The 72,089-nt window shown below is 41.9% G+C and overlaps 3 protein-coding genes across 6 annotated transcripts in view; 1 reads left to right on the top strand and 2 right to left on the bottom strand.

Moving 5' to 3' along the window:
- CDSN (corneodesmosin) overlaps positions 1-2,777 on the top strand; it is a 9,139-nt gene extending 6,362 nt beyond the window's left edge. Inside the window, exons 1-2 of one of the 4 annotated variants that reach the window (XM_043591046.1) lie at positions 1,272-1,518; positions 1,724-2,777. In XM_043591046.1, the coding sequence (XP_043446981.1) occupies positions 1,431-1,518; positions 1,724-2,610 (975 nt within the window). In that variant the 5' untranslated portion in view covers positions 1,272-1,430 and the 3' untranslated portion in view covers positions 2,611-2,777. Of the gene's footprint in view, positions 355-1,271; positions 1,519-1,723 lie in introns of those variants that run through there. The other 3 variants (XM_043591045.1, XM_043591043.1, XM_043591044.1) reach the window with 3 other exon arrangements.
- A 27,374-nt stretch (positions 2,778-30,151) lies between these two features.
- LOC122490433 (protein PBMUCL2-like) lies at positions 30,152-32,192 on the bottom strand. The gene is given in 4 exon segments (XM_043593142.1): positions 30,152-30,634; positions 30,769-30,980; positions 31,992-32,079; positions 32,082-32,192. Coding segments are annotated over 4 exon segments (894 nt in total).
- A 6,934-nt stretch (positions 32,193-39,126) lies between these two features.
- On the bottom strand, positions 39,127-64,442 carry LOC122490432 (histidine-rich glycoprotein-like). The gene is made up of 2 exons (XM_043593141.1): positions 64,323-64,442; positions 39,127-40,278 (listed from the first exon to the last, which is right to left on the bottom strand). Exons 1-2 carry the CDS (start codon positions 64,440-64,442, stop codon positions 39,127-39,129), a joined length of 1,272 nt encoding a protein of 423 aa, XP_043449076.1.
- Positions 64,443-72,089: the final 7,647 nt, after the last annotated feature.

The following is a 72,089-nucleotide window of genomic DNA, read 5'->3' as shown; positions in this document are numbered from 1 at the left end:
CAGACATAATTAAGGTTTTTAGCTGACCTTAGAGAGATTATCCTGGATTATTTGGGTGGGTCAATGTGGGTCAATAAGCGTCCTTAAATGTGGAAGGGGGAAGAAGAAAAGGTCAGAGTGATGCAATGTAAGAAGATCCTGTTGTTTTTGGCTTTGAACATGGAGGAAGGGGACCATAATCCAAGGAATGCAGGTGGCCTCTAGAAGCTGGAAAATGCAAAGAAATGGATTCTCCCCTAGAGCCTCTAGAAAGGAACACAGCCCTGGTGACTCCTTGATTTTAACCCAGTGTGAACTATGTCAGCCTTCTGATTTTCAAAATTGTAAGATAATAAATTTGTATTGTTGTAAAGCCGTTAAGTTTGTGGTTGTTACAGCAGTGGTAGGAAATTAATATACCATCATCTCTCTTTTTAAAAATTTATTTATTTTATATTATTTTATTTTGTTATTTTTTTAATGTTTATTTATTTTTAAAATTAATTTATTTTTTATGTTTATTTATTTTTTGAGAGATAGAGCCCAAGCAAGCAGGGGAGGGGCAGAGAGAGAGGGAGACACAGAATCTGAAGCAAGCTCCAGGCTCTGAGCTGTCAGCATGGAGCTCGATGTGGGGCTCAAACCCATGATCTGTGAGATCATGACCTGAGCCAAAGTTGGACACTTAACCGACTGAGACACCCAGGTGCCCCCATTCATTTTATTTTTGAGAGAGATCACAGGCAGCAGAGGGGCAGAGAGAGAGAGGGACAGAGGATCTGAAGTGGGCTGGGTGCTGACAGCAGAGAGCCCAATGTGGGGCTCAAACTCACGAATGGTGAGATCGTGACCTGAGTCAAAGTTGGACCCTCAAAAGCTTAACCGACTGAGCCATTCAGGTGCTCCCAATACACCATCATCTCTTAAGGATGGAAACCGGATCTATTTCCTTAGATACAAGGTGTCATCTAGGAGTAGCCTCTCTGATGGGGGGCATTTCTGCACTGCACAACTCCTGTTGGTTGGGGTCAAGGTAAAGGAGCTATAGGGATGCATGAGAAAGGGGTGCTGGAAGAGAATGATCTGGATCCCAAAGAGAAAGTGAAGAGAATCAAGTGTTTCTATTACTGAGAAGGCAATGAAGATACTGCGACCCCAATGGCAAAGATCCTCCTATGCTTGGTGTAGGAAGCCAGGGCAGGGTAGGACTGGCAATCAGTGATAAGCTGTGAACCAGGACACTTGGGTCAGGAAGGGGTGGGGAACTTGAGGAAAGGATCTGGGAGTGGAAACACCCAGCTTCCCTGGGACATTCAAGTGGCACCTGTTGCCACAGACTGCATTAGGAATGAGAGTGGAATGTGAAGACTTATTATTTGCACAACCACTGGCTCAGCTTGTTTCTGCCCCACTGAGAGCATAAAGGGCTGGTTGTCTTGGTGCAGAGGGAAATGTTAGAGCTGAACAAGATGCAGGGCTGCATGGTGGGGAGCAGGGCTCTTCTGGGCCTCCTTCTTCTGATCTGTCTTCATTTCCCAGGTATGGAGGCTGTGCCCAACCCTTGCACCAGAGAAGACTGGGGACCCCAGCAGAGCTGGAATTGAGGGAAGGGGTAAAGGCAGGAGGGTCCCTTGGGTCCCTGGGGAAAATGAAGGGGCTTGGAGCAAAGAGAACCAGGGAATTATGGAAGGCATTGGAACCAAACATCCAGTCCATTGGCTGTCTCCTCTTCCCTTTTCCTCAGGCTTCTTTGCCCAAAGCATTGGTGCAGTGGAGAAGAAAGTTCTCCAAGACTTGGGAACCAGCTTACCTCTGCTTGAGCAACCTTCCTTGACCAGCCACTCCAACTCTGAACTTCCTCAGCCAAAGCCAGACCCTGGGCTAAATGATTTAACAAGTGTTCCTCTGAAGCCCAATGCTTCTCCATCAGATGGCTCCCAACCTGAAAGAGGTTCTGGGGTTCAGAGGTGGCCCCCAACTGAGGAGCTGCCCTCCATGGATCCCTGGCCCTCTGAGGATCGTTGGCAGATAAGGGCTGCTGCCACTGAGGATTACGTGGGGGAAGTGCTGCCTGAAAAACTGTCTTTCCTTCCTGGTGCTGTTGCCCTCCCTCTGGGCAGAAGTCTTTTGCCTGCAGGGTCCTCTGCACGCTCCACAGGCCCAGTACCTGAGGCTCTACACCTCCACCAGGACTCTAAGTCTAGATGGCCACTCCATTCTAATGTGCTGGGAGCCCAGAGAGAAATCCTTGCCCAATGCCCACCTTCTCTTATTAACAGGATTCAACAGCCACTGCTGCCTGGGCATCCCTGGGGAACCCTAAATCCAGGTGTGTCCTGGGGAGGTGGAGGTCCTGGAACTGGATGGGGAACAAGGCCCATGCCACACCTTGTAGGAATCTGGGGTATCAATAGTCAATACCCAAGTACTAGCTGGGGGAATCTTAACCGGTATCCAGGTACTAGCTGGGGAAATCTTAACTGGTATCCAGGAGGCAGCTGGGGGAATATTCATCTACGCCCAGTTATTAATAATCAATTTCCTCCCAGAGTTCTCCATCCTACTGGCTTTTCTTGGAACATCCCAGCTGGCTTCCCCAGTCCTCAAAACCCTGGGTCACAGTGGGGTTAAGAGAAAATCCTAAGTTGGAAATCAGAGAATGGAGTCCTGCTCCCTCCCCTTGCAGTATGAGCTAAATCAAGATTCAACCAGTGTGTTTTCTAGCACCATCTCAACTTTTCACTGCCTCCCCTGTTCCCCAAATGCTGATCTCCAATAAAACACAAGCAATTACTAAATTTGCTCATTCACTGTGTCTTTGTTTCTGGGTGCAAAGTAAAGTGATTTTTGTCCATTCCCACTTTCTAGCCATGCCCATGTCTCTCTAGGATCTGCAGACACTCTCTTGCTGTCCCCTATTCTTTGCAAAAGATCAAAGTCTAGATGTTTGAGGGTGGAGCTTCATGGTCTCACCCTGGTGAGGTGAGAGAGCTGGTTCCAGAATTGTCCTGAAATCTGAAGAGGGGAGAAGGGGCAGCAGGACTAATTGAGATGGCACCTGTGACAGGAGGGAAGGGTGAGGTCCAAGAAGTTAGTACTACAGCCAAGTGGGAAATGAATACCCTTTGATTCAGAGAATAAGAGTCAGAGAAATTCATTTTTTGTCTCTGCTTATCTATTCTTCCCCAGAAACACAAGCTTCTTGGAAACAGAGGATGCATTGATGTCTTCCCTTACATGCATCACTTGGCACATTGTGCCCTAGAGAACCAAGACTTTGAACATTTGCTGAATGAAAAGTACACCTCAATAAAGGAAGAAAGTAAAGGGAGAAGGGAAAGGGAAAGAAAAACCTTGGAGTCAACAATCCTACTTGCAGCTGTGTTTGCAGCTTTTATTCCCAGTTGATAACACAGTGTCTTCTGGTCACACAGTTTTCTCTCTGCCTGCCCATTGGTTTCCCTGGAGCTCAGCACCCTGTACAGGAGTTGGAGTGAGGCAGGGAGGGGCAAGAAGTGAAGATGGAGGTTAGCAGGAGCTGGCTAGGTGTGATGGGGTTTCCAGAAGGGCACACTCCTGGTGGCCATGCCATGTCTTTCCCTGTGCCATGCATGTACTTCACCAGAGTGATCCAGGCAGATAGTGTGGGGATCACCCCAGGTCCCAGAATTGGTTAGGCTGTGGGTAGGAAGTAGGAGAAGAACAAACACCAGAATTGGAGAGATGGGGAGATGTGTGCCTGACTGTGAGATGGGTGTTCTTAGAGAGAGTTCTCGGATCCCAGTGTCTGCCACAATACTCCATCTTGTTCCAAGAACTCCTTCTCAGGGCACCTTCCATTACCAACCATACTCCCTTTTGTATCACTTAAACCTTGCTCCCCCAATTCTTTCCCACCTTGGACTCTTGGTTTCTTCCTGTTCTGGGGCAGGTGGTTCTGTTTTCAGCATCTCTCTCTCTCTCCCACAAGGCCAAGCTCATTCTCTCAGGCTTGGGGTCTCAGTTCTCTCTGTCCTTCTTTCTGGTTAATGATCTGCACTTTTAAATTCCAAGTCAGAGGGGTGGCTGGCTGTCTCAATTGGTGGAGGATGCAACTCTTGATTTTGGGGTTGTGAGTTCAAGCTCCACATTGGATGTAAAGATTACTTTAAAAAACCAAATTCCAAGTCAGCACCCCCCTCTTCTGTTCCCCATACTTCCTAGAGTGTAGGCACCATGTGTCTATTTTGTTCACTTCTACACCCGTAGCACCACAGAGTCTGGACCAAGGGCCGATCAGTGTATTCCTCCCCACCCCGACTCCCCATTTTGTCTCTTCTTATACCTTATCCTGAGCTACAGAGCTGCACACCAAGTCTAATCTGTCCTCCTGTCTGGCCTTCCCAGAGCCTCACTGACATTTCCTTACAAACCCCACGTAGAACTTCTCAGCTCATAAAATGCTCTGTACACTCCATCATTTAACCCTCATTACTCTCTGTGAGGAAGGTATTACAAGATGAAGAAACTGAGGCCCAGAGAGCTTAAGCAATTTATACACGTTTACATAGCTAACAAGTGACGTAGTCAGTGACTCAAACCAAATTTTTAACATGATCTGTCCAAGGAGTGTTCAAGTACAATATGCAATTAACAAAAACCCATGTAACTTTTATTGAGTACTTACTATGTGTCAGACCCTGGATAGGGTGCTCTCACACACACCCTTCCAGCTAATCCGCACAGTTCCATCAGGTAAACACTGCTGGGCCCACTGTACAAGTGGAGATACCAAGGCCCAGAGAGGGAAGAGAACCAAGGCTTGCACAGAGGTAACATTGAGCCAAGGGAGTGGTACTTGCTGCTGTTGGAGGGTCCTGGGTAGCTGTGGCCAGCCCTGCCAGAGTGGTCTTTGCCTTAAGGTCAGTTGCTTAAAAAACAAAAACTAAAAACTGAACAGGGATAGGTCAGTAATTGCTGACGTGATAAAGGTCCCAAGGTTTTCAGTGGGAGTTGCTGCTAGTGCACTGATTTTTCCGTGTTTATTAGTAGTTCATTGTTGGAAGTGGCAGCTGGAGCAGCAGGAGTCATTTCTCTTCTAGGAGGGAAGGTGCTGAGGTATGAAGAGCACTCATCTAGAAGTCAGAAGACCGAGATTTCCTTCTGTGTGTTCACCTAGCCTTCTCTGCCATGTCAATGTGAGGTAGTCACTTACCTCTGTGGACCTTAGTTCTCTCATCTGTAAAGGGCAATGAAAGCAGATATCCTGTCTGTCTCATAGAGTTGTCATGGAGTTTAATTAAGATCATGACAAAGTGCATTGGAGACTGAAAACTCCAAGCACAGCAAGGGATTGATTATAACACAGTACTTGGTCCCACTGAGGCAGTCCCAGTGGGACCATGCAGAAGGATAGTTCTGACCCCACTGTAGGAGGCTTGTCTGGTGAAGTGGCCATAGCTGACTTTACAGTTGATTGTTGAGGCTGGTGTGATGGTTCCCAATGGGAGTTACACTTAAGAGAATTTTCCAAGATCCAGGAAGGAGAGTTGGCTTCTCATTTAAGCACCTCATTCTCCAGAGAAACTGTATTCAGTCAGATGTCCTTTTTTTTTTTAAGATTTTATTTTTATTTTTATTTTTATTTTTTTTTAATTTTTTTTTAACGTTTATTTATTTTTGAGACAGAGAGAGACAGAGCATGAACGGGGTGGGTCAGAGAGAGAGGGAGACACAGAATCCGAAACAGGCTCCAGGCTCGGAGCTGTCAGCCCAGAGCCCGACGCGGGGCTCGAACTCACTGGCTGCAAGATCGTGACCTGAGCTGAAGTGGGACGCCCAGCCCACTGAGCCACCCAGGCGCCCCTAAGATTTTATTTTTAAATTACCTCTACACCTCAACATTGGGCTCAACCTCACAACTCCTAGATCAAGAGTCTCATGCCCTACTGACTGAGCCAGCCAAGAGCCCCCAGATGTTCCTTGCTTACACACATACTCTTGGCTAATAGTAATAGCTCCTTTATCATATATTTATCACATATAAAATGTGTTACAGGGTTATTTCCATTCCAACAATTCTAGGATGTAGATAAATAAGTAAATAAAAAAAATAAAATTTTATTGTTTTTGTCTTATAGGTGAAGAACCTGAGGCTCACAGGTCACACGGCCAGTAAGAGGTGGATCTTGGTTATGGTGCCATTTAGAAACTGGAAACATGGGTGGGCAGACTGCACAGACCAGGTCAAAGCAAAGCTTTCCAGCCCACACAGCTTCATGGCCACCTTCAGTTCTTTCTCCAACAAATCCACTCTCACCCATCTTTTCATGTCACCTGAAGGCCAGCAATCAGGGTTGGGTTTTCTTTCTCTAAGACCAAATGCTTACCTCTTGTGTTCCTCTTATTGGAAAGACATCCCTTATTGTCTTCTTCCTATCTCTTCCTAGGTCAACATTTTCTTTTTGCTGTCAGAAAACTGGTGAACATACCCTGGAGACACCTTTACTAACCCATACTGCTGCATGTGAGAGTAAGCACACAAGCCCTCAGGAATATTGATCACACATCAGGGTTTCCACATAAAGAGCAGCCTGGTCATGGATGCCTCTACGGTCCAGGGAAGGAGGAGCAGAGTACGCACTTCAGGTCTCAGAGAAGTGCTTGTGACCAGCGTAGGAATGGCCACTTTCATGCTTTCAGTAGCAATGGCTCTTCTACAGGTTGTTTAGGCCCCGTGTAGACAGAGATCAAGGGGGTGGATACGGTTTAACCCAATCTGGTAGTTAAGCTGGTGCTATAGGTATTATTTGTTCTAAAGGAGCAGACTAGACTGGTATGAAAAGATTTCTGATCCTAGATGGTGCCCACCTTGGCAAGCCCTACTGTGGAAATGTGGGAGAAACAAATTGTGAAATAGTTTTAAGGCCATTTAGTCCTTCTTGGCCTCAGCATGGCGGTCATAACCAATGGAGTGGAAGCTGTCCCTCCATCTCCTTTTCTGTGCTCAAACTGCCCCTGGCTACCCAGGGCCACCCATCAGTATTCCTCTCTGGCTGGGTCTGACTGTCCATCCCATGTGAGGCACTTTCCCTGTTGCCTTAACCCATCAAAACCCACTGCTCCTATACTCGTTGCTTTGGGGGCTTTCTGTTCACTGTGACACTGTAATATGCTGAATTCAGAAGAATTAACCATGTTAGTGATCAACAGGGGCAAAGGTGATGAATCTAGAAAAACAGTCTATGTTAGTGGACCTTTAGCTGTGTGTCTCCCAGCCTGCAAACTCAGGACCCCTCTCCTCCTGCCATTGTCTAAAGGACTTCGAGGCACTTTAATGTAAAATTTGTTACCCTTATGAATTTATTAAACAATTAACGGCATTAAATAACATTGCTCAGTTTATGTACTACTTACACAACTCCTACATAAAAACTTACTCATTTAATAAACCAAATTTATGCAAACATTAAATACTGGTTCACATTTACACTAACTCATGCATTTAATGAAAATTTCAAGTCTGATATGTAAGATGCTCTTAAATGTCTTAAACCCCCAATGAAACAAACAAATGCAAAAGTTATAAAGTTGATAACACTGATAACTTCACTTCTACTAAAAATCAGAAAGCTAGGGGTGCCTGAGTGGCTCAATTGGTTGAACATCTGACTCAGGTCATGATCTCATGGTCTATGGCTTCAAGCCCCACATTGGGATCTGCACTGAAAGTGAGGGACCTGCTTGGGATCCTCTCTCTCCCTCTCTCTCTGCCCCTCCCCCACTTGCACTCTGTCTCTCTCTGTGTCTCAAAAATAAATAAACATTAAAAATTTTTAAAAATCAGAAAGCTAGCTCTATGGACTTAAACTCATTTCTTCATTTTTCTTCTTCTTTTTAAAGTTTATTTATTTATTTAGAGAGAGAGCACAAGCAAGGGAGGGGCAGAGAGAGAGAATCCCAAGCAGACTCCATGCTATCATTGCAGAGCGCAATGTGGGACTTGATCCCAGGAACCATGAGATCATGACCTGAGCCAAAATCAAGAGTCAGATGCTTAACCGACTGAGCCACCCAGCGTGCCTTCATTATTCTTCTTCTCTTTCCTCTTCCATTCTTGGACTACCTTTCTAGGATGTCAGTATTTTTTATTTTTATGCCATCCTGAGGTTCCAATAATCTTGGGATCTGCATTTTGACCACCTGAGTTTTGGCCAGAACTGAGGCTGGTTCGTTACATGGCTTACAATTCAAATCTGGGCTGCTAGTAACCAGTATGAACTGCTATTCTTTCTGCTCACTCTCCTTCCCCTTTTGAAGAACTCTATGACTACACTGCAAAGCCTTTGCAGCGTCTCACATTCCCCGCAGCTGTGTATGAAGCTTCCAAGTTTTTCATATTCTTGTCAGCACTTGTTATTACATTTTGTTATAGCTGGGCTTATGGATATGAAATTGTATCTCACTGGAGAACAAACCTTTTAAAGTGAATCGATTTTAGAAATTTGCAACCCATTTTCTTGCCTTAATATAACATAGTTAAATCCCTCTTGGGGCACATAGGAGGCTTAGTCGGTTGAGTGTCGGACTCTTGGTTTTGGCTCAGGTCGTGATCTCACAGTTCATGGGATCAAGACCCAAGTGGGGCTCTTCACTGACAGTGGGGAGCCTGCTTGGAATTCTCTCTCTCCCTCTCTGTCTGCCCTTCCCTGCACATGCATGCTCTCTTTCCCTCTCAAAATAAATAGGTAAACATTTAAAAAATCCCTTTTGACCAGTTTTCTTTCATTATGATATACTCACTAGATCTATTAGCATTATTAAATCTTATGTATTTCTTACTTATACTTTATTGTAATTAGTAAGGCAATCTAGAATCTTCTAGGAGGTGAGGAGTTGGGTTGACTTTATTAGCTCTCTTTTAGCTCTCTTTTTAAGTGATGTTTTGGTTAATTTATTGTCTTGGTATGTACTGTTGAAACCACCATCTCTTTCATTGTTGCCTCTGACCTCACCCTTTGTCAGACATTCTCATTTCTGTTAAAGTTCCTATTTACTGTGGGGCTTCTTGGCTTCCTCAGAATTCTTTTCTACTTACATAGATGAAAGTGCATCTCTCTCTGCTTCATAAACAGAACAGAGACATAATTGATAGAAGAAACAAAATGAACAATTCCCTTTTTATTAATATCAATTTTTAAGAACACCATTCTACTCTATTACAAGCTTTCTTTTGTGCACTTTATATTAACTTTTATCTTTTGAATATTGTAATGATCTCATGGCCTTCTACAGCATCAATTTACTTCAATAAACCCTAATTATCATGTTTCCCCTCATCCTCTTCTCATGTTTAACTGTCTTCAGGCGAACAATGGGAGCTCCTTTAAGTTGTCTCCTTTGTCTTTTTATTTTATTTATTGATTTAACCTTTAAAGAATTTCAAGTATAATTAACGTTGTGTTATATTAGTTTCAGGTGTACAATATACTGGTTCAACACCTGGGGTTCATCACAAGTGCACTCCTTAATCCCTATCACCTGTTTCACCCAACCACACCGCCCCCACCCCACCCCTGTAGCCATTAGTTGTTCTCTACAGCTAAGAGTCTGCAGGCACCCTAGTGCCTCAGTCAGTTAAGCATCCAAATCTTAATTTAGACTCCAGTCATGAATCACGGTATGTGGATTTGAGCCCTGCATCAGATTCTGCACTGACAGTGCAGATCCTGCCTGAGATTCTCTCTCTGCCCCTCCCTGACTCATGCATGCATATTCTCTCTCTCAAGATAAAGAAAGAAATGTAAGGGGGGAAAAAGCCTGTCTCTTGGTTTGTCTCTTTTTTCCCCTTTATTCATTTGTTTCTTAGACTCCACACAAATGAAACTATATGGTATTTGTCTCTCTTTGACTTATTTTACTTAGCATTATACCTTTTAGATCCATCCACCTTATTGCAAATGGCAAGACTTTATTATTTTTTTTATAGCTGAGTAACATTCCATTCCCTGTGTGTGTGTGTGTGTGTGTACCACATCTTCTTTGTCCATTCATCTACTGCTGGACACTTAAGTTGCTTCCATATCTTGGCTGTTGTAAATAATTCTGTAGTAAACATAGGGGCACACGTATCTTTTTGAGTTAGAGGTTTTGTTTCCTTTGAGTTATTGCCTATGTTTTCTTCTAAGGATTTTACTGTTCCATTTTGAATTTATTTTTGTGTATGGTACAAGAAAGTGATCTAGTTTCTTTCTTTTGCATATTGCTGTCCAGTTTTCCTAACACTGTTTATTGAAGAGTTCCATCCCTTCACTTTCCTTTGTCCTTTTTAGCACGTTCTTTGCTATGCTTGAGGCATTCTTGATTCCTGGTAACAACAGAACTTTCAAGTACTGTCCTGATTCTTCTCTTCCCTGAGACATGGACCAGGTATCAACCAAGCCTTGAATTCAAAGGGGTCCTAGTTTCTTTCAGGAAAGAACAGTCTTTGAAATCAAAGGCAAGGTGTTGGATGTCCATATGAGAGTCGATTAAAAATGCTACCTTATTGGGGTGCCTGGGTGGCTAAGCGGGTTGAGCGTCTGACTCTTGATTTCTCCTCACATCATGATCCCAGGGTCGTGGGATAAAGCCCCTTGTTGGGCTCTGTGGTAGGCATGGAGCCTGCTTAAGATTCTTTCCTTCTCTCTCTGCCCCTTCCCTGCATGCACTCTCTCTCTGACTCTTCTCCCCGCCCCCAAAATACTAAGGTATGGGGCACCTCGATGGTTCAGTCAGTTAAGCATCTGACTCTTGATTTCAGCTCAGGTCATGATTTCATGGTTTGTGAGATCAAGATCCACATCAGGCTCCTCACTGACAGCATGGAGCCTGCTTGGGATTCTCTCCCTCTCTCTTCCCTTCCCCACCCCAAAATAAATAAAAAAACATTAAAAAATGCTATGTCCTCTGTTGGCCACTTTTAAGATACACAGTTTACATTGAGTTTGCTAACTTAACATGATATGTCAATTGTTTCCTACTTTTATCTGATCTGTGTGTCATTAAACCATGAAGATTTTGACATCACCAAGAGACTAAAGGAGGAGAACATACTCTGGACCAGGCACCAGGCACTTCACTTCATGTGAAGTGAAGGCAGATGTGGAGACTAATGTAGGTGTGGGGAAGGTTGGAGGATGTGAATTAGGCACACTCAGGTAAACTAAGGTTAGTATTGGGAGCCAGTTCACTGCAGAGATTTTGAAGTGATCATATTGGGACAGGGTGAAGTGCTCAGTGATATTTCCACTCGGTAGGGCCTGTTTGAGCTGTACTCATTTGGGATGAGACCATATTAAACCCTGTTATGGGTTGAAATATGTCCCAGATATGTGGAAGTCCTAACTGCCAGTACCTAAGAATATGATCTTATTTGGAAAGAGGGTCTTTATAGAAGTAATCAAGGTAAAATGAGGTAATTAGGATGGGTCTTAATCCAATAGGACTGGTGCCTTTATAAAAAGGGGAAAGGGCACGTGGCTGGTTCAGTCAGTAGAGCACGTGACTCTGGGTTTGGGGTTGTGAGTTGGACCCCTACATTGGGTGTGGTGATTACTTAAATCTTTTTGGGGTGTGCCTGGGTGGCTCAGTCGGTTAAGCATCTGACTTCAGCTCAGGTCATGATCTCACAGTTGGTGAGTTTGAGCCCTGTGTTAGGCTCTGTGCTGAGAGCTCAGAGCCTGGAGCCTGCTTCAGATTCTGTGTTTCCCTCTCTCTCTGCCCCTCCCCAACTTGCACTCTGTCTCTCAAAAATAAATAATAATAATAAAATGTCATCTATAAAATATTTTTTAAGGTGGGGGAGGGGCGACTGGGTAGCTCAGTTGGTTAAGCGTCTGATTCTTTGTTTCAACTCAGGTCATGATCTCACAGTCATGATCTCATAGTCATGAAATTGAGCCCCATGTTGGGCTCTGCTCTGAGCGTTGAGCCTGCTTAAGATTCTCTCTCTCTCTCTCTCTCTCTTTCTCTCTCTCTCTCTCCCCCTCCCTCCCTCTGCCCCTCCCCTACTCTCTCTTTCTCAAAAAAATGAAAAATAAAGATGTGGGGGGGGGGATTTGGACACAGACACACACAGATGGAAGACAATGTGAAGACACAAGGATAATGTCATCTAGAAACCAATGAACGCCTAAGGCCACCAGAAGCCAGGAGACAGGCATGGAACAGATTCTCCTTCACAGCCCTCAGAAGGAACCAAACCTTGCTGATACTTTGAGTTCAGCCTTCTAACTCCAGAATGCAGAGACAACAAATTTCTGTTGTTTCAGTCACCCAGTTTGTAGTACTTTGTTATGGCAGGCTGAGAAAATTAATTTCAAACCCTTTAACATACACCTCTCTGGCCTTTTCTCCAGGATCATCACCGAAGTTGTCATGAGTCACCTGCAACTAAGTGTAACTGGCTTTAAGATACTTTTTTGAGAGCAGGAGAGAGTTACATTATTCACTCATTTCACTGTTTGTTTTTTACTTTAAAAAAATATTTATTTATTTTGAAGGAGAGAGAGAGAGAGAGAGAGAGCAAACAGGGGAGGGGCAGAGAGAGAGAGAGGGAGACACAGAATCCAAAGCAGGCTCCAGTTTCTGAGCTGTCAGCACAGAGCCTGACATGAGGCTTGAACTCACAAGCTGTGAGATCATGACCTGAGCTGAAGTTGGACACTTAACCGACTGAGCCACCCAGGAGCCCCTCATTTCACTGTTAATATTGGGCACTTACTATGTGCAGGTACTGTGACTGCAGTAGGGAACACGATTCACATGGTCCTTACCTCCTGGAAGTTACAGGCTAATGGAGGAGAAGAAAATTATCTCATAGTTAAAGAATACTGAATCTAAAATATTCTTCAGATTTATCTAGATAAATCTAGATATCTAGATATCTAAAATATCTTCAAATTTAGAATAGATGCACCATTGTGTGTGTGTGTGTGTGTGTGTGTGTGTGTGTGTGTGTAAAAGGGTTTGGGTAATGGCAGCTGTGGTGAGACACCTTCCCAGTAGAAGGAACATCGAAATGAAACCCTGTGGGTGGACCCTGGAGCATCTGCACAACTTAAGGAAGCCTGAGGGCCACAGAGGGAGGCTAAGGGGAGGAGAGGGGCAGAAGCAGATCCTGTGGGGAGCCTTGTAGCACCTCTTAAAGATTTTGGGTTTTATCTGTATCTGAAGAACCACAGGAATTCACAGTTTGAAGTGGGGGGGGAAAATAATGGGATCATATTTGCCTTTTAAAATGATTTCTCTGGATGGAGAAGGAATTGAAGGGGAATGGCAGTAGATGAGCTAATAAGGGATAGATTTTGACCATCTGGGGACTTTCAATAATATGAGAAATGAGTGCAGGAAAGGGCTGTTTAGAGCACTGACAGCAAGATAAGATGCTCTGTATTTGCCAGGGCCTGATGCCAGCAGGGCAAGTCACCCTGACAGGAAATGACTCCTCCACATGGCTGAATGGTGCTGTGCATGCTTTGTGTACAAGGAGGTGCTTCTGTTTAATTATTAAATTTGTTTCCTGTTTCTGCCCTTCTTTCTCACATGGCCTCTTGGCCTCCTGCCTGGGTGGTTACAGCAACTCCTAATTGGCCTTAAAGCCATAAGCTTCACCTTCTCCAGCCCATCCTAAATTCAGCTCAAGCTGGGGGGGGGGGTAGTCATAGTTACTGTTTAACAGACTTTCACATTTACAAGATGAAAAGAGTTATGGGGATGGATGGTGGTGAGGGCTGCCCAACAGTGTGAATGGATTTACTATTAGTGAACTGTATGCTTAATAATGGTCAAGAGGGTAAATTTTATGTTGTGTGTATTTTAATACACATACACAAATTTGGTTTCTGTCAGACCACTCCCCTGCTCAATTATCAGCTGTTGTAGAGCCTGGAACTTGCACTGAAGGTCATTCCTGTGTGGCCAACTGCCCCTCTGGATTTTGGCTTCCTCTTCTCCTCAGCCTCATCCGTGGGTCCTGCTCTGTGCTGTCTGAGACATCACCAGTGGAACTCAGAGAGGGTCTGCAGAAGCAATGAATTCATATACTCATGCACCAAACCCCTGCCCAGCCCATCTACGGGTGCCCAGCCCTCAAGCCCTTGGCCACTCTAAGGCCTTGCTCCCGCTTCACATCCACCTCTTCCTTCTCTACCTGCTAAATGGTCCGTTCAAGCACAGGAGAGTCCAGTTCCAAAAGATTTTAACAAAACCTGGGGAATCCTGGGAGGTTACAGTGGGGGAATAGAAGGGGAAAGACTCACTGTACTGAATATATCTTTGATGTTAAATGAAAATATAACTTTAAATAGCTTTGTTAAAAATTTAAGGGTAACCACACATTCCACTAGAACTTAAAGGTCCATGTTTAAACCAATGGATGATCTGAAATGACAACACAGAAAGCAATCCTTTTAGTGAAAATCAGGAAAGAAAAAAAAAAACAGAAAAAGAAATAATATAGATACACAGCTCAGTCTCCTTTTTTGATCTCTGAGCTAAGGTTGTTGATATGACTCAATCAAATAATTGCATGTTTAGTGCTGAGCATTGAGTCCAGTACAATAAGAACTCAACAAATTGCTGTTACGTTATTACAATTCACTCTAATTCCAAACAACCTCCCAAGATAGGCATTATCAATATTAGAAATGAGGAAAATATGGCCCAGAGAGGTTTAGTAGTTTGCCTAAAGTCACACAGCTAGTAAAGGGCTTCCTAGGAAGTTAGCTGGAAGTTCATCACCCCATGAGTGAAAGTTGTGGCAAATGTGCACACCATGAATGAGAGGAACCATCTAGGTTGGGTGACGCTAAGGAAATTTGGGAATAATCAAGTCCAATCAAAGGGTAACCCGGGAAAGTATGCCTGGATGGATACCATGACTCAGGAAGAGAAAACGGAATCCATGGTTCTGGGCCCCATCTGAAGAAAGAATGTAGCTGCAGAAGAGGGTGGTCTCTATGGGATCTAGGAAAGGAAAGTTCTGAATATGTGGACCTCTTTCCAGCATGTTTGTACTCTTCATTTTATCTGATTTTTCTAACTTTTCATTTTCCCTAGTAATTCTTTTGTAAGATTTTTATTTATTTTTTATTTTTTAAAATGCAAAGACAAGTGTCTTTTTTTCAATGTTTATTTAGAGAGAGAGAGAACAAGCAGGGAAGGAGCAGAGAGAGAGAGAGAGAGAGAGAGAGAATCCCAAGTAGGCTCCATGCCCAACATGGAGCAGAACGTGGGGCTCAGTGTCACCACTATGAGATTCACAACATGAGCCAATACCAACAGTCAGATGCTTAACTGATTGAGCCACCCAGGTACCCCATAACACATGGGGCTCAGACTTACAATCCCAAGATCAAAAGTCACATGCTCTTACTGGCTGAGCCAGCCAAGCAACCCCTTAGTTGTATTTTTAAATTTTTATTTATTTTTAATAATACATATATATGTATATATATACAGTGTATATATATATATATACTTTTTTAAGGAATAGAATTTAGTAATTCATCACTTACATATAACACCCAGTGCTCATCCCAACCAGTGTCCCCCTTAATGTCCCTCACCCTCTTAGCCCTTCTTTCCCCCAACCTAACACCCTGGCAGCCACCCTCAGTTTGTTCTCTGTATTTAAGGGTCTCTTATGATCCCTTTCTATTTTTATATTATTTTTGCTTCCCTTCCCTTATGTTAATCTGTTTTGTATCTTAAATTCCACACAGGAGTGAAATCATATGATATTTGTCTTTCTCCAACTGACTTACTTCACTTAGCTGTCATTTTTGTTTAATCTATTTTCTTTTTATTATTTTTTATTTTGTTATATATTTTATTTACTTTTATTTTTTTAATATAGTTTATTGTCAAATCGGTTTCCTTTTTTTAAATTTTATTTTTTAAAATTGACTTCCAAATTAGTTAGTGTATAGTGCAACAATGATTTCAATGATTCCTTAATACCCCTCACCCATTTAGCCCATCCCCTCTCCTTACCTCCTCCAGTGACCCTCTGTTTGTTCTCCATATTTATGAGGTCTTATGCTTTTCTCTCTCCCTGTTTTTATATTCTTTGTGTTTCCCTTCCCTTATGTTCATCTGTTTTGTCTTTTAAAGTCCTCATATGAGTGAAGTCATATGATATTTGTCTTTCTCTGACTAATTTCACTGAGCATAATACCCTCCAGTTCCATTCATATAGTTGCAAATGGCAAGATTTCATTCTTTTTGATTGCCAAGTAATACTCCATTGTGTGTGTGTGTGTGTGTACCACTTCCTTTTTATTTTATTTTATTTTTTATTTTTAAAAAATTTACATCCAAATTAGTTAGCATATAGTGCAACAATGATTTCAGGAGTAGATTCCTTAGTGCCCTTACCCATTTAGCCCATCCCCCTTCCCACAACCCCTCCAGTAACCCTCAGTTTGTTCTCCATATTTATGAGTCTCTTCTGTTTTGTCCCCCTCCCTGTTTTATATTATTTTTGTTTCCCTTCCCTTATGTTCATCTGTTTTGTCTCTTAAAGTCCTCATTTGAATGAAGTCATACAATTTTTGTCTTTCTCTGCTTGACTAATTTCACTTAGCATACTACCGTCCAGTTCCATCCACGTAGTTGTAAATGGCAAGATTTCATTCTTTTTGATTGCCAAGTAATACTCCATTGTGTATATATATATATATATATATATATATATATATACCATGTTTTCTTTATCCATTCATCCATTGATGGACATTTGGGTTCTTTCCATACTTTGGCTATTGTTGATAGCACTACTATAAACATTGGGGTGCATGTGTCCCTTCGAAACAGCACACCTTGGATAAATACCTAGTAGTACAATTACTGGAGTGTAGGGTAGTTCTATTTTTAATATTTTGAGGAACCTCCATACTGTTTTCCAGAGTGGCCACACCAGCTTGCATTCCCACCAACAATGCAAAAGAGATCCTCTTTCTCTGCATCCTCACTGACATCTATTGTTGCCTGAGTTGTTAATGTTAGTCATTCTGACTGGTGTAAGGTGGTATCTCATGGTGGTTTTGATTTGTATTTCATTGATGATGAGTGATGTTGAGCATGTTTTCATGTGTCAGTTGGCCATCTGGATGTCTTCTTTGGAGAAGTGTCTATTCATGTCTTTTGCCCATTTCTTCCCTGGATTATTTGTTTTTTGGGTGTTGAGTTGGATAAGTTCTTTATAGATCTTGGATACCAACCCTTTATCTGATATGTCGTTTGCAAATATCTTCCCCCATTCTTTCAGTTGCCTTTTAGTTTTGCTGATTCTTTCCTTTGCTGTGCAGAAGCTTTTTATTTTGATGAGGTCCCAGTAGTTCATTTTTGCTTTTGTTTCCCTTGCCTCTGGAGACGTGTTGAGTAATAAGTTGTTGCGGCCAAGATCAAAGAGGATTTGCCCGCTTTCTCCTTGAGGATTTTCATGGCTTCCTGTCTTACATTGAGGTCTTTCATCCATTTGAGTTTCTTTTTGTGTAGGGTGTAAGAAAGTGGTCCATGTTCATTCTTCTGCATGTCGCTGTCCAGTTTTCCCAGCACAACTTGCTGAAGAGATTGTCTTTATTCCATTGGATATTCTTGCCTGCTTTGTCAAAGATTAGTTGGCCATATGTTTGTGGGTCCATTTCTAGGTTTTCTCTTCTGTTCCATTGATCTGAGTGTCAGTTTTCATGCCAGTACCATGCTGTTTTGATGATTACAGCTTTCTAATATAGCTTGAACTCCAGGATTGTGATGCCTCCAGCTTTGGTTTTCTTTTTCAAAATTGCTTTGGTTATTCAGGGTCTTTTCTGGTTCCATACAAATTTTAAGATTGTTTGTTCTAGCTCTGCGAAAAATGCTGGTGTTATTTTGATAGGCTTTGTATTGAATATGTAGATTGCTTTGGGTAGTATCAACATTTTAACAGTATTTGTTCTTCCTATCAAGGAGCATGGAATCTTTTTCCATTTCTTTGTGTCTTCTTCAATTTCTTTCATAAGCTTTCCATAGTTTTCAATGTATAGATTTTTTTTTACCTCTTTGGTTAGATTTATTGCTAGGTATTTTATGGTTTGTGCAACTGTAAATGGGATTTATTCCTTGATTTCTCTTTCTGTCACTTCGTTGTTCGTGTATTGGAATGCAACCGATTTCTGGGCATTGATTTTATATCCTGCAACTTTGCTGAATTCATGAATCAGTTCCAGCAGTTTTTGGTGGAATCTTTTGGGTTTTCCATATACAGTATCATGTCATCTGAGAAGAGTGAAAGTTTGACCTCTTCCTGGCCAATTTGGATGCCTTTTATTTCTTTGTGTTGTCTGATTGTAGAGGCTAAGACTTCCGATACTATGTTGAATAACAGTGGTGAGAGTGGACATCCCTGTCTTGTTCATGACCTTAAGGGGAAAGCTCTCAGTTTTCCCCCATTGAGAATGATATTAGCATTGGGTCATTCATATATGGCTTTTATGATCTCGAGTTATGCTCCTTCTATTCCTACTTTCTGGAGGGTTTTTATCAAGAAAGGATGCTGTATTTTGTCAAATGCTTTCTCTGCATCTTGCCCTTTCTTTTATTTCCTCTATTCTTGTCCTTTCTTTTATTGATGTGATGAATCACGTTTTTTTGTGGATATTGAACCAGCCCTGCATCCCAGATATAAATCCTGCTTGGTTGTGGTGAATAATTTTTTTAATGTATTGTTGGAGCTGGCTGGCTAATATCTTGTTGAGGATTTTAGTATCCATCTCCATCAGGGAAATTGGTCTATAGTTCTCCTTTTTAGTGGGGTCTCTGTCTGGTTTTGGAATCAAGGTAATGTTGGCTTCATAGGGTGAGTTTGGAAGTTTTCCTTCCATTTCTATTTTTTTGGATCAGCTTCAAGAGAATAAGTGTGAACTCTTCCTTAAATGTTTGGTAGAATTCCCCTGGAAAGCCATCTGGCCCTGGACTCTTGTTTTTGGCAGATTTTTGGTTACTAACTCTATTTCCTTACTGGCTATGGGCCTGTTAAAATTTTCTATTTCTTCTTGTTTCAGTTTAGGTAGTGTATATGTGTCTAGGAATTTGTCCATTTCTTCCATATTGCCCATTGTATTGGCATATAATTGCTCATGATATTCTCTTAATATTGTTTTTATTTCTGCTGTGTTGGTTGTGATCTCTCCTGTTTCATTCTTGATTTTATTTATTTGGTTCCTTTCCTTTTTCTTTTTGATCATACTGGCTAGTGGTTTATCAATTTTGCTAATTCTTTCAAAGAACCAGCTTCTGTTTTCATTGATCTGTTCTACTGTTTGTTTGTTTTTGGTTTTTGGTTTCGATAGCATTAATTTCTGCTCTAATCTTTATTTTTTCCTGTCTTCTGCTGGTTTGGGGCGTTATTTGCTGTTCTTTTTCCAGCTCATAAGGCGTAAGGTTAGGTTGTGTATCTGGGATCTTTCTTCCTCTTATGACCGCCTTCACTGTGTCCCATCATAATTGTGTTTTTATTATAAGCTATTTTATTTTTTGTTTGTTTGTTTGTTTTGGGTTTTTTTCAATATATGAAATTTATTATCAAATTGGTTTCCATACAACACCCAGTGCTCATCCCAAAAGGTGCCCTCCTCAATACCCATCACCCACCCTCTTCCCTCCCAGCCCCCATCAACCCTCAGTTTGTTCCAGTTTTTAAGAGTCTCTTATGCTTTGGCTCTCCCCCATTCTAACCTCTTTTTTTTCCTTCCCCTTACCCATGGGTTTCTGTTAAGTTTCTCAGGATCCACATAAGAGTGAGACCATATGGTATCTGTCTTTCTCTGTATGGCTTATTTCACTTAGCATCACACTCTCCAGTTCCATCCACGTTGCTACAAAAGGCCATATTTCATTTTTTCTCATTGCCACGTAATATTCCATTGTGTATATAAACCACAATTTCGTTATCCATTCATCAGTTGATGGACATTTAGGCTCTTTCCATAATTTGGCTATTGTTGAGAGTGCTGCTATAAACATTGGGGTACAAGTGCCCCTATGCATCAGTACTCCTGTATCCCTTGGGTAAATTCCTAGCAGTGCTATTGCTGGGTCATAGGGGAGGTCTATTTTTAATTTTCTGAGGAACCTCCACACTGCTTTCCAGAGCGGCTGCACCAATTTGCATTCCCACCAACAGTGCAAGAGGGTTCCCGTTTCTCCACATCCTCCCCAGCATCAATAGTCTCCTGATTTGTTCATTTTGGCCACTCTGACTGGTGTGAGATGATATCTGAGTGTGGTTTTGATTTGTATTTCCCTGATGAGGAGAGACGTTGAGCATCTTTTCATATGCCTGTTGGCCCTCTGGATGTCTTCTTTACAGGAGTGTCTATTCATGTTTTCTGCCCATTTCTTCACTGGGTTATTTGTTTTTCGGGTGTGGAGTTTGGTGAGCTCTTTATAGATTTTGGATACTAGCCTTTTGTCCGATATGTCATTTGCGAATATCTTTTCCCATTCTGTTGGTTGCCTTTTAGTTTTGTTGGTTGTTTCCTTTGCTGTGCAGAGCTTTTTATCTTCATAAGGTCCCAGTAGTTCATTTTTGCTTTTAATTCCCTTGCCAAAATTGTAGTTCTTTATAGACATATGCTGTGCCTCAGTGCTCAGCAAGAGTTGCAAGCCAACTTCCCCTGAGACATTCAGAACAGGCAATTTCCAAGAGGTGCTCATCTCTCAGAGGGATACTACCCAGCCATTGCCACTAGAGGGCTCATCAAGATATTTCATTCTGCAGAGCAAATGAAACCATCAGGTAAATGAAAAGGCAACCTACTGAATGGGAGCAAATATTGACAAACCATATATCTGGTAAGGGGTTAATATACAAAATGTATAAATAACTCATACAACTCAATATAAAAAAACAAACAATCCAATTAAAAAATGGGCAGAGGATCTGAATAGACATTTTTCCAGAGAAGACATACAGATGGCCAATTTGTACATGAAAAGGTGCTCATCAGGGAAATGCAAATCAAAACCACAACAAGACATCACTTCACATCTGTGAATAACTAAAAAAGCAATAAATAACAAGTGTTTCCAAGGATGTGGAGAAAAGGGGACCCTTGTTTCATTGTTGGTGGGAAGATAAATTGGTGCATCCAGTAGGGAGGTTTCTCGAAAAATTAAAAATAGAGCTATCATATGATCCAGAATTCCATTTCTGGGTACTTATCCAAAGAAATGAAAACACTAAATTGAAAAGATATTGCACCCTTATATGTATTGCATCATTATTTACAATAGCCAAGATAGGGAAACAAGATAGGGAAGCCAAGATAGGGAGCCAAGATAGGGAACACTATCTGTTGATAGTGTCCATCAACAGATGAATGGATAAAGAAGTTATGCTATATAAGACAATGGAATATTATTCATCCATAAAAAGAAGGAAATCTTGCCATTGTGACAATAATGGATGGACCTCGAGGGCTAAGTCAAGTAAGCCAGATAGAGAAAGACAAATACCATATGATCTCACTTCTATGTGAAATCTAAAAAAAAAAAAACAATAAAACAAAAAAACAAAACAAAACAAAACAATTAAACTCATAGACACAGGGAATAGATTGGTGGTTGCTAGAGGCAGGGGGTGGGTGGTGGATGAAATGGATGAAGGTGGCCAAAAGGTACCAACTTTCAGTGATAAAATGAGTAAGTCCTGGGGATGTAATGTACAGCATGATGACTATAGTTAATAATACCATATTACATATTTGAAAGTTGCTAAGAGAGTAGATCTTAAAAGTCCTCAACACACAAAAAAAATTGTAACTGTGTGTGGTGATGGAGGTTAACCAGACTTATTGTGGTGATCATTTCACAATATATACAAATATAGAATTCTTATATTGTATACTTGAAACTAATATAATGCTATATGTCAATTATATCTTAATTTAAAAAAAAAACCATCAGGAAGATACAGGTAGTCTAGGAGTCTTTCTTCTGTCCTGGCCATTTGTTGCCATGGATACCATTTCTGCAGTTGCTTCGACCTTTAGACTGTCATTGCATTCCTCCCTATTATCTCTTCTCCCATGCTGAATATATAGTCTAATTAAATCTTCATCCATGTCAGTTTAACAATTTAACAATATCCAAAGTTTTCTGACAGCCATTTTTCATCAACTGTGATATTTATGGTATTTATTTGACTTTATTAGTGAGTTCTGTTTTTTTTAAAGCAATCTTGGGGTGCCTGCATGGCTCAGTTGGTGAAGCGTCTGACTTCAGCTCAGGTCATGATCTCACAGTCTGTGAGTTCAAGCCCTGCGTCAGGCTCTGTGCCAACAGCTCAGAGCCTGGTGCCTGCTTCAGATTCTGTGTCTCCCTCTCTCTCTGACCCTCCCCTGCTCAAGCTCTGTCTCTCTCTGTCTCAAAAATAAATAAAAATATTTTTAAAAAGTTTTTAAAGCAATCTCTATGCCCAACGTGGGACTCAAACCCAGAGCCCCAAGATCAAGAGTTGCATGCTCTACCAACTGAACCACCTAGGCCTCCCCATGAGTTCTGCTTTTTAAAATAGTTGCAGCTAGGGGCGCCTAGATGACTCAGTTGGATGAGCATCTGACTCTTGATTTTGGCTTAGGCCGTGATCCCAGGGTCTCTCTCCCTTTGCTGCTTAAGATTCTCTCTCTTTGCCCCTCTCCCTCGCTCATGCTCTATCTCTCTCTCTCTAAAATAAAAAATAAAAAAATAAAATAAAATAGTGCAGCCTCTGATCCAGTATCTAACACTGCATTCCACTTACAAATCAGGTATCAACTACAAGCAGCTAGACACAGCAGTGAATACTAATCAAAATGAGAAAGAATGGGTCTGCTGTGGTCTCAGCATGAATGCCTCTGCTCAGGGGTGTATCTGTAGTTCACCTTGCTTGATGCACCATATGATTACATTGCTGATGATAAATGTCACTCCTTAAAGTCTTGAATTTTTTAAAGGTTCCCAAAGAGGGTGTGGAACACTGAGGTATTTCACAACTTTTGCATTTACATGACAGAAATGTTCATTAGCTTCCACCAGACACCTTGATGGTAGATCTTTCTATGGTTTTCCACTATGTCCTCAGAGCCACACACAGTAACTTGCATATGTATACTCAGTAAAGACCTGATGGATGGTTAAATAAATCATCACATTCCACCTTCCCATGTGTAGAGTATACAAACTAAAAAACACTCCTGTGTAGAAAAATTCACAAATACATTAAAGCACCTTGGTTCAGGGCTGCTGCCTCAAAAACTTTAAGTGGACTATGTAATTCACATATGTTAGTCTGCCATCTTTGTTCTCAAAAGAATTCCCAGCACATACTAGACACTCATTAAAGGAGTTTTAACTTCTTTGTTTCCAAACAAGATGAAAACCAAAGGGATAGCATCAAAATAAATTATGCATTCGTTTATTCCAAAAATATTTAATCAAATCTAAGATGATACTGAGTTCAATATGTACCATATTATGTCCCACTTAGAAAGAAAAAGTGCTGCCAACTATGACATGCCATCAGTGGTAAGACACATTTCCATGTTAGACTCCATATTAAACTATATGCAATGGGGAAGAATGTGCATCTTAGGATTAATGAAGTACAGTGATTACTGAACGCCTATTCTTTCTCAAGGAACTGAGATTCTAGTGGAAGAAGACAGAGAACAAATAAATCAAAACATAAAGACAAGCTCAGCTTGTTATCACTCCATAAGGGAAGTAAATATGGTGACATATAGAGACTACAGAGAAAAGTTGTAAATAAATCACAGAAATGGTCATGGCTAGATTTGAGGAATAATTATGTGTTTCCTAAGGTATCACACAACACTTCTGTAGGGAGAATGCTGAACCAATATTGCTGGATAACTTCACAAACATTCTTGTTTGTAAAGACAGGTTACTGGACCAGAATGTACATTCACAGACATTTTTGTGAGGCGTGGCATGCCCAAACAGGTGTAAATCCTGTTCAGGCACAATTCTGTAAGGTATGTGCTTGCCTGGTCTTCTTAATCTGGGTAGTATAGTAATAGCATGTGCCACTTGGGGTCATCTGGATTTGGCACCACTCCTAAACAATACCTAAAGTATTCCTCTCAATACTGGATTTTATAAAGAAAATAGGAGGATTAGCTGAGGGGGGCTGGACTCACACGATGGGATGAGCTGTACACATTCACTAAAGAGAGGGCATGCACAGATACATGCAACAAATCATAAGTGAGTATACAATGAGTATAATACGGATTAGCATTTAGCACTAGAAGAACCTAACACAGTTTTTCCTCAAATGGTGTCTATGGTAGTCCACATGTTCTCCATGATAATTTAAAAGCATGTCATATCAGTTAGGATCCCATTGGGCTGGAATTACAGAATGTCACCTAAATGAGCTGCAGCGCATTACTTGTCTCATATACAAAAGGTCTGGGAGCAGCAGCCAGGACACAGAAGCACCATCGGAACCCAAGTGATTTCTTTCCTCTACTCCACTCTCAGCATGGTGCCCTTCACCTTCCTGCTTGTCTCCACTTGGTCTCAGCATATTTGCTGCATCTCCAGTTCTCATACTTATACTCCAGGCAGGAATAACAGTGAAGGCTGAAGGGTGAAGTGCTTTCTCCTGGTCTCTCTCTGCCTTTTCATTTCAGAAGGAACACTGTCCCCAGAGGCTCTGCCTGCATCTCATTGGTCAGAATTGTATCTCATCACCATTATTGGCTGCAAGGGAGATTGGGAAATGGGGTATTTTCAGCTGGGTACATTGCCACCCCACACAAACTTGGGCTCCCTAAGTGTGAAAGAAAGGGAGAATGGAATTTGGATAGCAAATAAGTGTTTATGCCAATGTGTTTTATTTTTTAAATTATATTTTTAAGTAGGCTCCACAACCAATGTGGAGCTTGAACTCATCACCCTGAGATCAAGAGTCACATGCTCTATTGACTGAGCCAGCCAAGTGCCCCACATGTGTTTTCTTTATATGGTAATCTTTAAAATCCCCATAATGTAAACATTTTCTGGATCCTATTATGACCAATATAAAACCAAGATAAAGTTAATAGAAATTGTTAGATGTTACAATTTTCACAGGCTAACAAGAATAGAACAAGGACTGTCTTAACATTTAAATGATGCCTTTGCCTTAAGTGAATGCCAGACAATCAATAACTCGTTGAGAGACTGAAGGTTTTGAGATAGTTTGCACAGGAAAACCCATGGAAGAACAGAGACATCACATGGCAAAGGAGATTTGCTTTGCTTTCTAAATCTTGGAAACATACTTAAAATGGAGTCTAATATTTTAATTTATTATTCTGTGTTTCTGATTATATACCATACTGCCATCATTCCATTATTTTTTTTAAAAATGTTTGTTTATTTATTTTGAGAAAGAGAGAGAGAGTGAGAGAGAGGATGTGCAAGCAGGGGAGGGCAGAGACAGAGAGAGAGAGAGAGAGAGAAAGAGAGAATCCAAGTAGACTTCAGTACACTGTCAGTGCAGAGCCTAAAGCAGGGCTCGATCTCATGAATTGTGAGATCTGAGTGAAAACCAAGAGTTGGATGCTTAACCGACTGAGCCACCAAGGAACTCCATACCACAATTCCATTATTAAACGGTGGTGGTGATGCTGATAATAGTGGCTGGGTGGACAACCAACAATCAGCTATCTTCAAATATTTTTCTCTTGGCTTTTTATCCTAAACTCCTCATGGAGCTGTTATGTTTGATACTTTGGCCTTGTTTGTGGTCTTAGACATCTTACATATCATTTGTAGGCTTTTCCATGAATTTCTCTCTGTGTGACCCATAAAGGAACAGCTATTCTCCTGTGAGAGGTCAGATCAGGACTTTGTCGCTCATTTCGCACCATGACTGAAATGAAACTCAGTTATTTGCTATGGTGGCCCATCCCTACAGTAGGTGCTCACTTGATACTTGCTGAGTGACCAGTTAGCTACATCCTGTAAACATAATCCTTTGGCCTGGGTGTGCAAAGGACTTGAGTGTAGTGCTCTTGGGAGACCAGAAAGCTGTATCCTTCAGGTACACAGATTCAAATTGGACAGACAGAAATGCATAGATTGGCTTCTGCCTGTTACTTCACCATTTTGTTAAATTTAGATATGAGACCTGGACATAAATAGATGAACATTTGCTTTATTCCTTTGATCAGAATTAATGAATATCTCTTCTAGCTGAGTTTTGTCTGTTTCCTTCAAATAGCTTTCATGACTAAACCTGGTAGATAGGGAAAGGTAATTTTCCTGAGGAAGCAACTATGGCCAGTCAGAATTAGGGGATACTCAGAGCAGACAGGCATCCTTCTGGGTGCCCCTGATGTGCTTATTCCCAGGGCCAGCTGCCTTCCTCATCTGGTGGTCCCAGGGCTTTGGAATGGGGTAGAAAAGTAGAAGTCTGAGGATCCACTTCATAGTCCTGCAGAGACTGATCAGGGTCTAAATTTATTTGCTCTAGAACCCATTATAGTTATTGCTGTTATCCTTTTTGTGGTGCACTCCAATCCATGGCATGGGGAAAATAAATACCCCTGGTGGATGGATTTAATGACTCCAGGAATCAATTTTTATAGAGGGGAAGGAAGTGGTTTGGTTTTAAGACAGTTTCTTTCTTAACTGATGTGTGAATTATCAAGATCAATCCATCTCCTCTTCTCAGCTCTATGACTCCTTCCTGTATCACCATTTTCTTTAGATCTTGACACTTACCCCTAGAGATACATAATTTCCAAAAATATTGAAGTCATGTAGGGAAAATAATGGCACAAAAACAGACACATAGACCAATGGAAAAGAATAGAAACCCCAGAACTAGACCCACAAACGTATGGCCAACTCATCTTTGACAAAGCAAGAAAGAACATCCAATGGAAAAAAGACAGCCTCTTTCACAAATGGTGCTGGGAGAACTGGACAGCAACATGCAGAAGGTTGAAACTAGACCACTTTCTCACACCATTCATAAAAGTAAACTCAAAATGGATAAAGGACCTAAATGTGAGACAGGAAACCATCAAAACCTTAGAGGAGAAAGCAGGAAAAGACCTCTCTGACCTCAGCCGTAGCAATCTCTTACTCGACACATCCCCAAAGGCAAGGGAATTAAAAGCAAAAGTGAATTACTGGGACCTTATGAAGATGAAAAGCTTCTGCACAGCAAAGGAAACAACCAACAAAACTAAAAGGCAACCAACGGAATGGGAAAAGATATTTGCAAATGACATATCGGACAAAGGGCTAGTATCCAAAATCTATAAAGAGCTCACCAAACGCCACACCCGAAAAACAAATAACCCAGTGAAGAAATGGGCAGAAAACATGAATAGACACTTCTCTAAAGAAGACATCCGGATGGCCAACAGGCACATGAAAAGATGTTCAGCGTCGCTCCTTATCAGGGAAATACAAATCAAAACCACACTCAGGTATCACCTCATGCCAGTCAGAGTGGCCAAAATGAACAAATCAGGAGACTATAGATGCTGGAGAGGATGTGGAGAAACGGGAACCCTCTTGCACTGTTGGTGGGAATGCAAACTGGTGCAGCCGCTCTGGAAAGCAGTGTGGAGGTTCCTCAGAAAACTAAAAATAGACCTCCCTTATGACCCAGCAATAGCACTGCTAGGAATTTATCCAAGGGATACAGGAGTACTGATGCATAGGGGCACTTGTACCCCAATGTTTATAGCAGCACTCTCAACAATAGCCAAATTATGGAAAGAGCCTAAATGTCCATCAACTGATGAATGGATAAAGAAATTGTGGTTTATATACACAATGGAATATTACGTGGCAATGAGAAAAAATGAAATATGGCCTTTTGTAGCAACGTGGATGGAACTGGAGAGTGTGATGCTAAGTGAAATAAGCCATACAGAGAAAGACAGATACCATATGGTTTCACTCTTATGTGGATCCTGAGAAACATAACAGGAACCCATGGGGGAGGGGAAGGAAAAAAAAAAAAGAGGTTAGAATGGGAGAGAGCCAAAGCATAAGAGACTATTAAAAACTGAGAACAAACTGAGGGTTGATGGGTGGTGGGAGGGAGGGGAGTGTGGGTGATGGGTATTGAGGAGGGCACCTTTTGGGATGAGCACTGGGTGTTGTATGGAAACCAATTTGTCAATAAATTTCATTTAAAAAAAATGAAGTCATGTAGGGAAAATAAAACTGTTTTGATAAATAGAATTAGGGGGAGAGATGAAAATATAGATAATTCTTATCTTTTAAACATTAAAAATATATTTTTAATGTTTATTCATTTTTTGAGAGACAGAGGATGAGTGGGGGAGGGGAAGAGAGCTGTCAGCACAGGGCCCAACTCAGGGCTAGAACTCATGGACTGTGAGATCATGACCTGAGCTGAAGTCCGATGCTTAACCAACTGAGCCACCCAGCCGCCCCATAAATATTTTTGGTTAAATGTTTAAAAGTTAAAATTTTAGGGGCGCCTGGTGGCTCAGTCAGTTAAATGTCAGACTTCGGCTCAGGTCATGATCTCACGGTCTGCGAGTTCGAGCCCCATGTCGGGCTCTGTGGTGATAGCTCAGAGCCTGGAGCCTGTTTTGGATTCTGTGTCTCTCTCTCTCTGCCCCTCCCCTGCTCATGCTCTGTTTCTGTCTCAAAAATAAATAAAAATATTTTTAAAAATTTTTAAGTTAAAATTTTAGCAAGTTTGGGAACACAGAATTTCCTCTTACTCTCTGTACTCTGAGCCTTTTTAGCCATCTCATTTTTAGTCTCTACAAGAGGTTAAGAAGGTGCCATTGTTAGTGATTACTCTGTATCAGCACTTAGAGGTCTGGTTTGGAGGGAGGAGAGTATCCACCAACCTGGAGCAAGAGTGTCTGGCTTTTCATCCTGATCCACGTAATTAAAAATCCACTTGTTTGTGTAACAGTGAAGTCAAGGAGGTCCTCCTTCTGGTGAATACTGAATGTGACTCATGTGTGTGTCAAGTACATATGGAGGCTATTATTCCCCTTTTCCTCTTGTCAGCCATCCATCAGAACGTTCAAATTTCATAGTGTTTTTGGTGGAATTAAACATGAACACCTCAACTGAATAATGCATTATTTTTTACTTAAATCACATTTCCAAACTGATCCCAAGCTGTGGGTTTGCCTCTTGGGGTCAATGCACAGTGGCATCAATGAATTAATGGGGCTTTAATGACCTGCATGAGCTGGCATGTAAGCCACCACTTGTTAAAGATTTCAACAGGAACTTAATCCTTAGGTCAGTATGGCCAAAAAGGACCAGCCTTTTCCCATTCAGTGGAAGTCAAACATTGAAGGCTTAGGTTTTAACCAAAAGTCAGTAAGAGCAAACCACAAGGCCGGTGTGGAGTCTTCTTATCTTCCCTGTAGAAGCAATGGCAGAGGCATAAAAATACATAGAGACCCCATTTTGAGAGCTCTTACCAATTGTCTCTCTGATATTTTGTAGCCCATGTTCATAAAACCTACCCAAACCTGGTTTTAAAAAATCTTTTGCAGAATTTCAGAGTGGGTAGCAATCAACACAAAATAATATCATTTTTGAGATGAGTGGGCCATTCAGAGTGTCTCTATTTCTTTCTCTCCTCTTACCACCAATTTCTTGTCTTTTTATGAAAATTTCCAAATTTTTACATCTATCTTTACTTAATGGTTTATACCTTGCTCTAGCTCTCACCATACCTTACTATATTTGTATTTTTATGTTCTTCCTTCTGTCTGCTTTATTTTCCTCCATACTCTTTTCTCCTTCTCTCTTTCTCTCCTTCTCCCTCTGTCTCTAACAACTTCCTCTCTCCCTTAGTTCTGTCCTTATTTTTTATGTTACCTGCTCCTCTCCTTTCTCTCCATCTCTGTCTCTCTCTGTGTCTTTCCAAAGCTCTATGTAGGTTTCCTCACCTCTGACAATTTATCATGCCTCAACTCATGCCCACATCCTCCTCCTCAATACTCTCGTTCCCATGTCTTTCACATTCCTGGGTGGATAGTCACCACAAAGAAGTTGAGTCCAACAAAGAATGCAACTGCCACTGTGGTGGCAGCCAGGGAAATAAGGATGATTCTGATAGGTGTCAGCAATCTAGTGGGGTTCACTGAGGTTACTGAATCTGTTCCCTCAGGATGAGTGTCTGGATGTTTAGTGGTGTAGAGCTTGCTGCTCCCAGGCCTGAAGAAATGTAGTCCTCAGGTATATCCAGGTGTTTAGTGGTGTAATCTTTGGTGATGCCCGGGCCCTCAATGACATGATCCTCACTGGTCGCCAGGTCATCAGTGATATACTCCTCTGTGGTCCCTGGGTCTGCAGTGAAGTACTCCTTGGTGGACCCCAGGTCTGTAGTGAAATAGCACTTGGTGACCCTCAGGTCTTCAGTGAAATAGTCATCTGTGGTCCCCAGATCTACAGTGCTATAGTCCTTGGTGGTCCTTGGTCTGCAGTCAGTGGTCCCTGGACCTGTAGTGGTGTAGTTCTCTGTGGTCTCTGGATCTACAGTGCCATAGTTCTCAGTGGTCCCTGGATCTATAGTGGTATAGTAATCAGTGGTCCCTAGGTCTAATGGTAGAGTCCTCGGTGGTCTCTGAATCTACACTGGTCGAGTCCTGGGTGGCCCTCAGATCTACAGTGGTATAGCCCTTGGTGGTCTTCGGATCTACAATGGTATAGTCCTCAGTGGTCCCCAGGTCTAATGGTAGAGTCCTAGGTGTTCCCTGGGTCTACAGTGGTAGGGTCCTTGGTGATCCCCAGATCTATAGTGGTAGAGTCCTGGGTGGCCCCTACATCTACAGAGGTGTAGTCCTCAGGGGTCACCATGTGTTCAGTAGTGTAGTCCTCAATGGTCCTCAGGTCATCACTGGTATATTTTTCTTTTGTCTGTGAGTCATCAGGGCTACCCACTGGGTCCTTAGTAGAAACATTTTGGCTTGTTCCTACTAAAAAAGAATCTCTTTTAAGTGGATCTTTGATGGCCTGTCATCATCTGCTCAGCTTAATGTTTTTAATAGTTATCCTCCCATTTATATAACTGGTCTCCCCATATAATGTGGTTGGACTTATTCGTGTTAAAGATCATTTGGTATTTTGGATTTAATTCTGATAAAACATATTCCACAAGGCTTCCTCTTGTTTTATAATATGGAGTATCCAGAGCTAAGTCATAACCTTACAAGGTCTGCTCACCAGCCTTTGATTTTACTTTTTGCAGTTCTGGTCTCTTTCTGTGGAATAGTAAACCCGATTCTTCCTTAAGGTCACTCTTCCCTTGCACTCCTGCCCCCGGGGATAGTAGTTCAGCAAATTAGGTATTCTTACTCTGTGTTTGTATGTGTTGCCTCTCATTCAATTCTGTCTGGGGCTCTGGTAAACAAATGAGGCGGGACCTGTGATTCATACTAGAGATTAAATTCAGGTCATGGCTTGGTGTGTGATTTCTAAATCAGTTCCTGGTTCTGTTCTGATGCTGAAGTGGAAAGATTGGAGGCAAGTAAGATTCAAGGTTGCTTGGGTTGCATGAATCATGAGGGATGTGTGAGCTGATTGAGGTTGACAGCTGCACTGAGCTGGGTATAAGTAGAAGGAAGACATGAAGCATCTGCACCTCCCACTGCCCCCACCTGCAGGGAATCAGAACTGGGAGTATTTATTCTTATGAATAAATGCAGCCTACATGGCATTACTTTTGGAGTTTTGGGTCTTTCTGTCCAAAAGAATTCCTCCCTATCTGCTGCTGATTCCCCAAATTCCTCTAATAAGGCTCAAATCCTTTATTTCTAAGGAGAATTGAAATAGAGAAACTTAAATAAAGTGTAAGTAATCAAAAGTAGACCATTTCCTTGAAAGAGGATGTGAGAAAGAGAATTAACAGGTCTCTGGGAGCCCTGCTTACCTGTGACAGGAGGTTGGGGGCAGATAGCAGGGTCCAGAACTTCCCAAGGTTCATTTACTTATTCCATAGCTTTGCTCACGACTGGCCCTGCCTGAGTCCCAGGATCTTTTTTCTCCACGGATCCCAACCCGTGTTTCTGCAGGCCCTGAGGAGCCTTTGCATCTTCTTCAAAGTTAATTCACCCACGCAATTCTGAGCCCCCAAGTAGAAGCAGGAGTAGCAGGAGAAGGGATGTGGCAGAGCAGTTTCTTCTTTTCATCTCGAGAGAAACCACAAGGGCTGGAAGCATTTTTTCCTCCCTCTTTCCTTCTACTCTCTCTCTCTCTTTCCTTCTCCTTAAGCCCACAGTGGCTGTGGAATTTAAATGTGCTGCTGCCAAGGGAATCCAGTACTCCTCTGTCTTCTTGCAGGGAGGAGCAGCCTGCTCCATTACTCTCTGTCAGTCAAGCTCTGATATTCTGAAGTGGCAGGGAAGAAGAGAGATGTCGCTGGTGCAAAAGGGGCTCTTGGCTCTGGCCCAGAGCCCAGAGTTCAACAGTAATGATATCAAGCTTATCAGCACGGGTGGCATCACTTTCTGATGTAGAGCCCTGGGTGAAAGCTGTTCTCCACACAATGTCTCAGCCCTCAGAGAGAGGCGAGGATTTCCCTTCCACAGGTGGGAGTGGTAAGGTCGAGGTGGACAAGGAAGGTATAAGCTAGGCCTCTCTTGGGGGGATAGTGCATGGTACGAGAAGAACTAGATGTCAGAGGGTGTAGAGCACCTTGGTCCTTAACAGAAAGGAGTGACATTGATGAGGGGGATGTAAACACCTGATCTCACTGTCTTAAAACCACTCTCTTCTCTCAGCCATCACACAGATCCTTTTCATTGGCTTGTCTGCAGCCCACAGATGCTGGGCTCCTTGTTCCTACTGCTTCAGTGCCCTCATGCTATCAAGATTGCCTCAATTACTAGATGAAATTAGCTCACCTCCAAAGGTTCCTTCAGGCCTGGAATGAGAATGCTCATATTCCTTCCTTCTCTGACCTGCATCCAGGATTCCACATGGCACTCACTCATCACCTTTCCTTAGGCTCCTTCCTACAATCTGTGATAGTTTCTCTCTTTCTTTGTTTTTCATGCAGAGCAATGGTCGCACATTTTATAGAATGCCCCACGATTCTGGTTTGTCTGATTTTTTTTAATGTTTATTTATTTTTGAGGAAAAGAGAGCACAAGTGGGGGAGGGGCAGAGTGAGGGGGTACAGAGGATCGTAAGTGGGCTCTGTGCTGAGAGCAGACAACCCAATGCAGGGCTCAAACCCAGAACCATGAGATCATGACCTAAACTAAAGTTGGATGCTTGACTGACTAACCCAGACGCCTCAGTTTGTCTGATTTCTTATCATTTATTTGATATCTTATGATTAAATTGGTGTTATGAATTATTGGGAGGTATACCACAAAGGTGCTGTGCCCTTCTCGGTGCCTTGTATCAGGGAGATCATAATATCAATGTGACTTATTACTGGTGATGTTAACATTGAACACTCTGTTAAGGTGGTGCCTGACAGGATTCCCACTGTAAATTTACTATTTTTCCCTTTGTAATCACTAAATATTTTGGGGGAGATGTTTTGAGACTATGCAAATATTCTTTTTTTTTTTTAAGTAGGCTCTACGTCCAACGTGGGGCTCAAACTCATGACCCTGAGGTCAAGAGTTGCATATTCTACTGACTGAGCTAACCAGCGGCCTCTTTTAAAGTATTTTCTTACACCCTGTCATCACAAAATGCTCCATGATTATTTTGAATTTTTTTAACGTTTATTTATTTTTGATACAGAGAGAGACAGAGCATGAACGAGGGAAGGTCAGAGAGAGGGAGACACAGAATCTGAAACAGGCTCCAGGCTCTGAGCTGTCAGCACAGAGCCCGACGCGGGGCTCAAACTCACGAACTGCGAGATCATGACCTGAGCCGAAGTCAGCCGCTTAACCGACTGAGCCACCCAGGCGCCCCAACTCCATGCTTATTTTGTATATTCTCTGCCCAGGCCCTGGAATCAGCCATTTCTCCATGCAACTCTGTTTCTGTTTATTAGGGAAAAATATTTAGAAACCAAGATCTGGGCACTAGGTGTGTTCATTGATTAGGAATTGCTGCTTCTTGTCTGTCACAGTAGAGTCAGGAAATAAATAAATAAATAAATAAATGCTAACTCATACGCAAACACATACGTGTATTTATTTCTGTATTATCTGTCTGCAAATATATTAAACACAAACATGAGTCCAGTTTGATACCTTTAGCTCCAGGGCGCCTGGGTGGCTCAGTCAATTAAGATACATCTAGCTCCAGTCTAGTAACACACAGTTCATTCTACCCTCTCCCCTTCCCTTATTTGTAATTTCTTTCTCTGACATTGCTTGCAATATTTACAATATTTATTTTTTTAATATTTTATTTTTAGGGGTGCCTGGGTGGCTCAGTCGGATGAGCATCTGACTTTGGCTCAGGTCATGATCTCATGGTTTGTGGGTTCAAGCCCTGTGTTGGGCTTTGTCTCCCTGTCTCTCTGCCCCTCCCCCTGTCTCTGTTTCTCTAACTCTCTCAAGAATAAATAATAAACGTTAAAATTTTTTTAAATATTTTATTTTTAAATAATGTATACACCTGATATGGTGCTCAAACTCACAACCTCAAACTCACAACTCACAATGCTTTACTGACTGAGCCAACCAGGTGTCCCTACAATATTTCTAGTACTTATTTATTTATCCCTATTAAACAGATAGTAGTTTTGGAATTGCTAATCCACACCCATGTGAGAAGACAAATTTATCAACTAGAGTACTGTATTTGTGCACAATTCTTGTGTCTTTAGTCTAACAGTCAAAACACTGTTTTTCAAAGTTACTGAGGTCAGCTCCTTCCCTATCTCATTCGATATGGTTATGTGGTTCATTTGTCAGAGTCTGCATTCCACCTCTCCCCCTACACCCTGCTTGATTTGCTAAATTTCCACACAGTAAAATTTACTCTTTGTAGAGTACAATTATATGGATTTTGATAAATTATAGAGTCATGTCTTCACCACTCTGAAATATTTCCTCACCCCCCCCAAACCCTTCCTATGCTGTTCCTTAATAGTCAACCCTACCTCAATTACCCTGACTCCCAGATTTTGGCAAAACAGACCTGGTTTCTGTCCCTATAATTTTGCTATTTCCAGAAAGTTGTATGAATGAAATTATATAGTCTGTAGCCTTATTGGTTTTACCATAATCTATATATTATACATGGAAATAATGTTTGCAATTATTCATTAGTCAAGAATAAACTATTTTGGTTTTTTTTAAATGTTTATTCATTTTTGAGAGACAGAGGGAGACAGAGGATGAGCAGGGAAGGGGCAGAGAGAGGGAGACACAGAATCTGAAGCAGGCTCCAGACTCTGAGCTGTCAGCACAGAGCCTGACTCTGGGCTTGAACTCCTAAACCGTGAGATCATGACCTGAGCTGAAGTCAGACGCTCAACTGACTGAGCCACCCAGGCGCCCCAAGAATAAACTATTTTCTTGCATATGTTCTTGAATATAGTGTTTTATATGAAGATTTTTATAAATAAATATATCTTCTTGAGTATATAGTAAAACCTTGGATTGCAAGTAATTTGTTCTGTGAGTGTTCCACAAGATGAGCAAATATTTCTAATAAATTTTAACTTGATAAACAAGTGACATCTTGCAATATGAGTAGTATGTAACACCGAATGTTACATGAAAACACCTGAGTCAATGATTCTTGAGATTTTCTTTGATATACAAGATACAGATGCTTTGGATTACAAGCATGTTTCCAGAACAAATTATGCTCACAAACCAAGGTTTTATTGTATTCTTGTCTATAAAACATGTCATAAGCAACAAGATATTCTTCAGTCTCCCCTCTGCCTGTCCTCCAGTCCAGGCTCTAGCTACAGCAGGTGGGAGACATGTTGATTTTTGTTTAAAGACAATTAAAAAATTCAAAGAATTAATCATTTGATAAATTAATTTTTAAAAAATTGCCTACAGCTGTTAGAAGAGGGCCTCCCTGAAACAGGACTTCTAAAAAAAAGTCACTATGGGCTCTGGAGAAGGGGATTTTTAAAAAACTGCTAGGCAGAAACCTCTTGAAATCCACTTTTCTTCTTGATTCCTATTTCCAATTGTGGTCTTGGATTTGTTTGTTTCTTTGCTGGGACATTACAAGAGCTTTTGAATTTCAGTCCCTACTGGATTCCAGCCTCTATTTTCTACTCACTCAGGCAGAATGTTCTTGTTTGGAAAAAATATTTAATCCCACAACACCTTAAAACAATCTGTTGGCTTCCTGGTGTTACAGAAGGAAATCTCACTACCTTGGTGTGGCATCCAAAACCACATCGTTAATTCTCTGGCCTCATTTCCCTGTGCTGTCCTACCTAGTCCCACGGTTCTTTTGACCATTCACTAGCAGTGCCACACCTCGTCTTGCACAAGGTGATTGCTTGATATTTCTCCTTTTCCTCCTTATAAATGCCTGCCAGCTCTTTATGATCTGAATCAAAGTCATTTATGTGAGTCAGCCCCTCTTCCCTTGGTCAAGTTCCATGTTTTTTCTTGGAGTACCTTAATTAATAGTACTTGATGCATTGGCCTAAACTTATGTCTACAAGTGTGTCCTCTTTATCAAATTGTGACCTACACATTCATCCTTGTCTCCCCAACTTCTCTAGACCTGGCACTCAGCACATGCTGAGTAAATATGGTGAATGAATGAATGAATGAATGAAGAAATGAATGAGAAATGTGATAATTACTTTAAGACAAAGGACTGGGGACTATTAAAACTGAAGAGATAACTAGTTAGAACCTTCGGGTATAAGACCACTACATAGTAAAATTATATAGTATAATTTATTTTAAGAATTGTATAGCATTAAACTGTTATGTGGTAAAAAACACAACCCTAACTACCATATAGTTTTGTTTAGGTAAAATTTACAGACTGTGAAATGCACATATCTTAAGTACTCAGATGAGTTTTGATAGATATATTTACATCTGTAACCAAAAGACCAACCAAGATATAAAACATTTCTATCACCCAGAAATTTTCCCTTTATAAAAATTCTCACCTCCATGGGAAATCAGTGATCTAATCTCTGTCACTATAGGTTATTTCTGTTTATTTTTGAAATTGAAAGAAATGTAATCAAACAATAGGTATTCTTTTGCATTTGGCTTCTATACAGCATTTTAAAACTATTTTGTTAATAGTGTTATAAAATGTACATAAACAGCTTTGGTCCTGTTAAAAAGGCTCTGGCAAAGATCCAGACTTTGAGAATGATAGAGGCTGAAGAGACTTAGGGTTAAGACATAAGGTTAAGTTAAGGTGAGTGATTCATTTGCTGCCAGGAGGGTTAGTGGAATGTGTGTGAGGAGCAAGTTGCACCAGAAGCCTTAACAAGGCGGTGGCCTTCAGCAAGAGCATGGTGTTAATAAACAAACTTTGTGTCTCTGCTTTGAGGCCTGGTTTTGCAGGGGATGCTGCAGGGGATGGTTTGCAGGGGAGGCTGGTTTTGCAGCTCCTGGCAGGGCAGGCTGCGCCCATCCTTGCAGAAACTGGGAGCATGGTCTCCTTGTCTGGTAGGCCTCTTGAGGCTGGCAGCCCACAGGAGAGAAAGGTGGCAACTCAAACCTGTCTTTTCAGTAAAGAGTCCAAGCCCATAGCATATATGAAGAGTCAATGTGGCCATTCCTGGGATTAGCCCCATTAACTAAGTCTTTACCTCACAACAACCCCAACCCTTCACACTCTAGGCTCACACAGAGACCATCTCTTCATTGTGCAACACAAATCTGTGAAGTCCAACACTTGCCTTCCCTCATTTTTCCTGATTCAATTCTTCCATAAACCTAGAGGCCTTAAGGGAATGGGGACAAGACAGGGAAGAAAATGGGGCAGCTATAAGGTCTCTGGATTTCACTCTAGGGATTTAAGAGCTGAGAGGATACAGGAAAGAGTGGTCTTTGGGATACAGGGAACTTCTACTCACAGCAATATATAAACACTAACACATACTGTTTGGCTATCACATGTATTTGACACATTAATTTAATAATTCAGTTACAACTACAGCCTCCTTTTCATGGTAAGGAAAAAAAAAACAGTGAGAGGGAGGAGTGTTAGAGCTGGGAGGAGCAGCCATGGGGGCATATAGGACATAAGTCAGACCCTCCAGTCATCCAGGTCAGCTCTCTCTCTCTCCCCCTGAGGTGATGCTTCTGCCTTCAGGGATATTCAGGGCCACTTGTGTCTCTCAGTCAGTCAGCTACATGGCTGCAGGGGGAGACTGGTCTCCACTGGACTCAATCACAGACCCATGATGGACTCCATAAAAGCTGTAAGATGTGGACCAAGGTTGGAACCATAGGAGTAGTAGAGATCTGTGTTGAAAAGGTTTCTTAGGCATAGAAAGTTTCTCCAGAAAACAAAAGGATGAATCATTTCTGAGTTATGCCCCCTCTTCCAGTGTTCTCCAGTCCCAAGCATCCTCCTCCCTGCCAGCACTACTCCCCATTGCTCTTTTTGACTCCATCTTTCTCTCATCTCCTCTGAATATGCCTTAGCTTTTCTAACCATCTGTCTTGCTGGTTCTAACCTGCTGTTTCTAAGTCTTGTTTTCTATCTACTGATTTCCCACTCCCTAATATCCCTACAGTGACCCTTCTCTCTTTACTATATTTCCTTCCTCACTTTCCTGCTCTCTTTTTCTCAGAAAAAGAGATTCCTGTACTTCAGGCACTCACAAAGCAGAAGAGGAGCCCAGTGAAGAGGATCACAGTCATTCCAATGGAGTCCAGGGTGATTAGGGAAATTTCCCATGGCCTGAAGTGTCTGTTAGGATTTTCCTCATTCTCTGGAGTGGCAGTGCTTGTGCTGGTGACATTAGAGGCCATAGGTATTATTTTAGTTCCACTGGATAGTGTGGTTGTTCCAAGGTGGGTAGTTGTGATGATCCCACTGGGTGGTGTGGTTGTTCCAGGGTGGGTGGTTGTGATGGTCCTGCTGGAGGCTGTGGCTGTTCCAGGGTAGGTGGTTGTGATGGTTCTGCTGGGTGGTGTGGCTATTCCAGGGTGGGTGGTTGTGATGGTCCCACTGGGTGGTGCAGTTGTTTCAGGGTGAATGGTTGTGATGGTCGCGCTTGATGGTGTGGTTGATACAAGGTGGGTGGTTGTGATGGTCCCACTGGATGGTGTGGTTGTTCCAAGGTGGTTGGTTGTGACGGTCCCACTCAGTGGTGTGGTTGATACATGGTGGGTGGTTGTGATGGTCCCGCTGGGTGGTGTGATTGCTACAGGGTAGGTGGTTGTGACAGTCCCGCTGGGTGGTGCAGTTGTTCCAGGGTGGGTGGTTGTGATGGTCCCACTCAATGGTGTGGTTGATACAAGGTGGGTGGTTGTGATGGTCGTGCTGGATGGTGTGGTTGTTCCAGGGTGGGTGGTTGTGACAGTCCCACTCGATGGTGTGGTTGATACATGGTGGGTGGTTGTGATGGTCCTGCTGGGTGGTGCAGTTGTTCCAGGGTGGGTGGTTGTGATGGTCCCACTCAATGGTGTGGTTGATACAGGGTGGGTGGTTGTGATGGTCGTGCTGGATGGTGTGGTTGTTCCAGGGTGGTTGGTTGTGACAGTCCCATTCGATGGTGTGGTTGATACATGGTGGGTGGTTGTGATGGTCCCACTGGATGGTGTGGTTGTTCCAAGGTGGTTGGTTGTGACGGTCCCACTCAGTGGTGTGGTTGATACATGGTGGGTGGTTGTGATGGTCCCGCTGGGTGGTGTGATTGCTACAGGGTAGGTGGTTGTGACAGTCCCGCTGGGTGGTGCAGTTGTTCCAGGGTGGGTGGTTGTGATGGTCCCACTCAATGGTGTGGTTGATACAAGGTGGGTGGTTGTGATGGTCGTGCTGGATGGTGTGGTTGTTCCAGGGTGGGTGGTTGTGACAGTCCCACTCGATGGTGTGGTTGATACATGGTGGGTGGTTGTGACAGTCCTGCTGGGTGGTGCAGTAGTTCCAGGGTGAGTGGTTGTGATGGTCGTGCTTGATGGTGTGGTTGATACAGGGTGGGTGGTTGTGATGGTCCTGCTCGATGGTGTGGTTGTTCCAGGGTGAGTGGTTGTGATGGTCCCACTTGATGGTGTGGTTGATACAGGGTGGGTGGTTGTGATGGTCCTGCTCGATGGTGTGGTTGTTCCAGGGTGAGTGGTTGTGATGGTCCCTCTGGGTGGTGCAGTTGTTCCGGGGTGGGTGGTTGTGATGGTCCTGCTGGATGTTGTGGTTGATACAGGGTAGGTCGTTGTAGCATTAACATTGAAAGTTACAGCTTATTAAGAAAGGATGGCATGTTAATTCCTTTGGAAACCTTGGTTCTTCAACTACTACTACTAATGATAATTATAATAACTATCATTATTGAGTGGTCACTATGTTTCCGGCATTGTTTTAGGTGCCATGTATGAATTAGTATTTCAAATCCTCATACTACGACCATGATATAGAGACTGTTATTACTCACATTTTATGGCTAGGGAAATTGAGGTTTAGAGAAGTTAAGGAATTGGTCCCAGTTTATGTAGCTAGCAGATTATGGAACAGGGATTTATTTATGCATAAATGCCCAATGTGCATGCCCAATGTGGGACTTGAACTCACAATCCTGTGATCAAGAGTTGCATGCTCCACTGACTGAGCCAGCCAGCCACCCTAGACAGGGATTTAAACCACAGCAGTCTGACACAGAGCCAGTTCTTAGCCCATATACTATTCCACATCCTAGGTATTGAGGAGTCACATGACCTGAGGTCACAAGAAGATGGTATTATTTCTCCTCTGACTATTCATGATAGTCTCCAGATAAAGAATGTAAAAGAGAAAGTTAGTAGGACTGTGTATACATATTACGTCTCCAAATAGAATTATACCCTTTTTCTATGGGAAAGGTAATCAACGGGAATCAGTTTGGGAAAGGACAGTGATGGACATTTTACTACTATCAGGTAATTTTTATGCACACAAAATTTTGGGACCACCAGTTAAGGGATCCAAATGGCCTTGGTACTTAGTCTATCAAAGAACTAGCCACATGTAGCTCAAATAGATAATCTGTGATTCAAGGAAGGGGCTAAACCTTCTTGGTTAGTGAGTTAGAGTTAATGTGAAGCCATAATTTTTCCCTGTATCTCATGACTACCTTCTACCCCCTGATTTTCCATCCCAATAACAACCTGACCTCCCATATGTCTATATATCCATGGCTCATTAATGGCCCTGTTCTTCCACTGGGATTTAGATTTTCTTCCCCTCACCCTACCCATGTGTGTGTGTGTGTTTGTGTGTGTGTGTGTGTTGTCTGGACTAATGTAAGGATTGCAAATTTAGATTTGGGGGAAGAATCCAAAAGCCTGTGTTAATGCCTCTAAGTGGGTTAGGGTTAGAGTTCATGGAGAAACTGAGAAATTGAGATGAATAGCTGGTTTCTGAGAGGGAGTAGATTTATTTTGTGTTATTCAGGGGCATAAAACAAATGAGTCAAAGACAGGATGGAGGAAACTCTAGAAAAAGTTAAAGCTATGCAAGTGTGGAACAGCATTGCTGCTGACATATTCAACTAGAGGCTTGGTGACTAGTGTCAGAGATACTGGAGATGGATCCCTGCCTACTGTAGGTGGTCAGAGAGTAACTTTAAGATCTCTGCCAACTCTAATATGTCTCCATTTGATATTGATTTAGGAAAGAGGAAATAGGCCAGATTTCTGGGCAGAAGAGCTGCTACTGAAAACAGAATGGAGAATAAATGCTGGGGTGAATTGGAGAGAATAGAGCAAGATAATGGCCCTAATCCTTTTTTCGAAAGTGGGAACTAACAGGACAGAGTGTGCATCCCAGGGGTTGTCAAAAATTTCCTCAAACTGTACTTAAACTCCAAGAACATCCTTTTTTAAACAAAATAACTCACCATTTCCTATAAGTAGCAGAAGGTGAAACAATGGCCAACATGCAAAGGAAAATGTTTTTCTCTTCATCTTGAGATAATCTGCCTGTGAAGCTTAGAAGGGGGACTCTTGGGTCCCAGATATGACTAAAGCCTAGAAGGGAAAGAAAAAAACACAACAGAGGGTCTTGAGAGAGAACAGGTAGAGATCTGAGGCTGGAGTGCTGGCAGTTTGAGTCTTCAAAGAATGGGTCCTTACCCTAAAGAAAACCACCAGGAAAGAGCACTTAGGGCTGCATAATGGGGATGCTGGTGCCTGGTGCCTTGGGTTTCCTCCATAGAATGTCACCTCTTTCTTTATCTTTCAAAGAAAGTCTTTATAGTATCATCTGGGCTGGGCAGGAGCAGGATATGTGGCTTGTTGTTTTTCTAGATGTAAGAAAGTGACAGTATACTTAAACTCAGAGAGGAAGGGTACAGAGGTCAGGAGGTACATGAGAATGGAGAATGACATGATCCCATTAGGCAGGGCCTGGGGAGGAGCAGGAAGTAGGACAGTTCAAGAGGATCAAGTTGTCAAAGTGGAGGGGACCCACCCTCTGAGGCAGAGATGGGGCTGAAAACCTATTCTGACTCAGCACCTTGTTTCCTGGATGTGAAGTCTTGAGTGCCTGGGTGTTAGAAGTAAGCCCTCATGAACCGAATTTAGTAGGAAGGGCATATCAAGTAAGATTCAATGTGAATTGGAACTGGGGACTGGACCTCTGGGAGCTGCTGAGCATACATAGGCATGTAAGACACATCTTGAATGAGGCAGGAGAGAGACTCAAGGACAGACTTTAGAATCTCTGGGGAATGGGAGGTGGGGGTGGAAGGAGTGGGGCTGTGGACTATTGTGGAGATGAGACCTGTGGTATCCTGGTGTCAGTGCATACCTGTTTTCAAGGTCCTTAAATTGTTGCATTTTCAGGATTTTTTGCAACACAGCCACTTAAACATTTAGTTTACTGTGAACTAAATTATATTTAAAACAATGGTAAAAATACTCAAAACTCATTAATTCCTAATTATTTTGCTACATTTTACTGTTATCTATGCTCATGAAGTTATGTACATCTATTGTATCTGGTGGAAATAGTGTATAATGGTGTGTGTACATCTCTTCTCAATCTCCTTTTCATTGTCACATTGGTATCCTAAAATGAGCTATGGTGGGAGCATTTGCACCACAGAAAACTGGTTGTTAAACATTTACCAGTACACACACTGGATGAGACCTACAGAGAGTAACGACAATTGGAGAAGAATGTTTCTGCTTTCAAACCCCCTTCATAGGGATATTCCTCTCTCTTTTTTAAAAAATATATTTTGACGGAACTGGAGAGTGTTATGCTAAGTGAAATAAGCCATACAGAGAAAGACAGATACCATATGTTTTCACTCTTATGTGGATCCTGAGAAACTTAACAGGAACCCATGGAGGAGGGGAAGGAAAAAAAAAGAGAGAGGTTAGAGTGGGAGAGAGCCAAAGCATAAGAGACTCTTAAAAAATGAGAACAGAGAGCTGATGGGGGGTGGGAGGGAGGGGAGGGTGGGTGATAGGTATTGAAGAGGGCATCTTTTGGGATGAGCACTGGGTGTTGTATGGAAACCAATTTGACAATAAATTTCATATATTTTAAATATATATATATATATATACACACATATTCTTTGATTTTCAGATTAGTCCCAAAATCAGCACTGAGTCAAGCTAACCTTTGCATGTTCAGTATTAAAGTACGAGAGTAGCTGTATGCTTTTGAGATATATTTTCATCAAAGATTGAGAAAAAAATGAGTTTCTATTTGATCTTCATTTTACAAAAAAAATTAATTTAACTGTGCATCCCCATTCAGCCATGCTCCTTTTATTAAAATAGACTTCTTCCTTCCTTCTTTCTTTCTTTCTTTCTTTCTTTCTTTCCTTCTTTCTTCTTTCTTTCTTTCCTATTCCCTGCTAGAATGTAAGCTTCACAAAGACAGGCATATTTGTTGGATCACAGTGGAGATGGTGGTGGTGAAGATTAAGGAATGCATGTAGAGCACACAATTGACCAGGGGCATTGCTTAACTAAAAGGAAGTTTGAATTCACCTATAGCCAGTATGAGTATCTGGGAGATTTGAACTTTTGCACTGACTCTTCTCAGATGCAAATTTTTGAAAACACTTGAATAAGGCTAATTATAAGAAAAAATAGGGTTGTTTACTTCAATTTTGTTGCAACATAATTTAAAGATTACAAAAACTCATACTGTAAGAGGACTGAGAGAAGACCTTGTAAACAATCTATACAAAACTAGTTCTATCCACTGTGTGTCAATTATGTGCGAATAAAAAATAAAAATAAAAATAAAAGAAATAAAAATAAATAAAAAATAAAAATAAAAAATATGTTTTGATTAGTTGGCCACACATTTCTGGGTTCTGTATTCTGTTCCATTGATCTGAGTGTCTGTTCTTGTGCCAGTACCATACTGTCTTGATGACTACAACCTTGTAGTATAGCTTGAAGTGTGGGATTGTGATGCCTCCTGCTTTGGTTTTATTTTTCAAAATTGCTTTGGCTTTTCAGGGTCTTTTCTGGTTCCATACAAATTTTAGGATTATTCTAGCTCTGTGAAGAATGCTGGTGTTATTTTTATAGGGATTGCTTTGAATATGTAGATTGCTTGGGATAGTATCAACATTTTAAGAACATTTGTTCTTCCTGCCCAGGAGCATGGAATCTTTCCCCATTTTTTTGTGTCTTCAATTTCTTTCATAGACTTTCTATAGTTCTCACTGTATAGATTTTTCACCTCTGGTTAGATTTATTCCTAGGTATTTTATGGGTTTTGGTGCAACTGTAAATGGGATCGATTCCTTGATTTCTCTTTCCGTTGCTTCATTGTTGGTGTATTGGAATGTATTGATTTCTGTGCATTGGTGTATGGCCAACCAATCTTTGACAAAGCAGGAAAAAATATCCAATGGAATAAAGACACTCTCTTCAGCAAGTGTTGCTGGGAACACTGGACAGCAACATGCAGAACAATGAACATGGACCACTTTCTTACACCATACCCAAAAATAAACTCAAAATGGATGAAAGACTTAAACATAGACAGGAAGCCATCAAAATCCTTGAATAGAAAGCAGGCAAAAACCCCTTTGACCTCGGCTGCATCAACTTCTAACTCAACACGTCTCCAGAGGCAAAGGAAACAAAAGCAAAAATGAACTATTGGGACCTCATCAAAACAAAAATCTTCTGTACAGTGAAGGAAACAATCAACAAAACTAAAAGGCAACTGACAGAATGGGAGAAGATATTTGCAAATGACATATCAGATAAAGGGTTGGTATCCAAAATCTATAAAGAACTTACCCACTCAACACCTAAAAAACAAATAATCCAGTGAAGAAATGGGCAAAAGACATGAATAGACACTTCTCCAAAGAAGACATCCAGATGGCCAACTGACACACAAAAAAAATGCTCAAATCACTCATCATCAGGGAAATATAAATCAAAACCACAATGAGATTCCACCTTACACCTGTCAGAATGGCTAACATTAATAACTCAGGCAATAGCACATGTTGGCGAGGATGAAAAGAGGATCTCTTTTGCATTGTTGGTGGGAATGCAAGCTGGTGCAACCACTCTGGAAAACAGTATAGAGGTTCCTCAAAAAACTAAAAACAGAACTACGCTACAACCCAGCAATTGCACTACCAGGCATTTATCCAAGGGATACAGGTGTGCTGTTTCGGAGGGACACATGCACCCCCATTTTTATAGCAGCACTATCAATAATAGCCAAAGTATGGAAAGAGCCCAAATGTCCATCGATGGATGAATGGATAAAGAAAATGTGGTATATATATACAATGGAGTATTACTCAGCAATCAAAAAGAATGAAATCTTGCCATTTGCAACAACGTGGATGGAACTGGAATGTATTATGCTCAGTGAAATTAGTCAGTCAGAGAAAGACAAATATCATATGACTTCACTCATATGAGGACTTCAAGAGACAAAACAGATGAATATAAGGGAAGGGAAACAAAAATAATATAAAAACAGGGAGGGGGACAAAACAGAAGAGACTCATAAATATGGAGAACAAACTGAGGGTTGCTGGAGGGGTTATGGGAGGGGGGATGGGCTAAATGGGTAAGGGGCATTAAGGAATCTACTCCTGAAATCATTGTTGCAGTATATGCTAACTCATTTGGATGTAAATTTTAAAAAATAAAAAATAAAATTACAAAAATAAAAATTAAAAATTAAATATATATATATAGAGAGAGAGAGAGAGAGAGAGAGAGACAGAGAGAGAGTGGGGGAGGGGCTGAGAGAGAGAGGGAGAATCTAGTGCCCAATGCAGGGCTTGAACTCACTATCTGTGAATTTGTGGCCTGCACAAAATGAAGAGTCAGATGCTTAACCGACTGAGCCACTCAGGCACCCCTCTCTTATTTTTGAAGAATTCATAGGAATTTTCACATTCTGGGGAATTTCAGCTGCTTTTCTCACCAGTTATATATGCTGGGTAAGCTGAATCATCAAGAAAAACACTGACAGTCTGCTGGGGAACTGAGGGCTTGAAGTACATTTTGTTTAGACACTTAGATGGAGCCAACAGAAATGATGCATAGACAACTGAACAAGGAAAACAAAACAAAGATAATAATGAGCTAACGGGATTCACAGTTCCTTCGTCTACAGTTCATGGCAAGAAAATTAGGAATAGACCCTGTGAAAGTTTTAATTTTATGCTATATGTAGTCAAAACAAGCTGTTTCCACTCCCTCCAAAAATCTAGCAAGGTTTCCTGGCAGAGGAGCCATTTCAGATCATTTAGACATTTGGGTGGAAGAATATTCATGACATATGAAGCCTGGTGGAAATGACCTAACAGGAGATAGTTGGGGATTCATCCCACAAATACTTAGTTGTTGCCCGCTATGTGCTGGACATTGTACTCCAAAAAAACAAAACATAAACTTATGTTTTGGGGGAGTTTTTATCTTAAGATATGAAAGAACTGTGAATGACTGAGTCCTAGAAGCTATAAGAGAATGAGCTGTGGTAGAAAATAGGTGTTGAAAGGGGAGAGGTCAGGACTCTGGATTCTAGGATGCCCTGGGCTTGGCAGTTGATCTGACTATTGTCTGTAGTGGGAAGTTCCATGAGGGGGATGGATGAGTGGTGTGGCCAGTCACAAGTTGGTACTAGGATCTCAGTACTCTGCTCTAAGGGTAAAAATCCCTATAATACTTCTAAATAGAAAAATGTCCCCTCCCCACCACAGAACCAGTTGGAGTTGGAGTTAGAGAACTTGTCTTACAGTGTAATTTTACTCACTTATTAACTTTTTTTCTGAGTTACAGTTTTCTCCTCTGCTTAGTGGGGATTGTAATCTGGACTTCATAGGATTGTTGTGAGGGCCAGATGATGGTACATGTAAAAGCTCTTAGCACACTGAGTGGCACAGGCAGTCACTCAGAAACAAAGGACAAGGCCAAACCAATAAAATTTAAAAGATAAGCATTTAATCTGGATACCACATATGTTAATGAATTTTTATTCCTTAGAGTATCCAGTAATTCTCTTCTTAGTCATACAACATCTGAAGAAGACACAAAAGAAGAAAAGAAGACTCTTCTCAAACACAAAGTCAAGCTATGGAGGGTACTGGAATGCTGTGTTGAGTGCAGTCACAGTACCCGTCCCCACTCCTATCAAGGGCCAGCAAACTCCTTGATCTTGAGATTCTGATTTATGGGGAGAGTCCAGGAAATACATTTACTTGAGGTCATTTCTAAGCCTGAAAAACTGTGGCTGTCTTTTAAAACCACACTCTGCTTGAGCTTTGTTGGTCAGATATTGAGAGACTTTCCTTGGTTCTGTTCTTGAGCTATGCCATAACCTATGGCCTTTCCCTGGGAACATTCTGGTCCCCCATCTTGACTCACTCCCCCATTATGGAGCTTTGTCTTCTCCTCCATGACTCCCTCCTTCCATAAGGTGTCCCTTAGAATGTCTCCCATTTTCCAGTGGCTATAGCCATGCCCTCTTCAATGACTTCCTCTGAGGCCTGCCCTGTGGTTGTTTCTATCATTTCTATCATGGTCCCATATCTGGCTTCCACTTGACCTCCTCTGTGGATACTTCATGACTCATTCAATGATCACCATCATGACTGTGGTTCCATTCATGGCCTGCATTATAGCTTCCTCATGGCCAAGACCAAGGGCCCCTCCATAGCTCATTTTATTGTTGAAGCTGCAGGAAAATGGACCCAGGCCTAGGTCATAGATGTAATATGTGCTAATATTTCTCAGAGGCAGAAGTATCACTCTAAAAGGAAAAAATATATAAATATTTTAAGAAATTAATCCTTCTCTTCCATTTAATAGCCCACCTTGTTGACTAAAGTCACAAACTTTCACTTTTTAGGAAAACCCATTACAAAAATCTCATCTCAACCTCATTACTTCCTTTGTGTTTCTCTTTGTATCACTGTATTGTAACCTTTGTAACATTGTAATAACTGTGTTATTATTTCTGTCTCTGAGAAGATAGCAAAACAAGCAAAATAAAATAAAATGACCTTTCTGTGCCTATGAATTCTCATTTATTATGCTGTGCCAATATGGTAGAATTTGCAAAGCAAAAACAATCAGTCTCCCAATGTTCGGAGGATGGACCCCACCAAAATGCAGGAATCAGTCATTGTATTAACTAAAGAAGTGTGTGTTTAGAAGACTAAGAGTAACTGATCTGGAAAAGCCACAGTCTTGAAATCTATCGTATAACCTTGCAGTTAAGACTGTGGATTCCTGAATTTTTAAAATCCTGAGTTGAGTTCTAGCTGTTGTGTGCCCCTAAGTAAATTACTTAACCAATCTATGTCTTCTTGTCTATGAAATGGAGATAATAGCACATTTTCCTACAGGGTTGTTCAGAGGATACAATGAAATAGCACATTTAAAGTACTCACATAGTCCCTGGAACAAAGTAAGTGCTTTATAAACATTACCCGCCATTATTATTGCTATTATGCCTTGGTTTTAAATAAAAGAGTGCCAGCACAATTGGGAGAAGACTAGTAGATGTGAGTCTATATGCAATGTTATCCAGATGGAAGAGTTTAAAAGTGAAGAAACCATTTATGGTTGGAGTTGTCTTCATCATTTATACCCTGCCATTTTCCACATGTTGTGTAAGGTAACCTCTCTATAACAAAAAATAGAAAACAAAATTCATAACGAGAGGAAAACACACTGGATATGATAGAAAGTCCTGGTGAATATTGAATGCAGAATATAGTCTGGGACTGAATGCTGCTCTCTCAGTCCCAAGGAGGAATGATGGAGAACCAGGGGAGCTCTGGCTGAGCTCTGCAAATCTCAGCACTTGATCAGGCTGACCATTTTGTCTCCCATTCTCTCTGGTTTGCCCCTGTTATTCTGCCTTGATATGGCCACAGGCTTTTGTGTGCCAACCTATTCAGCTCTGCTAAGAAGATACGAACACAGTTTTCACCCCCAGTGGGATGGAAACATTAAAGGGCAAGGACTGTGCTCTTGGAGAACACAACTGGATTAAAGGGTAAAACCCAAAAGGAAACCAGTGTAGAACACTTGATTCTCCCCTCCTTTGCATCTAAAAAGGTTCACTTTGGTGCTAAATTTTGGGAATCTTAGAGTTTTGTTTCCCTATTCCCTTGCCTCTCTATTCTCCTAGACGCCAACCCTTCCTCAGCTCTCATTTTTATCTCCTTTATCCATCTCTCTTTTGTTTTCTGCTTTACCCTTTCTACCTTTTCTCTATAAGATGCAATGCTTTCTGTCTCTGAGTGTCCTTTTTATTTTGTTATGACAATCTTTACCATTTATTATCTCTAACTATGAACACTTTAAATGATACTTTTTCCATGAATTCCACATATATCCCAAAACTGTGATCTGTTGTCACCAACAGCCTCCTCATTAACCAGTTACAAATACTTGCGAGGCAAAATCCAAAGTTCTGCCAACAGAATGACAGCAGCTGCAGTTGAAGCCAGAGAAATGAGGATGTGCCCCAAGCCATAAATATCTTGATTTTACCACAGTCACTGGAGTGTGGCTCACACTGTGTGTGCACTGGAAAGGAACTGGTCTGCTTCATAGGTGCCTTCAATGAGTCCAATGGTATTGATTATTTCAAGGGTAGATCCTGTTCCATGACTGTGGTGACTGAGGTAGAGGCGGGTCACTGGGCTGTGGTGCCTGAAGTAGGAATGGTTGTGCTTATCTCAATGGGGAGGTTGTGCCCAGGGCAGAGTGTAATGTTCCAGCCATAGGAATACAGTTGGTGCCTAAGACATAAGTGGCAGTCTCTGTTGTAGTGCAGGGTGTCCTTAAGAAGCAGTGTTCACGCTATTCCCATGAAGGCTGTTGCCTTGGCCAGAAAAACTTTCATCTTCCAGAAAAAAAAAATAGTATTACGTGAGACAGAGCTTGTGGTGATGGAGATGGAGAGGGCTGTGTCTTTTCTCATGATGTGGGGGATCATGTTAGGGATGTGCTTGATCCAATTGTTTTCAGGCTCAATCAGAAGCTCCTTTTTCAGTACTGGGTGATCCTCAGGCAAAGACTGTGATTCCTGTTCTGATCATAGTGGTGTCTGGGGTAAGGAGAGATGTGCCCAATCCAGGATGGTTGTGTCCTGGACAAAAATGGATGTGCTTCTTCCCACAATGGCTAGGTCAAGGACTAGGGTGGTTATGCCTACTTTGGTAATGGTTAGACTTTGGACTGGAGAGACTGATACTATTTCAGCAGTGGCTGATTCTTGGGAAGAGGTAATGGTACCTGTTTCGAAAACAATGTGTATGGGATGGTAGTATATGGGATAAGGATGATGTGCCTGATGGATGGGTGAGTGTGCCTTGGGTGAAACTTGTGCCAGCTCCCATGGTGTTTGTGCTTATGACTGTGTTAACATAGTTTGTACTATTCCAAGGTTGACTGTGCCTTGAGCAGATTTGCTATGCTTGTTTCCATGGTTGCTGATCCTTAAGCAGAGATGGTTGTTCCTTTTCCAATGAAGATGGTACCTGGGTTGAGGGTGGATGCATTTGACTCTTGAGTGCTTATGCCTTGGGCAAAAGTTGTACCTGTTCTTGTGGAAATTGTGCCTTGGTCAGAGGTGGTAATTTTTGTCCTAGTGCTGGCCCTATCTGAAACAGGAGTGACTGATTCTGTTCTAGGTTGATGGTGACTGAGATGGAGATGAGGATGGTATTTCAGTGGGCGGGGGGGGGATGAGTCTGAGCTGTTGTGGTTGTGCCTATTTCCTTAGTAGATGGTTGGAGTTGTCTTATTCCTTAGAGAATAAGTTTATTCCAGTGATAAGTGGTACCTGAGACGAGAATAGGTGTATCTGTTCCAGAAGTGCTTATACCTTGGGCAGAAGTGCTAACGCCCACTTTAGTGGCAGTGATGTCTAGGTCAGTCAAGGTTGTTTCTATTCCAGTGTTGATTTTTCTCTGAAACAGGAGTGCTAGATTTTGTTATAGGGTTGGTGGTAATCAAGATGGAGGTAGTCATATATGTCAGTGGTGCCTATGCCTTGAGTAGAAGCAGTTATTTCCACTTCAGTGGTAGCTCCTACTTTAACAGTTGAATGTGAGAGGGGAAAGAAGTGCCTGCCATAGTTGCAGACAATGTTGGGGGCGGTCTCAGCGCTGGTGTGGGAAGAGGAATAGACTCCAGTTAAGGAAACCAGGAACAGTGCAAGATTGGGGGGGGGGGGGAGGCGGGGGAAACACCTAAAATCCTCATCTTCATTCAACCTAAACCCTTTCTTTAAATTTCCCCTATCTTTTTTTCTTTAAATTTCATTTGACAATGGAGATAAAAAGGCTATGTGTGAGCTAAAGTAGTCTATAATTATTGAGACCTGAAAATCATTGAATTCCAAGAGGGATATGAGTCAGCCAAACCTGCAGGCCCATCAGCTGGACTCACATAGGAGGCCAGTTTGTTTCCCCCATGGACTAATTGCGCTCATGCCACCCCGGGCACAGGTGGACATCCTCAGAGATTATTAAGGTTAACAATTTGATATTGGACATTTGTGGAGGAAATATTATCACTTGCATTGCCCTTAGATGCGAGCCTTGTACTGATTTTGACTTGAGGATAAATCAAAACTAGTATCTCCTGGTTCAGTATAAAGCATGCATCAGTTATCTCCTGCAATCCAGTCTACCCAGAGAAATGAGACTCAGTCCCTGCCTCCTGACCAGGCACATGGCTGGGGGAGATGAAAATGGATTTGCTTCAAGAGAAATGTGGGATCAGCATTGTGGTCTGAGGAGTGGAATCAGTAATGAATTTCATAGAAATGGGCAAAAATGTAATCATCATTGCTTCTGGAAAAAGAATAAGAATTTGAGGCTATGATGCCTGATACAGGGGACCCCATCTCCTTTAGACTTTTTGTGGTCTGCATGTTGTTCTTTTTGGTAATCCAGTAATTCACCTACCAGGTCCCAGAAGGTCAAAGCAAAGCAACACAGGAACCAGAAGGCAGAAGAGAACTTTCTTCTTTTTACCTTGAAAAAATCACCTGTGTTCCAAAGCAAAAATGGGCTACAGAGGGGGACAGTCAAAGATCATATGCTTGGGAAGTGAAGTTTCTGGATTAGAGGCGAAGACTGGCTGGGAGCTAGTCCTGGGAGCTGGGAGAGCTGGACCCCTGGGAACCACAAGGCACTCCATATTCTCTCTTTCCTATTTTTCTTCCTTTTCTCACCTGAGCATAGCTGTGGCATTTATGGCTGCTACTAGGTAAAGGAAGCCAGTGTTTCTGGGCTTCCCCTCCCTTTGGAGGAGCAACTTTTGGCTGGTCAATGTGGTTATTTAGGACTGAGGGAGATGGGAGGGTGCGTTTTTGTTTGGAGAAAGGCGTGTCTGGTGGTGTTATGGGGAGAAAGAGGACAGTTGGCCCTCTTCCTTCTGGGAGGAAACAAGGAGGGAAGCAGAACAGGGACAGCATAATTTTCAGATATGAGGAGATCCATCCCTTGAGCCAGAGATAATCAGAATCCTGGTTTTCTTGAGTAAGTTTCATTTCTAGAGCAGTAGAAAGGAAGAAGAAAATTAACTTTTCTAAAACTCAGCGGGTCTCTGTTCCATGAAAGCTGGGGATTTGGAAGGCATAAAGGTGCCTTTACCCTCAAGATGAGATTTTCTCCATAATACTGGTTTCCAAAATCCATGTAGCAGACGCCATGGTGATCATTTCAGTAGCTTTTCCGGGTGTGGGGTAAATGACAGTGAGTCCTGGAGCTGGCTCATACTGGCTTGCATGAGCTGACTGCTATAGTTTCAGGAAATTTGTGAGCTGTTCTTAAATGCAGCCATTGTTAAAAATTAAGTTATAGGAAGTTGTGCGTGTTGGGGGGTAAGGGGCACATGGGAACTCTGTACTTTCTGCTCAACTTTGCTGTGAACCTGAAGCCAATCTAAAAAATTAAATTATATAAACCTGCAGTTTAAATAAATTAAAAATAAGGTAATAAGTAATCAAAATTCTTCACTTTCTAATTTGTTTACTGTTACTATATATTGGTTTGCTATTGTGAATCTCTTACAATTACCTGTTCAATGACATCATGTTGGTAACTTGAAATGGGCCATGCAGGGAATCAGCAAATGCTATATATCAGGGCTTTTCCCCATGGAGAGTTGTTTGTTAAACATTTACCAACACACAACCACTGAGTGAAGTTTTCAATACTGTAGCTGGGAGTTACTACTGGTCTCCCTAGCCACACTTCTAGTGGAGGCTTTTTGAGCAGAGAGCAAAAGTCCCAGCTGAAGGTCTAAGCCCTACATATGTCAGAGTAGTAAAAAGTTACATGGTAACAACCTGCACGTAAAGAAAAATATGTCAGGGGCGCCTGGATGGCGCAGTCGGTTAAGCGTCCGACTTCAGCCAGGTCACGATCTCGCGGTCTGTGAGTTCGAGCCCCGCATCAGGCTCTGGGCTGATGGCTCGGAGCCTGGAGCCTGTTTCCGATTCTGTGTCTCCCTCTCTCTCTCTGCCCCTTCCCCGTTCATGCTCTGTCTCTCTCTGTCCCAAAAATAAATAAAAAACGTTGAAAAAAAATATGTCACATTATTTGACATAACTGGTATCACCTGAGTTTGGAACCCCATTCCTAAGAATAAAAAGTTATAAGGAAGAGATGTGTGGAGAAAGACCAAAGTTTGATGATTATTTTACTCCAGAGTGACATCACCAAGATGGCAACATAGGAGGCTTTTGACTTTCCCTCCTCCTGTAGATGCACTAATATAATATACATGGATCAATTTACTCTGAAAGGTATCCAGAAACTAGTTGAGTGACTCCTACACATTGGGCAACTAAGAAAGTACTCACGTCAAAATGGGTAGGAAAAGCTGACATAGTTTCATCATAAACCCAACCCCTGGCATAGCACCTTACAATCAGAGGGAGCCCCCAACTCCCAGCTAGTCCCTGAGAAGCAAAGAGTTTGGACCACACATGTAGTGCCCCAACTTTTAAGGCTGCCACAAGAGGAATGGGCTCCCAAATTACCTAGCTCTGTGAGTCAATGGGGTTTGCATTCATGAGTGCCTATAGCAAACAGAGAAGCAGTTGTTAAAGGAGAATGCAAGCACTTCACTCCACTATTCCCCTCTAGGCTCAATGCAGAACGAGAAAGCAAAAATGACCATCTCTGTTTTCCCTGGAACATATTTGACTGCATACTTGAACAGCTGCTGTTTAGGAGTCTGTCTTCTATTTAGGCCACATCTAGATGCTAACTGGGATACTTCCTGGAACCCAAACAAACTAGTGGGCTCTTCCTGCAGTCTTCTCCCTCCTGCTGACTCCAACAATAAAACCAAGTCACTAGCTTCTTGCCACACCAACTTGTATGGCTGTCACCCAGGGGAGAAACCCCTACATCATCTAGCTCTGATAGCCAATAAGGCTTGGCATTCACAAATCCCACAAGACTATTCAAGAAGCAGTTGTTAAGTGGGCACAAGAGCACTCCCTGTGACTATTTCCACTAGGGTCAGCACAGAGGGAGCAGACAAAACTACTCATCCCCAGTTTTTTTCCTGGGAGAGGTTTGACTGGTACTCCAGCTGCTTCCTGAGAGTCTAGCTCTTAACCAGCTTGCATTTTAGTGTTGACTGGCATCTTCCCAGGAGCCTGAAAGAGTTGGTGCACATGTCCTTGTCATCTCCTTCCTGGCTCACTCCAATGGTAAAATCAAGTCTCCAGCTTCTCCCTGGAAGAAGCTTGTTTATACATCTAGCATCCCAACTGTTACATCTGCTGAGGGACTGGATCTTAAACCACGCAGTTGTGGGAGCTGATAAGGCTTGGCATTCACAAGTCCTCTGGGACCATACAAAACAAGGAGGTGATTCTATTTAGGCACACAAGAACTCCCAGCAACTATTTGCACTGGCTCAACTTTCTTTTGTTGTGTGTATGAGAGAGAATGCTTACATTCTATTCTCTTTGCAAATTTCAGTTATACGATACAGTACTGTCAGCTACAGTCACTATGCTGTACATTAGCTCTTCAGACCATATTCATCTTATAACTGAAATTTTAAACCCTGTGATCAAAATCTTCCCATTTCTCCCACTGCTTAGCCCATGGCAGCCACCATTCTATTCTCCAGTTCTAGGAGTTTGGTTTTTTTAGATTCTACACATAACTGAGATCATACAGTATTTCTTTCTGTGTCTAGCTTATTTCACTTAGCAGAGATCAATGTTAATCCACTGTATGGCATCATTGTCTAGAGAACCTAGTGTCAGGTTGATTACATTGAACCTCCCCCAACCTGGAAGAAGTGGTGATCTGTCCTCATTGAAATAGATATTTGCCATCCCTGCACAGAAATCTTCCAACAGCACCACTGTCACTGGGCTTACAGAATACCTTATTTATCATTGTGTGTCCCAGCCACATCCTCTGACCAAGGAAATCATAACATTGCCTGAAAAAGGTCCCAGAGGATACCTTTCTCATTTTTAAATTGAGGTACAACTTACACACAGTAAAGTGCACAAATCTTATGTGCACATTTCAATAACTTTTACATATGTATGCACTCATGTAATCGCCGCTCAGACAAAATATAGAACAGCATCATATCCCTCTCTCAAAAGATTCACTCATGCCTTCTCCCAGACATGTACTTGAACTGCATGTGAATGGAATGACATAGTATGTACTTTTTGTTTTTTGACTTATTTTATTCAACATTATGTCTATGAGATTCATTAATGTAATTGCATGATTCAGTGATTCATTCTTTCTTCACTATTGCATAGCATTCCATGTACAAACATGTCACAATGTGTTTACCCAATTTAATGTTAAAAGACTTTTGAGTAATTTCCAACTCAGAACTGTTTTGAGTAAAGATGCTATGGGACATGTCTTTTGGTGGACATAGGTGTTCATTTCTGTTGGATATATTTACTCAGGTGTGGGATTTCTGGGACATAGGATACATGTGTGTTTAATTTTAGTGTGGCCATTTTCCCAAAATAATTGTGTCAATTTGCATTCCCACTAACAACATATAAGAATTCCAGTTGTTCAACATCCTTGACAATATTTCGTATTATCAGTCATTTAAATCCTATTTTGATATATATGTGGCAGTATCTCATTGTGGTCTTGATTTTCATTTCCCTGATAAAAAATAATATTGAGCACCTTTTCAAATGTTCATTAAGTATTTGATATACTCTTTTGTTAAATATTTATCTAATCTTCTTCCAACTTTTAATTACACTGGTTTTTTTTTCTTATTGACTTATGGTACTTTTTATATTATGGATATGAGTCTTTTGTCAGATATATGTATTATAATATATGATCCCATCTTTGGCTTTCCTTTTTATTCTCTTACCGGTATATACTTTTAAAAATTTTTTTAATTTAATTAATTTATTTATTTTGGAAGGGGAGAGAAAGCACAAACAGGGGAGGTGGCAGAGGGAGAGGGGGAGACAGAATCCAAAGCAGGCTCCAGGCTCTGAGCCTTCATCACAGAGTAGGTGCACTGTTCCCCAACATGGGAATCAAACTCACCAACTGTGATATCATGACCTGAGCTGAAATCAGATGCTTAACCAAGTGAACCACTCAGGTACCCCAGGTATATTCTGATACTGGACTTTAGTGAAGTCCAAACCATCAAACTTTTCTTTACAGTTAGTGCTTTTTGTGTCTTATTTAAATACCTTTGCCTACCTCAAAATATCCTCAAGAACTTTTTAAGGATTAATGTAGTTTCCTCTCAGGACTGCCTTCGCTGCATCCCAAAGCGTTTGGATTGTTGTATTTTCATTTTTGTTTGTTTCCATATATTTTTTAATTTCTTCTCTAATTGCCTGGTTGACCCACTCATTCTTTAGTAGGGTGTTCTTTAACCTCCATGCTTTTGGAAGTTTTCCAGACTTTTTCCTGTGGTTGATTTCAAGCTTCATAGCATTGTGGTCTGAAAGTATGCATGGTATGATTTCAATTCTTGTATACTTATGAAGGGCTGTTTTGTGACCCAGTACGTGATCTATCTTGGAGAATGTTCCATGTGCACTCGTGAAGAAAGTATATTCTGTTGCTTTGGGATGCAGAGTTCTAAATATATCTGTCAAGTCCATCTGATCCAATGTAGCATTCAGGGCCCTTGTTTCTTTATTGACCGTGTGTCTAGATGATCTATCCATTTCTGTAAGTGGAGTGTTAAAGTCCCCTGCAATTACCACATTCTTGTCAATAAGGTTGCTTATGTTTGTGAGTAATTGTTTTATATATTTGGGGGCTCTGGTATTCGGCGCATAGACATTTATAATTGTTAGCTCTTCCTGATGGATAGACCCTGTAATTATTATATAATGCCCTTCTTCATCTCTTGTTACAACCTTTAGTTTAAAGTCTAGTTTGTCTGATAGAAGTATGGCTACTTCAGCTTTCTTTTCACTTCCAGTAGCATGATAAATAGTTCTCCATCCCCTCACTTTCAATCTGAAGGTGTCCTTAGGTCTAAAATGAGTCTCTTGTAGACAGCAAATAGATGGGTCTTGTTTTTTTATCCATTCTGATACCCTATGTCTTTTGGTTGGTTGGCGCATTTAGTCAATTTACATTCAGTGTTAGTATAGAAAGATATGGGTTTAGAGTCATTGTGATGTCCGTAGGTTTCATGCTTGTAGTGATGTCTGTGGTACTTTGTCTCACAGGATCCCCCTTAGGATCTCTTGTAGGGCTGGTTTAGTGGTGACGAATTCCTTCAGTTTTTGTTTGGGAAGACCTTTATTCTCCTTCTATTCTAAATGACAGACTTGCTAGATAAAGGATTCTCAGCTGCATATTTTTTCTGTTCATCACATTGAAGATCTCCTGCCATTCCTTTCTGGCCTGCCAAGTTTCAGTAGAGAGATCAGTCACGAGTCTTATAGGTCTCCCTTTATATGTTAGAGCACGTTTATCCCTAGCTGCTCTCAGAATTTTCTCTTTATTCTTGTATTTTGCCAGTTTCACTATGACACGTCATGCAGAAGATCGATTCAAGTTACGTCTGAAGGGAGTTCTCTGTGCCTCTTGGATTTCAATGCCTTTTTCCTTCCCCAGATCAGGGAAGTTCTCAGCTATTATTTCTTCAAGTATACCTTCAGCACCTTTCCCTCTCTCTTCCTCCTCTGGCATACCAATTATGCATAGATTATTTCTCTTTAGTGCATCACTTAGTTCTCTAATTTTCCCCTCATACTCCTGGATTTTTTTCTCTCTTTTTTTCAGCTTCCTCTTTTTCCATAATTTTATCTTCTAGTTCACCTATTCTCTCCTCTGCCTCTTCAATCTGAGCCGTGGTTGTCTCCATTTTATTTTGCAGTTCATTTATAGCATTTTTTAGCTCCTCCTGACTGTTCCTTAGTCTCTTGATCTCTGTAGCAATAGATTCTCTGCTGTCCTCTATACTGTTTTCAAGCCCAGCGATTAATTTTATGACTATTAGTCTAAATTCACTTTCTGTTATATTGTTTAAATCCTTTTTGATCAGTTCGTTAGCTGTTGTTATTTCCTGGAGATTCTTTTGAGGGGAATTCTTCCATTTCATCATTTTGGATAGTCCCTGGAGTGGTGCAGAACTGCGGGGCACTTCCCCTGTGCTGTCTTGAATAACTTGCGTTGGTGGGCAGGGCAGCAGTCAGACCTGATGTCTGCCCCTAGCCCACCACTGAGGCCACAGTCAGACTGGTGTGTACCTTCTCTTCCCCTCTCCTAGGGGCAGGATTCACTGTGGGGTGGTGTGGCCTGTCTGGACTACTTACACACTGCCAGGTTTGTGGTGCTGGGGATCTGGTGGATCCGCGAGGTGCACGGAGGTGGGAGGGGTAGGCTCAGCTCGCTTATCCTTCGGTGATCCACTTTGGGAGGGGCCCTGCAGCACCAGGAGGGAGTCAGACCTGCCGCTGGAGGGATGGATCTGCAGAAGCACAGCATTGGGTGATTGAGCAGTGCAAGCAAGTTCCCTGGCAGGAACTGATTCCCTTTGGGATTTCAGCTGGGGGATGGGCGAGGGAGATGGCGCTGGCAAGCGCCTTTGTTCCCTGCCAAGCTGAGCTCTGTCATACAGGGCTCAACAACTCTCCCTCCTGTTGTCCTCCAGCCTTCCCGCTCTCCGAGCAGAGCTGTTAACTTATAACCTCCCAGATGTTAAGTCCTCCTTGCTGTCAATACACACTCCATCCAGCCTCTCCACTTTTGCAAGCCAGACTTGGGGCCTCTGCTTGGCTGGCAGGCTGCCCCTCCACCCCGGGTCCCTCCCGCCAGTCCGTGTAGCGTGCACCGTCTCTCCACCCTTCCTACCCTCTTCCGTGGGCCTCTCATCTGCACTTGGCTCCAGAGAATCCGTTCTACTAGTCTTCTGGTGGTTTTCTGGGTTATTTAGGCAGGTGTAGGTGGAATCTGAGTGATCAGCAGGACGCGGTGGCGGATGCCCAGCATCCTCCTACACCGCCATCTTCCCTCATCCTCGAACTTTTTAAGGATTAAATGATGATGTATTTATTTATTTATTTTTTTAATGATTAAACCTGTTTATTGAAAATAGGTAAATACAAAAACATTGTTGAGAGTTACTGATATATGTGGTGAAATTAACTTAAAAAACAAAGGAAGGGCACCTGGCTGGCTCAGTTGGAAGAGCGTGTGACTCTTGATCTTAGGGTCCTCAGTTCAAGCTCAATGTTGGGTGTAGAGATTACTTAAATAAAATTTTTTTTTCAATATATGAAATTTATTGTCAAATTGGTTTCCATACAACACCCAGTGCTCATCCCAAAAGGTGCCCTCCTCAATACCCATCACCCACCCTCCACTCCCTCCCACCCCCCATCAACCCTCAGTTTGTTCTCAGTTTTTAAGAGTCTCTTATGCTTTGGCTCTCTCCCACTCTAACCTCTTTTTTTTTTCCCTTCCCCTCCTCCATGGGTTTCTGTTAAGTTTCTCAGGATCCACATAAGAGTGAAAACATATGGTATCTGTCTTTCTCTGTATGGCTTATTTCACTTAGCATCACACTCTCCAGTTCCATCCACGTTGCTACAAAGGGCCATATTTCATTCTTTCTCATTGCCATGTAGTACTCCATTGTGTATATAAACCACAATTTCTTTATCCATTCATCAGTTGATGGACATTTAGGCTCTTTCCATAATTTGGCTATTGTTGAAAGTGCTGCTATAAACATTGGGGTACAAGTGCCCCTATGCATCAGTACTCCTGTATCCCTTGGATAAATTCCTAGCAGTGCTATTGCTGGGTCATAAGGGAGGTCTATTTTTAATTTTCTGAGGAACCTCCACACTGCTTTCCAGAGCGGCTGCACCAATTTGCATTCCCACCAACAGTGCAAGAGGGTTCCCGTTTCTCCACATCCTCCCCAGCATCAATAGTCTCCTGATTTGTTCATTTTGGCCACTCTGACTGGTGTGAGGTGATACCTGAGTGTGGTTTTGATTTGTATTTCCCTGATAAGGAGCGACGCTGAACATCTTTTCATGTGCCTGTTGGCCATCCGGATGTCTTCTTTAGAGAAGTGTCTATTCATGTTTTCTGCCCATTTCTTCACTGGGTTATTTGTTTTTCGGGTGTGGAGTTTGGTGAGCTCTTTATAGATTTTGGATACTAGCCCTTTGATATGTCATTTGCGAATATCTTTTCCCATTCCATTGGTTGCCTTTTAGTTTTGTTGGTTGTTTCCTTTGCTGTGCAGAAGCTTTTTATCTTCATAAGGTCCCAGTAATTCTAAATGATGATGTATTTAAAGGCTCCTGGGATAGCTCCTGGAACATAGCAATCACTAAAAAAAAAAAAAAATCAGTGAATACTAAAAGAACAAACAGGAAAACAAGGAAACCAAATAAGCCTGTAGTCCTGATAATATACTTACTTTGTGCTTTTGCTTCTTAGAACGGTGTGGTAACATTTATAGCACCCTGAGGAAACATAAGGATGAGAAACACTGGCCATGACTTGGTGGTGGGAGATAGAGAAAAAGTGCTGCGGGTGATCACTATGACTCCCTACAATACAGTCTGAGACTCAGGTAGAACTCAAGAAAGCTTTGACTTGAAGTCATCTCCAAGCCTGGTAAAGCTGTGCATCTACTCTAAACCTAGTCTTTGCTTGATTTTTCCCAATGTTGGTCAAGGTCTCTGAGATCTTTTTGCTCATTCCTTTTTGACCTTGACCTTGACCTTGTTCCTTGCTCCTTGAGAACCTTTTTATACTCCATTTTAACTTTTTTTTTTTTAGGTAGACTCTGTGCCCAATGTGGGACTTGAATTCATGCTCTGCTGACTGAGCCATCCAAGTGCCCCTATAACTTCATTTTAATCATTTCATGATCATTTTTTCCACCATGACACCTTCTCAACTTTTCGTTTTCCATATTTTCCTATATTATCCAGTTTATGGCCGTGACCATCTTGTCCTGCTATGGCTTCCATGGTATCTTCCTTTGTGGCCCACTTCATGGCTTCCTCAGTGGCCTCCTCTGTGGTAATGGCTATTGTAATGGCTTCTTTGTGTCCATAACTTCTGTCATGATTCATGCCATAACCACTCTGACAGCTATGGCTCAATTTATGGTTGATACCATGGCCCACTCTGTGTCCAAAGCCATGTGCTCCTCCATGGACCAATTCATTTTCCAGGCTGTGGAACATGCCAGAGCCCAGTTCTGAATAATCCAGGTCCAGACCAAGGTCAAGGCTGTAGTCATGAAGGTAGTAAGTACCACTATTTATCAGGGGGAAGTAAAAGTCCCTCTAAAAAAGAAAAAATATAATATTATAAAATTAATTTATGTTTTCTCTTATCACCAACCTTATCTCTTCTCCCTTATATCCCTTATCATCTCTTTCACTGTCAGATTTTTACTTTTCAGAGCCACCTATTTTCTCCTCTTGTTACCATCCTTATTGTGTCTTTGTCTCTCCCATCTTTCTATCTGAGTAAACAACTTTCCTTGTCACTTTATTAATACATCCTTTCCAGCATGGTAAGCTTATGTGCTATTGGACTATCAAGACAAAAGTGAATCCACATCTATATGTGAAATTGTGGAGACTCACTTAAGAGAGCCTTTCAATTTGTTAGTCAGCTAAGGAAGCTGAAGACAGGTGCATGGAATTGAGAGACCTTAGAATATATTCATGTAGAGCTTTGAGATTATATGTGCTGGAGCAAATAACTAAGATCATGGAGCTCCAGGCTCCTAGTCTATCAGGTGGCTATAATATCCCCTTAGGACTGTAGAGCAAATGAAATGAAATGATGCATTTTAAGCACTCAGACCTGAGCCTAACGCTTAATAAAAATTCAATTAATTTAGTTCTCATTATATGTTAACTTTGCACATAAAATAATAATTTAGGAAGTCATTCCTGGATGATGGGACTTTATTTTTTAGCCTACGTATGGAGGCAGACTGAAAATTCTGAACTAAGGAATGCTAGTAAATTGACTATATTATGCCAGCTTTTGGCTGCAGAATGTGTTGCATTTGTTTTTACTGGTGATTGTTTAACAACTGGCTCTCCAGAGGTTAAAAGACATTATGTAGAATTTTCTGGTTTCTAGACTATAAATACTTCCACCACAGCATATTTTAAACTACCAATGTGACATTCCTGAACCCAGAGTTGGGAAGAGATGCACAGTCTCTTGTGAGGCAGTGTGACACACTTCTGCACACCACCTATTGTTCTCTGAATCATTCCTCAAATATGAGCTTAGTAACAGAAACTAGAGAAAACAGGAAAAACATAAATAAATTTCAAAATCAGAATAGTACAAATGTGTATTTACAGAAGATCAAGACCAGAAAGCAGAGATGCTGTGGGAAGTCAGAGATTGACTAGCCCAGATAGAACTAGGAACTGCAGAGTGCTTGTTAGTATATAATATTGGAAAACTGCACTATGGGTGGCTGAACATCCCCATGTTTCCTGTTTTCTTTATGTTTATTTCTTTCCTGTTCTCTCTCAGATTTAGTGAAATGTTTTGATATTGGCACTCTAAAAGCTGAGCTGAGGAAAGCCAAGGTAGACTATCTCTGCCTGGATAACCAGTACTAACATTTGCAGTGGAAATTTGTAAACAAGGTGAGGGCCTAACCATCCCTTACTCCCTGGAGATTCTTCTTCCAGTGCTAAAACAGCTTTGCTTCCAAATTTTGTTTCATTAAGAGACATGATTTCTGAAAAAATACCTTCTGTTTTCCCCCCTTTCACAAAATATCCTTTCACATTAGTCCTAATTTTATATATTATTTATTCTTTTTCTACCTTAAATTTATCACTTTCCCTTATTTAATCATTCTCTCTAGTCTTTATAGTGTACTAGGTGATTCTTTTCCTCGTAGCATACCAATTTATGCTTCTCTCTCATTCTGGATATCTTAATGGAACTATCTACATGAATTCTTCTCCCATTCATACTCTGCCTTCTTAGCAGGCTGCTCTATTAACTCAACCTTGATACTCACCAGCCCAAAACTCAGTTCCACTAACAGTCCAATAGCCGCTATGACTCCAGACAGAGAGATGAGGATGATGCCCCAGGGGTGCAAATATCCACTTGTTTACTCTCATTTGTTGGCATTTGACTCTTGGTAACTGTGTTTGTGCCTGTGGTGACTGGGCCTATTTGGGGGGAGGAGTGGAGATTGACTCCTGGGTGGATCTCATCCTGGTGTTCCTGGTACCTGGAACAGAGGTGGTAGATGGTGCTCCAACAGTGGATGTGCCCAGGTCAGAGCATTTGGGGCTCTCTCGGGGACAATATTCCTGGTGGCAGGGGGTGTAGAGTCCATTGCAAGGGCCATGGTGACGGGGTGGGGGGAGGTAGCTTTCCTGACTCCAGAGTCCTGGTGCCTAGGAAACAGGTAATCAAAAGGGAGGCGGGTGTACTTAGAGAAGAAAGGTTGATATAACCCACTAATGGGAGTGGTGGTTTGAGAAGAGCTGTTGTGGTGAGAGGAGAGATGTTAGAAAGTGATTCACCTGAGGCCATGGTCCCCAGAGCAGAGGTGAGTGTCTTAGAGAAGAGGACGTAGACTATGTCCACTGATGACGGTGAAGGCTAAGACTGAGGAAATGTGACTGTGATTGATGTAGGAGAAGATTTATTCAATTTTAGAAGTGATCACCCAAATAGAGAAGGTGGGCTGGGATAAAAGGGGCAGAGTCTGATATTCTTGTGATGTACTCAACTGGGCATAAGGACATTGCTGGAAGACGGGATGATGGACTCAGATTTACTCAGGGGTGAGACAGTGGCCATGGCTGGGAGCACAGGTTACATAATCTAACACAATCGTGGTGGTCAACAAAGGTGAGGTGAGTGTGCTCAGAACTTATGTGGAAGAACCTGACCCACAGGGAGGAGGCTGGCCCTAGGGACAGGAGAGGCTGGCTCAGAATAAGGCGGGGGGAACTAATACATACAGCAGGTGGCATTGGCAGCAAGGATTGTGCTTAGACTGGAAGTGGTTACCCTGATACAAGAGCAGTGTCAGTCACTGGAATAGCAGTGAGTGGCTCAGAACAAAATGGGTTGAATCACATTCTCCATGAGTGCTGATGGCAAGTGCAGAGGTGATTTTATTCAGAGCAAGTGGAAGAATATGAAAAAAAAATCACTTTGGTCTTAATCAACCTTGAAGCAAGGGTTGGCAAACTTCTTGTAAAGCGTTGTCAGGTGGCATATGTTTAAGCTATTTGAGTCACAAAGTCTCTCTCACAAGTATGCAAAGTAGCTGGAAAGCAGCTATAGACGTAAAGGAGTACGTGCACCTGCGCTCCAATAATACCTCATTTGAGAAAGCAGGTAACAGGCCAGATCTGGTCCATGAAGTGTAGTTAGCAGCCCCTGGGCCAGCGCTCAATATATTGAAGATGAGGTGGCATGTCACAGGCGGTGGGTGGGACAGAGCTGATTGGGCTTGGCACAGAAGTGATAGCATCTAACAAACTGAGATGTTTGTCGCAGTTGAGGTGAGTTCCCTCTAGGCACAAGTGATGGAATATAATTAATGTGTGTGTGTTGGGGTTGGGGGGGGCGGTTATTTGCAAAGAATCTGATTGGGATGGAAATGAGGAACACTGAACAAAAGAAAGTGAGACCAGAACAGAAATAAGTAAGATTCAAAAAGAGGGAACAGAATTATATCTAATAGGAGTGGTGGCTTGACTAGAGTCTAGAGCAGAAATGACAGAAACAGGCAAAAAGGTGATGGTTGTCACTGGAGGTAAATGTGTGTGCTTAGAGAAGATATGGTGGTCAGTACCCAATAAAGCTGTGTTGTTGATGGTCTGAGTAGAAAAGTCAGTGACCTTGGTGGGCACCAAGGTGATAGAAGAGACCATGAAAGGTCCAGAGACACTAATGGAGACTGTGGGGACCTCAGAGGCAGAGGTAAAGGCCAAGGTAGGTGATAAGGCCAAAGTAAAAGGTGTGGTGACCTCTGAGGCTGTGGTAGGTCCAAAAGGTGAGGTGGAAGCTTCGGTGTTGCCAGAATCTGTTGAAGAATATATGATGGACCCGGATTCTGAGAAAGAAACTGTGGTGCCCATAGAAGCTGTCGTTGAGGGGCGCCTGGGTAGCTCAGTTGGTTAGGTGCAGGCTCTTGATTTCTGCTCAGGTCGTGATCTCACAGTTTGTGAGTTTGAGCCCCACATCAGGCTCCATGCTGACAGCACATAGCCTGCTTGGGATTCTCTCCCTCTCTGCCTGTTCCACCCCTACTTAAACACTTTCTCTCTCTTTCCTTTTCACTCTCAAAATAAATAAATAAATTTTTTTAAAATAAAGGGGTGAGTTAAAGAAAAAAGAAGAAGCTGTAGGTGAGACAGTTAGGGTGTCTCCAGACATTGGAATAGCTGCGGAGGGCACAGATTCTTCTGGTGTCAGAGACTTTAGTGGATACTGTCATTGCCTCAGAGGCCAAGGTAGACACCACACTGCTGTCAGAGAGATCAGTGGTGGCCTTAGTGGTATCAGCAGTGGTGGTAGATGCCATGGTGGTCTCAGAAGTGGTGGTGGAGGCCATGGTAGTCCCCAAAGCTGTGTTCTTAGAGCCTGTGGTGGGCAGAGATGTAATTGTGGAGGCTGTGGTGGTCTCAGAGACCTTGGTAAAGGCCCCAGAAGCCTCAAAGTCTGGGATAGAGGGTATCATTGGCACAGATGCTGCAATGGTGGACCTGAGGGCCTCAGAAGTTATTTGAGAGACTAGGGTAGTTGAAGAACTTATGGTGACTTCAGAGGCTATGCTGAGGGCTGTAGTTGGCACAGAAATTGTAGTGGAAGGTGTGATGATCTCAGGAGCTATAGTAGAAGCTATGGTGGTGTCCACGCTTATGGAGATTTCAGAGGCAAAGGAAGAGGCCTCTGTGGACATGGTGATCTCAGAGCCTGTGGTGGACACAGACTCTGCAGTGGTGTTTGAGCTGCGGTGAAGTCTATGGTGGCTCTAGGACCTGTGATGATTTCAGAGGTTGTAGTGAAGACTGTGGTGGGCACAGATGTCATCACGGAGGGAGCAGTGCTCTCAGAGGCTGTGAAGGACAGAGATGCTGTGGTGTCAGCAGTTATTGGGGTGACTGCAGAAGGCATAGACTTCAAAATTGTCACAAGGGCTTTGGTGGAAACTGTACTGATATCAGAGGCTGTGTTGGCAGGTATCGTAGTCTCAGAGGTGGTGGTAGAGGCCATGATGGTCTCAGAGGCTGTTGTAATCTTTGAGCCTGAGTTGTAGACCATGGTAGGCACAGAGGTTATTATGGAGGACACGGTAGTCTCAGAGGCTGGGGTGCAGGCCATCATTGGCACAGACACTGTAGTGAAGGACTTCATGGTTTCAGAAACTGTACGGGAGACTGAGGTAGTCTCAGAGCCTGTGGTGGTTTCAGAGGCTGTGGTAGAGGTCATGATGGATACAGATGCTGTGGTGGAGGGTGTGGTGCCTCAGAGGCTGTGGTGATGGTTGTGTGGTCTCAGAAGCTGTGGTGGAGACCTTGATGGCCTGAGAGGTTGAGTTGCTCTGAGGACCTGTGGGAGGAGCCCATTGTGGACACACACACTGTGGTGTCTCCTGAGGCTGTGGTTGTCTTGGTAGTGTGCCTGGCAGCTGTGATCAAGGGTATGGAGGGCTCAGAGGCTATGGTGGACCCAGGAGTTGTAGTCCTCCCTAAAATACATTAATTTATATTCAGGAATAACCCTAATTTTTGCATTTTTTTGTATTTAATTAAGAATATTGTGCAAATTTGTCATTCTTGTTTCCTTTAAGTCAGCAGAACTACTGGTATCTAGACTGCAGTTAATCCCCCCCCCCACCCCAATGTGGATGCTGTGGGCACGCCTGCTGAGTCACTTGTGCTTCTGTGTTGAATGAATCGTTTGATCAATCACCTCTACACTCTTCTTTCCTCAAGAATTTTACTAATCAGGATCCTCAGTCTTTTGGTTTCTGTGGGGTTTTTGTTGCTGTTCGCCTAGGTGAATCTTAAAATCTAACAGATGTTAAGGAGGCAACACAAACAGAAACTGCATATCATTTCTCTAACACGAAAGATTGTTGGAGCTCAGATGAAGGAGAAATGTGTTGTTTGAAAACATAGAGGTCATCTGGACAGATATCCCCAGAAGCATTCCCTCAGCTGGGTGAAAGTGAAGGGGAGGTCACACCAAAACGGTAGGACACTTGAGCTGAGACCCTCAAGTGCAAATCCCCCCTTGATTCTTTGCGACCTTCAGCATACTGTCCCTGCCTGAGCGGAACCCACAGATTATTATGCATGAAATGAAGGCAGTCAGGGTTGTAGCTTTTAGATGAGGCTAAATGCCTCATGGCCACTACTGGATATTTATGCAAAGAAATGAAAACACTAGTTTGAAAAGATACATGCACCACTACGTTCATTGCAGCATTATTTAAAAGAGCCAAGATATGGAAGTAACTCAATAGTTTATTTTTGCTTTTGTTTCTCTTGCCTGAGGAGACATATCCATAAATATGTTGCTAAGAGCAATATCCAAGGGCTTACTTTTTATGTTTTCTTAGAGGAATTTTATGGTTTCAGGTCTCAAATTTAGATCTTTAGTCTATTTTTGAGTTTATTTTTGTGTATGGTGTAAGAAAGTGGTCCATTTTCATTCTGTTGCATGTTACTATCCAGTTTTCCCAACACCATTTATTGAAAAAACTGTCTTTTTCCATTGTATATCCTTGCCTCCTGTGTTATAGAATGTAAACACACACACACACACACACACACACACACAGTATATGGATATATATGTAGGGAATATTACTTAGTTATAATAAGCAATGAGATCTTGGCATTTGTGACAACATGGATGGACTTAGAGGGCATTATGTTAAGTAAAATAAGCCAGAGAAAGACAAATGCCATACTTATAAATGGAATATTAAAAAGGCAACCACAATGGACAGTCAAAAAACATTTTTTAAAGCGTATCTACTTTTGAGAGAAAGAGAGAGAGAGACTGTGTGTGTGAGCAACAGAGAGAGAGAGAGAAACCCAAGCAGGCTCTACCGGCAGCACAGAGCCCAACGTGAACTCACAAACCATGAGGTAAAAACAAGAGTCAGATGCTCAACCAATTGATCCACTCAGGTGCCCACAAACAAAAACATTCTTAAATACAGAGAATAAACTGATGGTGCTAGAGAGGAGGTGGGTGGGGATATGGGTAAAATAGATAAAGGAGATTCAGAGATACAAATTTCCAGCAATAAAATAAATAAGTGATGGAGATGAAGGTACAGCATAGTAAATATGTCAATAATATTATAAGATGTTGTATGCTGACAGATGGGGACTACATTTAGCAATGATGGGAATGCTTCACAGTAGGGTCTGAATGGAAGATATAAAGGTCTAAGAATAGGTTAAAATTCAACAACTTGAAGACTTATGATGTGTCCACTTTATTTTAGCCTTATATATGTTAGTCTCAATTTAAAAATTAAAAAAAAGAAAAACTTAAAGGACTCTTTTAGGTAAATTTCCAGCCCATATTAATTCCATTGCCCCCTCTCTGTTTTTCTAGTTTCAAGTGTAGTCTCCCCTCCACTTCTTTTCCACATGTCCTCTGAGGGGAATTTATATTTCCTAATGGTAGTGTGGAGAAAAGACTTGGGTCCTTCAAGCAGGTCTCTCTTGAGCTTGCTCTTATCTGATCTGGCCAGTTGGAACCTGTGCTGGCATCCAACAACCCTAAGACAGAGTGCTACTGTTGTCTCCATTTTATAGATGAGGAAACTAAGTCACAGAGAAAGCAAGTAACTTGGCCAAACTCACAAAGCTAATAAGTGCCACAAGCAGGAAGTAAACTAAGAAGCCAGCTTCAGACTATGTGCTTTTAGCCATTAGTGTGTCATGCACAAACAAGGCTTTAAGTCTGGCTGGTTCTATACCTATCTTCTTGCAGCCAGGTTGCCTATTCACAACCTCACCCTATATAGAAATTCGGGAGCTGTCACTCTTGGAAAGCTAAAATATATGACCACAGAAGCTGGAGAGGCCCAGCCATGTGGTCTATTAAAAAATAGATGAAATAGTCATGAGAAGGCACAGGTCAGAAGAGTTAATGTGTTAAGAGTAGGTTGCCTGAGTAAATGTGTTAGGACCAGCTACCTGGTCAGAGGTCATTTTTTGAGTGCCTGTTTGGAGAGTCAGTTCTGATGACTATTAAGGAAAGAAAATGTAGAAGCTGAAGTTTTAGAACTTTTGTTTGTTTTGCAGAGTAAGAGATTAGTTTATCACAGCTTAAGGAATTTCTGGAACCAAGTACTTATGTAAAGTGAGGATTTGTAAACACCTAGTGCAGATGTGAAATTCCTCCTTCTCTCTCTTGTCCTGAGCATTTTATTTAGGAAATTCCTGAGTTCCAGCTTCTCACTGCCTGTCTTCCAACCTCAACATGTCCTTCTCCAAACTGACTGGATAAGAGTCTCCTTTCTTTTTCTGAATCCTCAATTCCAGCAGAATTCTTGTCAGTATAAGGAGTCACAAAACTGTCTTTCCATATGATATATGGTTTATCAGAAAATAACATAAAAAGAAACACAGTCTTCTATGAAATACAGACCTAGATGATTTATGCCTGTGACCCATCATTCTACAAGCTGGCCCCCTGATGGAAGCTGTCATCCTTGGATTTAGGAGTGAAGCTCTCTCATGAGTTTGTTAAGACTTCATCAAATACCTTGAACCACTGTATGGAAATGTCTTTGTGTGCTTGAGCAACAGTCTTCAACTTTTCCACTCATATATTCTCAATAAGCATTTTGAAAAACTGTATATTCCCTCATCTGTTTCTGTTTAATCTAGTGTTTAAATAATAAGTTTAGTAATTGCAAATAATGTAATTTCTACCATATTGTAAATATAAACATTGAAACAATAAAAGTTTCCCTAATTTTTAAAATGTTTCAGACTCTGAATACTGTAGCATCTTAATAGTCACCAATATCCTTTTTAATAGCATATAAGCAAGTTTATCTTCAACAATAAAAATTTCACATAATTCCTTCTGTGCCATGAATATTTTCCTTGTTCCACCTTATTCCACTCTAACATGTTTTGTTTGAAGGAGTTTTATTGGCTGTGATATCATGCTTCCATGCACCAAAAGATATGTTTTGGGGCACCTGGGTAGCTCAGTCGGTTGAGCGTCCTACTTCAGCTCAGGTCATGATCTCGCGGTCCATGAGTTCGAGCCCCGCGTCCGGCTCTGTGCTGACAGCTCAGAGCCTGGAGCCTGTTTAAGATTCTGTGTCTCCCTCTCTCTCTGACCCTCCCCCGTTCACGTTCATCTCTCTCTGTCTCAAAAATAAATAAACGTTAAAAAAAATTTTTTTTTAAGATATGTTTTGTGTGTTTTTTTTCACCATGCTGCCCTTTTTGTTTTCTATCCTCAGTTTATGCTCTCTGTCATCCATTTAAAAAGGAAACGGGGAGGAATTAAGATGATGGAGAAGTAGGGGGACCCTCTGCTTTCCTTGACCCTCAAAAACAGCTGTATTGAGGTCAGATCACTTGGAAAACACAGAAAATCTATCTGAGGACTGGCAGAAGGATCTCCACCATTGGAGGGAGACAGCTTGGCAGGTGTGAGATGGGTGGATGTGAATTGGGGGAGAGAAAAGTGGTGATGCTGTAGAGGAGAGGCAACCCTTTCTGTGGAGAGGAAAGGAAGAGAATGAGGGGTTGAGAAAGTGTGGCATTGGGTCACACAAGACAAAAACCTCTCTGGACCACAGACCAGGGAGCAAGGGATACTGAGTATCATCTCAGTTTTTTTGCAGTGTGGAACTCAAACTCTTAGGTTGGAAGTGCACAGCTTTGTCTGGAGTGGAGCCGTGGAGTGGGCTCGAGAGAAGGAGGGCTCTGGCCCCACAGTGCATAGCATGGCGTAGAGATCTCCAGGACGCACTGGGAAA

Source organism: Prionailurus bengalensis, chromosome B2 (genome assembly GCF_016509475.1).
Source record: "Prionailurus bengalensis isolate Pbe53 chromosome B2, Fcat_Pben_1.1_paternal_pri, whole genome shotgun sequence".
In the NCBI taxonomy this organism is placed as follows: domain Eukaryota; kingdom Metazoa; phylum Chordata; class Mammalia; order Carnivora; family Felidae; genus Prionailurus; species Prionailurus bengalensis.
This window is presented reverse-complemented; position numbering and strand designations above follow the sequence as displayed.

Excerpts from the sequence above, each read along its gene's own strand:
- LOC122490432 (XM_043593141.1), bottom strand. The coding sequence starts at position 64,442 with ATGGCCCTTGCAATGGACTCTACACCCCCTGCCACCAGGAATATTGTC. Across the intron at positions 40,279-64,322 it reads ATCTACCACCTCTGTTCCAG|CAGGACCATCACAACCACCC; the intron begins GTACCAGGAACA and ends CACAACATCCAG.